The sequence below is a fragment of the Octopus sinensis genome, linkage group LG18 (assembly GCF_006345805.1).
Source record: "Octopus sinensis linkage group LG18, ASM634580v1, whole genome shotgun sequence".
Lineage (NCBI taxonomy): Eukaryota > Metazoa > Mollusca > Cephalopoda > Octopoda > Octopodidae > Octopus > Octopus sinensis.
In genome coordinates, this window is record NC_043014.1 from 13,024,303 (window position 1) to 13,085,250 (window position 60,948).

General features: G+C 39.8%; 2 protein-coding genes across 2 annotated transcripts in view; one reads left to right on the plus strand and one right to left on the minus strand.

Annotated features, from left to right (window-relative positions):
• LOC115221658 (early endosome antigen 1-like) overlaps positions 1-13,691 on the plus strand; it is a 36,329-nt gene extending 22,638 nt beyond the window's left edge. The window contains exons 11-13 of the mRNA XM_029791859.2: positions 5,144-5,351; positions 9,984-10,054; positions 13,175-13,691. Of these exons, the coding sequence (XP_029647719.2) occupies positions 5,144-5,351; positions 9,984-10,054; positions 13,175-13,245 (350 nt within the window). The 3' untranslated portion in view covers positions 13,246-13,691. The remainder of the gene's footprint in view (positions 1-5,143; positions 5,352-9,983; positions 10,055-13,174) is intronic.
• Positions 13,692-21,107: 7,416 nt separating this feature from the next.
• LOC118767032 (cell wall integrity and stress response component 1-like) lies at positions 21,108-54,854 on the minus strand. The gene is made up of 12 exons (XM_036510972.1): positions 54,789-54,854; positions 53,843-53,907; positions 53,517-53,549; positions 53,413-53,469; positions 48,235-48,319; positions 47,140-47,333; positions 45,170-45,260; positions 35,253-35,345; positions 31,475-31,656; positions 26,314-26,474; positions 23,566-23,879; positions 21,108-21,382 (listed from the first exon to the last, which is right to left on the minus strand). The coding sequence occupies exons 3-12, from the start codon at positions 53,535-53,537 to the stop codon at positions 21,108-21,110; spliced, it is 1,473 nt and encodes a 490-aa protein (XP_036366865.1). The 5' UTR covers positions 53,538-53,549; positions 53,843-53,907; positions 54,789-54,854.
• Between the last annotated feature and the right edge of the window lie 6,094 nt (positions 54,855-60,948).

Here is a 60,948-nt window from a genome sequence, read left to right on the forward strand (position 1 = left end):
CACTGGAATATGACGTCACTACAACAGTAAATGGTGGTTTATTCTCGGTCACAGGCAAGAATGAGTGCACGTGTATCTCTAGTGGGAACCTGGCAGCCGAATCCGCAGGACTGATTGCGATGCTTATTTGTTGCGAGTCAAAACGATTCGTTGGGGTGAGGTTCTCTGAGTGAAAGTCAAGACACGTCCGTCCGCTAGCGCCGCTTATGCCAGAAAGGAAGAAGGATTTAGCGGTCAGTGTTTTTTGGTTTCACTTCCTGCACATGCGCATGAGGGAAACTTCCGGTGGCCAACCGGAAGTAACCCAATTCTGTGCATGTGCGCTGAACCTTACACAGTAGTGTCACTACAAGTATAATACGTCTTGGACTTTTAGGAAAACATAAGAATCCTGGGGTTGATTTGTTTGACAAAAACCCTTCAATGACTGAAACAAGTGAAAAGATGCTGCATGGTAGGTAACAACACATCATCCTTAAATGCTGAGGATTTGTGATGACCAGGAAGAAATGAAACAAGCATGCTTTGCTGAATAAGTAATGATAACCTTATCATGCCATGTTATCGCAATAGCAGGAATAACTTTTTAAAATCTCCACAAGATTCCTGTTAACCCTTTCGCTACTGTATTTATTTTGAGATGCTCTGTTTTTATTTCAATTACTTTAAATACAACAAATGGAGAAGTTCTTAAGCAGATCAGGCCGAAAATATCGCTAGAAGCTAGGATCACCAAGCATAGATTGGCATCTTTCGGTCATATTATGAGGAGAAAATCCCTGGAGAAGGACATCATGCTCGGAATGGTAAGTGGCAGGAGAGGAAGAGGCCGACCAAGAACCCACTGGCTTGACACCATCAAGAGTGATACCGGAATGGACATAGCCAATCTGAAAGAAGCGGCCCAGGATAGAACTGACTGGAGGACACTGATCCAATGAGTAACCGAGAGTTGACTTCGACTGAGCGGATAGATAGATAGACAACAAAAAATTTGGTAAAATAATTTAGTCATCATTAAGCTAGTGTTAGGAACATAAATTGTGACTAAGGTTTGGCGGAAGATTTTAATTCAAAACTTATAAAAACAAAACATTTGTACTCAGAACCAGAGCCAGTTTCAGCCAGGTTGGGAACGAAAGTGTTAAAGCTGTAATGAACAACGCACATAGAAATAGAAGACAAAATACTAAAATTAGACAACTGATCATGTGGCAGCTTTGCAGTCAAATATGTTGTTTATGGTTCATTGTTAATGGTGTTCTCATAATTATTGTTTATTTTTGGTTTTAATTGAGGGGGAAAAATGATTTTGTGATGAAATTGAGCATGTGGTGAGTATAGCACTTTGTCTTGTAAACGTGGCAAGGCCGAGACTTTTTGCAGTTAAGGAAATTATTGATGATATTAGGATTGCTGGAAAATACAGTTGTTCTGTGGATGAAGAGTTTAACCTTACTCAGACAATGAAAGTGATTTGGACAATCAAACTGGCAAAAGTAATGAGGAAAGCAGTGATTCACATGAACAGATATGGTAGTTGAAAGATGGGCATATTATTGTTATTCTCCTGAATCTGTTATAAACGAATTCAGTGGTTGAGAGAAAGGCTTATTATTATTATTATTATTATTCTCCCAATTCTATTGTGATTCCGTCCATTAGTTTGCCTTGTATAAAAAGCACCATCCGATTGTGGATGTTGCCAGCCTCGTCTGGCCCCCGTGCCGGTGGCACGTAAAAAGCACCATCCGATCTTGGCCGTTTGCCAGCCTCGTCTGGCACCTGTGTCGGTGGCACATAAAAAGCACCCACTACACTCACGGAGTGGTTGGCATTAGGAAGGGCATCCAGCTGTAGAAGCACTTCCAGATCAGACTGGGCCTGGCGCAGCCTTCTGGCTTCCCAGATCTCCAGTTGAACCATCCAACCCATGCTAGCATGGAAAACAGACGTTAAACGATGATGATGATATGAAACTATTTATTTTCTTTTGCTCAGGAGTCCAGGTGGAGGGTAAAGTTAGACACAGGGGCCCCAAGTCTGAGAGAGTTAATGTGTATGAGCAATGGAATACTAATGAGTTGAGAGAAAACTGGTTATAGAACATGGCCGAGCTGAAGTTGTCTAATTAAAATTTAGACACCTCATGAAATAAATTTAGCCCTTTAGCATTTAAACTAGCCATGTCTGGTCTATATATTCTACTAATTTTTGTGTTCATTTGGCCAGATCCAGCTTCTTACACCTACCCTACAATGCAGTTCTCAAAAAAAACAATCATACCATTGAAATCCCAAAGCTGAGATAATAACATGATTAATTGAAAACAATTGAGTCAAGTACAACAACATCAAAAATCAATGGAAACTGCAGTTGTGATCCCTGTGCTGGTGGCACATAAAAAGCACCATCCGAATGTGGCCGATGCCAGCACCGCCTAGACTGGCTTCCGTGCCGGTGGCACATAAAAAGCACCATCCGAACGTGGCCGATGCCAGTGCCGCCTTGACAGGCTTCCGTGCCAGTGGCATGTAAAAAGCACCAATCTGATCGTGGCCGTTGCCAGACTCGTCTGGCACCTGTGTCAGTGGCACATAAAAAGCACCCACTACACTCATGGAGTGGTTGGCGTTAGGAAGGGCATCCAGCTGTAGAAACACTGCCAGATCAGACTGGGCCTGGTGCAGCCTTCTGGCTTCCCAGATCCCCGGTCGAACTGTCCAACCCATGCTAGCATGGAGAATGGACGTTAAACGATGATGATGATGATGATGAATGTGAATACATAAGCATTGCTTTTGGCAGATTAATCTGAATGCTAAAAGCTTAAAGTGTATTTCACAGCTTGCCTTTTGTTGACGAATGTCACATTTGAAACTATTTGTTGAGGCAAGTGTGACTTGGAGAAAATGACAGTGAAGACTTTTTTTTTTAAGATCCTGTTTAATCTATTTCTAAGAATAAATGCGTTTTTTTAAAGAAAAATCCCTTGTGATGTTTGTTTCATCAAGTCACACAGACAATCCCTTGTTAGAAAAAAATGTAGGAACCAGTGACTGACCTGTCAAGAACCTGTAACCAATGATGTTGTTCACAAAGTGCAATGTGCAACTATTAATTCACGTGTGTATGTGAGTATATATATGTGTGTGTGTGTGTGTGTGTGCAGAAGTGGCTGTGTGGTAAGTAGCTTGCTTACCAACCACATAGTTCTGGATTCAGTCCCACTGTGTGGCACCTTGGGCAAGTGTCTACTACTATAGTCTCAGGCCGACCAAAGCCTTGTGAGTGGATTTGGTAGGTGGAAACTGAAAGAAACCCATCGTATATATATGTGTGTGTGTGTGTATATATATATATATATGTGTGTGTGTGTGTGTGTTGTGTATCTGTGTTTGTCCCCCCCCAACATCGCTTGATAACTGATGCTGGTGTGTTTAGGTCCCCGTAACTTAGCGGTTCAGCAAAAGACACTGATAGAATAAGTACTAGGCTTGCAAAGAATTAGTCCTGGGGTTGATTTGATTCGACTAAAGGCGGTGCTCCAGCATGGCCACAGTCAAATGACTGAAACAAGTAAAAGAATTATACATATATATATATGTGTGTGTGTGTATGTATCTCTTATTATAAAAGGCAGATTTTATCTGCCTCCCTTTGTCAGTTATAGAAATCTACAATATAGGATTTCTTCAATTACAATTTACCTAGCATTTTTAAGAGTAGAATGCATCGGGTTTTGCCAGGTCCAGTTTTTAAAATTTAAACTCCAATTAAGCAAAATTTACAGAAAACTCACATTCTGGTGTGTATGTCAAATGCTTTTCTTAGTCTGGTTTACAGCACACGCAAACGCACAGTGTGCAACGAATAAAGTGAAACTAGATGTAATATTTGTTTCTGTCTATCACGCTGATAGATACATGAGTAAAATGTATGGCAAGCTAACAGATAAGAGTGAGTGAAAATGTTCTTGGAAGAGAGTAAATAGCGACAAAAGAGAGTAAATAGCAAGTGATTTGAGGAAGACTAAACTGAAAGTATGAAACAGTGTTTATGTATAAACAGACGACACTTATATAAACCCTTTCGTTACCAAACTGCCCGAATTTACCTATTCATATTTAAATGAGAATATCAGAGTAAATCTCTTTAGTACATTCGTGAAAACACGTATTATACTTCGTAAACACTTTAAATACAGTTTTGTACAAAAATCGAAGTGTAATTTTAATTCCGTGAATTATGGGAGATTTTTTTCTGAAATTTGTTCCTATTGTGTTTTCAAAATTTGTAATTCTGACAAAAAATGGATACGAATTTCATTATATCAAGCAGCGAGTCAGAATTCGAAGGATTTTCTACTGAAGACCTTCATAAATCTAACTCTATGACTGAAAAAAAAAAGCATCTTTATATAAGAGTGAAGTTGTGTGTCTGTCTCCTACGATTTAGATCCGTTACTACTCCCACATTTTGCGGTGCAGTTTAACCAAAAGCGGGTATCTTATAGTCGTGATTCATATCGAGCCCTTCTGGGTATTAGCGCGCGTCTACGATGTGTCTACGATTTAAAAAAAATTTACCATCATATTTTTCCATTTGAATGCATTTTTTCGCTTTTATATAAGGGAAGTAACTCTCTAAAAATATCTACGATGTGTCAACGATTTAAAAAAAAATTTACCTTAATTTTTTTTCAATTTTTAATGCATTTTTTGGCTATTTTTTGGCTATAACTCTCTAAAAATGCTTATATAGTTATTTCCCTTACAACCCGAGCAACGCCGGGCGATACTGCTAGTCACTTTATATTTTTAGTGGCTTTAGAGGTTTTTATGTTGCAAATTTATTGATAATGAAGTGGGCAATTGTACAGTTAGAGGGTCAATTTAAATTGTTGGTGATTTGATAACAAAATATGTGAAAGCTGTATTATTTTAAGGAAGTGAGATACAACAGGCTGGGGTTTGTGAATTATGAGACATGGGAGAGATGAAAGTGAATTTTTTCTCATTGTTTTTCCTCATTTCCACCTTGTTATCCCTCTTTTATTCTACGTTTCTTCCTGTTACTCTCTCCCACTTTCTGTATCATTCCATCCTCTCTAAACTTTTCTTTTTCTTTTTAATATTTACAGTAAGCATCAAAAGGGAAGTCCCTGCAAAACCATCCAGTCCACATAAATCGAATGTGATCCCATCACGTGGCGTTGTTGACCAGCTAGCTATTGTCACACTGGAGGCCGAAAAGGCAAAACTTCACCGCAAATTAGAGACTCTACAGCAGAAGCTTCTGAATTCATTGAAGAATAATGAAGACCTGAAGAAGGAATTATCAGTTCACAAGTAAGTCTATGCTCTGTCTTCACTTATATCAGCAGTTTTATTCTTTTCTTTTACTTGTTTCAGTCATTTGACTGCGGCCATGCTGGAGCACCGCCTTTAGTTGAGCAAATCGGCCCCGGGACTTATTCTTTGTAAGCCCAGTACTTATTCTATCGGTCTCTTTTGCCGAACCGCTAAGTGACGGGGACGTAAACACCCCAGCATCGGTTGTCAAGCAATGCTAGGGGGACAAACACATACACACACACACTTATATATATATACATATATACGACAGGCTTCTTTCAGTTTCCATCTACCAAATCCACTCACAAGGCATTGGTCGGCCCGGGGCTATAGCAGAAGACACTTGCCCAAGATGCCACGCAGTGGGACTGAACCCGGAACCATGTGGTTGGTTAGCAAGCTACTTACCACACAGCCACTCCTTTTTTTTACTTCTAACTCAATTTAGAGTAAAAAAAAATGTATTTTAGTACTTTTGCACATGAAGTTAAATGACGGTGTGGCTGTAAAGGTGTAGGCATGGCTGTGTGGTAAAAAGTTTGCTTCCCAACCACATGGTCCTGGGTTCAGTCCCACTGTGTAGCATCTTGGGTAAGTGTCTTTTGCTATGGCCCCAGGCGAAACCAAAGCCTTGTGAATGGATTTGGTAGATAGAAACAGAAAGAAGCCTGTCTTGTTGTCTGTTTGTCCTCCCCACCACCACTAAACACCCAGTGTTGGTTTGTTTACATCCCCATAAGCTAGCAGTTTGGCATAAGAGACTGATGGAATAAAGGTATCAGGTTTAAAAATACAAGTACTAGAGTTGATTCATTCGACTAAAAGTTCTTCAAGGCAGTGCCCCAGCATGGCCACAGTCCTATGAGTGAAACAAGTAAAAGATAAAAAAGGATGTATATATTCATCATTATTACCATCATCATCACCACCACCTTAATCATCATCATCATCATCATCATCATCGTTTAATGGAGAACGGACGTTAAACGATGATGATGATGATGATGATGATGATGATGATGATGATTAAGGTGGTGAGCTGGCAGAATCGTTAGTGTTGTATTTTGCCTGTCGCTACGTTCTGAGTTCAAATCCTGCAATGATGATGATGATGCATGTGTGCATGAAGACAAATATACATGAACAGCTACATGAAAAATTTTAGCGCAGGAGTGGCTGTGTGGTAAGTAGCTTGTTTACCAACCACATGGTTCCAGGTTCAGTCCCACTGCGTGGCACCTTGGGCAAGTGTCTTCTACTATAGCCCCGGGCCGACCAAAGCCTTGTGAGTGGATTTGGTAGACGGAAACTGAAAGAAACCCGTCGTATATATGTGTATATATAAATATATATGTGTGTGTTTGTGTGTCTGTGTTTGTTCACCTAGCATTGCTTGACAACCGATGCTGGTGTGTTTATATCACCGTTACTTAGCGGTTCGGCAACAGAGACCGATAGAATAAGTACAGGGCTTACAAAAGAATAAGTCCCGGGGTCGAGTTGCTCGATTAAAGGCGGTGCTCCAGCATGGCCGCAGTCAAATGACTGAAACAAGTAAAAGAGTAAAGAGTATGTCTAAGTCATTTCGTTTTACAAATAAACAGAACCATGTCCACAGAATTAGCATCCAGGCGACTACTGTTAATTCAGCTAGTAATAGCTCAAGAGATATGGCAATTTGCTGTACTTGACAAGCCACGTCAAGCTAAGTAAAATTGCTAAGTGAAAAAGTGATGACAAGTGACCGAGACCATGGTGATATGCTGTGCTTGAGAAGACGCATCAAGCCAAGTGAAACTGTGGTATTGGCCGTTGCTAGTGTCAGTCATGTAGGCATGGCTGTGTGGTAAAAAGTTTGCTTCCCAACCACCTGGTCCTGGGTTCAATCCCACTGTGTAGCATCTTGGGTAAGTGTCTTTTGCTATAGCCCCAGGCGAAACCAAAGCCTTGTGAATGGATTTGGTAGATAGAAACAGAAAGAAGCCGGTCTTGTTGTCTGTTTGTCCTCCTCACCACCACTCAACACCCAGTGTTGGTTTGTTTACATCCCCATAAGTAAACAACCATGTAATTGTAGTTGTGGCTTTTACCAATGTCATATGGCACCTATGCCAGTGGCATGTAAAAAGTACCCATGCAGGCTTGTCTTTTCAAGTCCATGTGCCACATAAAAAGCACCCATGTCACTGGCACATTAAAAGCACCCAGCACACTGTTAAGAGGTTGGCATTAGGAAGGGTACCCAGCCGCAGAAACCATGCCAGATCAGACAATTAGTGTCTGCATAGCTCCCAGTTGGCCAGCTTCATGTCAGACTGTCCAACCCATGCTGGATGTCATCACCATTTAATGTCCATCTTCCATGCTGACATGGGTTGGATTGTTTGACAGGAGTTGGAACTAGGCTTTACTGTCTGTTTCGGCTTGGTTTTTATGGCTGGATGCCCTTCCTATCTTCCAGAGTGGTCTGGGTGCCTTTTGCATGGCACCAGCACTGGCAAAGTCTGCTTTGGCATGGTTTTTACTACTGGATGCCCTTACAAATGCTAACCACTTTACAGCATGGACCGAATGCTTTTTATGTGACACCAGCACCAGTGGGGTCACCAAGTAATTTGCAAGACAAAAATCCTTTGAGAAAAGGTGATCATCTGTAAGGTGATGAGAGGTCAGAGTGCGAGAGAGAGACAGAAACAGCTGTCTTGCTGGAGAGGTGGTACATGGTTACCCTAGTCAGAGGGAGTGAAAGAAAGAGATAGAGGGATGTATATATATATATATATATATATATATATATATATATATATATATATATATGTATGTCATTATTCAGTTTTATTTCAAGTGTTCTTGCCATTAGAGAAAGAACCAGTTTGTAATCTAGATCCACGGCACCTTCTTTGGAATTTCAGCATCAACAACACAGTATGTTTTGTTAGTTTGTTTGTATGTATGGATGTGTGTATACATACAGATTTGTATGTTTTTTTTATGTATGTTTTATATCCTTGTATATTGGATATATAATATAATGGAGCAGGGGGAAAGAAAGTGTTTACATGATGCACTGCTATCACTATTACATGAGATTCAATGCTTTCAATCAGGGCTCACAGTAAACTGCTTACCAACCGAAACTGCCAATCACTCACAGTTCTTTGCTTTATAACAATGAGTCTGTCCACCTTTAGTCACTTTGTGAGGTGGTCCGAATCCTCCCACTACAGTGTTTCCTCATTGCATCTACTTGCATATCTAGACATGCTTATACATATACTTAGATGATAAACTGCTAGAACTTACCAGACATGACTTTTGACAGAGTAAGCCCTCTCTCCCTCTCGGAGAGGCACTGAGCACCTACACGCACACATACACACATGGCAGTAACTTCCACCTACCAAATTCAATCACAAAGCTTTGGTTGACTCGGGGCTATAGCAGAAGACACCTGCCCAAAGTGCCACGCAGTGGGACTGAACCTGAAACCATGTAGCTAGGGTTTGGGTTGTGAATACTAAAGGGTTAAGAAGCTCTCTTTGCAGCCATATGGTTTTGGGTTCAGTAAAAATAAAAGTAAAAAAATCCCTGACTGACAACTGGAAGGGGAAGCTGCCCTCTCAACCAATACACTACTGTGGGCGCTACTGGATGATGGACACTTGTGATGATATTATTCCATGCTTTCTGATCCCTAAGGACTTTTCCAGATTTTTACATTTCCAGTGATGGTTTGGATCTGTAGTCTTCAAATCAGCCTTCTCCTTTCTGGTTTTGAGAAGCCTTATTTCTCCAGACAGGTATTTAGGCAGTGTATTACATATCCCAGTGCTCCAATAATTACAGGTATAAACCTGAACCTGTCATTTAGATAAATTGCAGATTTCTCAAAAGTTCAACATAGGTATTTTCTTTTTCACTGATCTGTAGCTTTGTTAACATCCATTGGGTAGCTGATTTCCACAACTGTACACAGTTTCTCTTCTCTATCCTAAATCATTGTGGAGCCACATGGCCTAGTAGTTAGAGCAGCGGTCGAGGGATCGCGGGTTCGAATCTCAGACCGGGCGATGTGTGTATTTATGAGTGAAACACCTAAGCTCCACACGGCTCCGGCAGAAAGTAATGGCGAATTTCTGCTGACTCTTTGGCCACAACTTTCTCTCACTCTTTCCTCCTGCATCTTGCAGCCCACCTGCGACGGACCAGCCTCCCGTGCAGGTTGGGAACCTATATGCCAAGGAAACCGGGAAACCGGCCCTTATGAGCCAGGCATGGCTCGAGAAGGAACAAACATCCTAAATCATTATATCAAGTCTATTGTTTACATTTTATTGAGGTTTTCACTGGGACATTCCACCAGTACTCCTCTATATTATGAGTGGCTATGGTGTTTACCATTGTTATTTCTGTGTGTGTGTGTGTGTGTGTGTGTGTGTGTGTGTGTAGACACATACCAACCACTGATACCAATGCTTCTATATTTGTACTCACTCAAGTTGAAGAAATACACACGAATGCAAAGACATGCACAAGATATCTCACAATTCATGTTAACACAAAAATTGTAAAAGATGACTGACTGTTTTGCTAATTAATTAATAACTGTTATCTCTGCTGTTACAGAAATGTTGCCATCACAAAGAAGTTAGCTGTTGTAAATAAGTCGACTGGTACTGAAAGGTGTGAAGCAGCTGGTAAGTTTTTTAAATCTAAATAATAATAACGAGCACTCAGAGTGCGCAAACCTGTGCCGAGGCAACAACACCGTCCTCCCAACGTTTAGCCGGAGATGATTTTTAAAATGAGAATATCTGAACTCCACTGTTCTAACAAATGAGAATGCTAAAAATGAATCTGACTGCTCTCAAAAATTAAGTAAAAACACAGAAAATAATCCAGAGTCCTTGTCCAGTACTGGATTTATCCCAAAATCTAATCAGTTCATGCCAGTCACAAGGCCAAACATCTCTGAAAGTTTCATCCGAATCCATCAAGCAGTTCTTGAGATATCTTGTCCATGGACAAACAAGCAAAGAAACAAACATCACTGAAAACAATACCTCCGGTTCACTAAGGCAGAAATAACTATTTCAAATTTTTGCCACAAGGGCAGCTTGTGGGAGGTGGAGATCTGTCGATTACATCCCTTTCTACTATATGCACTAAGCCTGAAATTTTGGAGGAGATGGGCTAATCAATTACATTGACCCCAATGCCTGTGAAGGGTTGAAATGGCAAAGTTGACCTTGGTGGAGTTTGTATGTTCCGAATTCAAACTCAGCTGAGGTCAGCTTTGCCTTTTGTTGTCCTTGTGGAGTCGATAAAATAAGTGTCAGTTAAGTACTGGGGTTAATATAATCGATTACTCTACCCCCAAAATTTCAGGCCTTGTGCCTATATCAGAAAGAAATATTATTATTATTATTATTATTATTATTATTATTATTATTATTATTATTAGTAGTAGTAGTAGTAGTAGTAGTAGCAGTAGCAGCAGCAGCAGCAGCAGCAGTAATAGTAGTAAAAGTAGTAGTGTCCCCTTTTTTATCTCCTATAGTTCCTTCCCTTCCTGTACTGCACATTAGTCAGTCCTTGGACAATTCCAGTAGCATATCCATTTTTATTTACCAAAATAGTTTCTGACTTCTCTTGCTCAACTCTTCTCCATTACTCATGATGGGAGGAGTGTAAGTGGTCCTGCAGGAACCTTCTTACAGTACAGCATAGCCATTTCGGAAAAAGAGAGAGAAAGAGGAATGTGTTCTCCTGTACTCCACTGCTTCTTTATTTATCACTCCTGGTGATAACTTTGGCGAGATTTGATCCCAAGTCTGCAAAGAGCCTGAACAAATTCTACTTGACATTCTATCAAATGTCTCTGATGTCTCTGCTAATTTCCTTTTGTCTGTGGTGGTTTGGCACTCCATTGGTTATAATGAAGAGCGTTCTAGTTGGTCCTATCAACAGAACAGCCTGCTTGTGAAATAAACATGCAAGTGGCTGAGTACTCCACAGACATGAGTAATCTTAATGTAATTCTCAAAGAGACTGGCTTCCGTGCCGGTGGCACGTTAAAAGCACCAATCGATCGTGGCCGCTGCCAGACTCCCCTGGCATCTGTGCCGGTGGCACATAAAAAGCACCCACTACACTCACGGAGTGGTTGGCGTTAGGAAGGGCATCCAGCTGTAGAAACACTGCCAGATCAGACTGGAGCCTGGTGAAGCCTCCTGGCTTCCCAGACCCCGGACGAACCGTCCAACCCGTGCTAGCATGGAAAATGGATGTTAAACGATGATGATGATGATGATGATTCAGCGTGACATACCGAATGCAACAGGGCTGGCCCTTTGGATTACAAGTACAACAATAACTCGTTTTTACCGGTTGAGTGAACTGGAGCAACAAGAAATAAAGAGTCTTGCTCAAGGACTCAATGCATTGCCAGGAATCACACTCATGACCTGACAATCGTGAGGTGAATACCTTAGCCATTAAGCCACACATCTCCTTTGTTGTAGTAACCTACATAGAAGCTAACCATGAAAGCTAGAGAGCATGAAGGATTAAAACAGCAGTTTGTGCATTGTTAGTGACCACCGTATTATATCTGTAGCAGAGGCACTTGGGGCCTTCTATTGCTCACTCCACTGTAAGTGATCCCTAGCCTCTTCAAAGTCTCAAAAGTTCACCTCAGCTCTTATAATCAGATTTGGGCCCCCCATAAGCTTTAATGCTATAAGAACTAATTTTCCTGATTATTATTTCTTTATTGCCCACAGGGGGCTAAACATAGAGGGGACAAACAAGGACAGACAAGGGGATTAAGTCGATTATATCGACTCCAGTGCGTCACTGGTACTTATTTAATTGACCCCGAAAGGATGAAAGGCAAAGTCGACCTTGGCGGAATTTTGCCTTTCATCCTTTCGGGGTCGATTAAATAAGTACCAGTGACGCACTGGGGTCGATATAATCGACTTAATCCCCTTGTCTGTCCTTGTTTGTCCCTCTATGTTTAGCCCCCTGTGTGCAATAAAGAAAATAAATAATTTTCCTGATTATTCTGTGCCGGTGACACGTAAAAAGTACTAATCGATCGTGGCCGTTGTCAGCCTCCTGGCCCCTGTGCCGGTGGGTGGCACATAAAAAGCACCCACTACACTCACGGAGTAGTTGGCATTAGGAAGGGCATCCAGCTGTAGAAACACTGCCATGTCAGACTGGAGCTTGGTGCAGCCTCCTGGCTTCCCAGACCCCGGTTGAACCGTCCAACCCATGCTAGCATGGAAAACGGATGTTAAACAAAAATGATGGTGTTGATGATGATGAGGAGGAGGAGGATGCATTGCTGAACGTGAGATGCATCTAATAATCTAGTCACACCTGTATGAATATATTTCACCTGTAGTCCAGCGCATTTTCATTATAACCTTGATTTTGGTTTAGCATAAAATATCTGTAATTTTATATCGCATAACTCTTTAGCATTCAGATTACTCTGTCAAACATAATGTTTATTCATTGACATTGTTTTGAATTAATCATGCATTATCTAATCACTTAAAGATTTCACGATGTAATTGTTATTTTTAGAATGACATTGTTTGAATACACAACAAGCAGAATATAAAACAGGCCCCTTATGGCCAATCTAAATGCAAAATGTTAATATTATGTTGATGTTAGTCAACTCATGCCTTAATATTGTCATTTATGTTAAAATTAGGTCCTAATTAGTATATGAATGTTCTTGTATGGTTTGACGGTTTAGACTGAGAAAGATTAAAATGTGATTTAAATTTCCCTTTCAGAATCACCAGTGAACATAAAACCGCCTTTGACTCCATCTAGAAGTATGAAAGATGATTGTAAAAGCCAATAAAACCATTTTGGTCACCTGTAAGAAATTCATAAGATGGTGAGCTGGCAGCATTGGACAAAATGTGTTGTAACATTTCTCCCAGTTCATTACATTCTGATTTCAAATCCTGCCGAGGTCAGCTTTGCCTTTCCTCTCTTTGGACTAAATAAAGTAAAGGGGTTGATGTAACCAACTTCCCCTCAAAATTACGGGCCTCAAGACTTTTAACGGACTGCTGTTCCATCCGGTGGGTATACTAATTCAGCGGGTTTTTAGCCCACTAATTTAAGGTACTACTGGTGAACAGTGGTCCCGGTGCACGCACACGTGCAGTTGCGCATCCGCGCTAGCTAGTCATAAGGAGTTGATCCTATGACTTGCGCGTATGCAAATGGATAGATTCGCCCATGCGCGATTAAAACGCAAAGTGAATAATTTTTGTTAATAAATTATTTTTTACAAACAAAGGTTTTTTTTAAAAAAATGTATATAATTTTTTTACATAAATTAAATAATATTTTTAGAACAAAGTAAATAAAATGCATTAGGATGCATGCATGAAGCGCATGGTCAAATAATGGAGACGAAAACCATTCACACAGGTGGATGACAAAAAAAAAAAATAAAAAAGGAGAATGAGCTATTTAAAATACATTATTTTTTTTCCGATTTCTTCTTTTAAAGAAACTATCCGGCGAATAGTTTCCGACGTTGGGGTCACCACTTTAGCGGGTTTTTAGCCCACTAATTTAGATATAATGTCTGGTCATCCTTCAAATAGCTGTAGGAATTAATCCAGTGAAAAACAACAAGAATTTGTATGAGTTTTTGAGGCGTTCATGTACTTGGTATAATTATTCCAATCCGGGAGGAGAACCTTCGTACACAGCTTGTATATTTAACAGAACAGAATGAAGTTGAATAAGAAAAGATTTTCGTCTTGCCGCTTTCCATGACTGGTATAGTAAATTCCACTCAATTCAAATCGACACTGGGTAGTCCAGTAGCAGGGAGGGAGCCAATTCAGTTAGTAACAGGACGCTTGGTCAGCAAAAAAGAAGCCGTTTTTGGCTCTGCCTGTCTTTTTATCCCCTATCTCATGAGCGCCACCTCGTTGTTAATGATGTGACCTGGGGAGATAACTCCAGATGACCAACGTTCGGATATGGATTCAACTACAGTTGCCTACACTATGAACTTGGTCATTTGTACACCATAGAAACCAGGTAACTGGCCTTGTAAGGGAAACGAATTGCAAGGGAGAAACTATTACTTGTCAGTAATGCTATTTCAAACATAATTTCATTTTATTTTCTAATAAAATTATGAATAATTTTTTAATACATTTTCCACATGATATACTCTTGAGAGATTCAGATTCTGTTTGTGATCATACCTGTGCTTATGTGTGTGTAGGGTTTAGACGACCGCACGAGAGGAGTTGGCGATAAATGTCCCCTTTAGAACACCGCACGGTCGTTCCCTAGCATAATAAGAGATGCCATAATAAGAGATAATATAACATACGGTGCCAAAGGAGTAAAGGAAGGAGGACAACAAACCGTCAATGTGTACAGAGAGAGAGAGAGAGTGTGTGAGTGCATGCGACAAGTATTTGTGTCTGTGTGTTCGTGTGTGCGACAGAAGTCACAGACAAAAGGTGAATGCACATAAACAGAAATACAGAGCATAGGATAAGTCTCAGCATATTGAGTTAAGATAGAGTTAGTTTACCAGTTCACGAGGTACACAATAGTAAGAGTTCTATAACAAGATGGTAGCGGTTCACGTGTCAGAGCCGGTTACTACGCTTGTAGAGGTTGGGGCTATCATGCCGTGCCGAGTCTTGATATAGTAAGTTCTTTAGAGATACTGCAACTGTATTCTGTGGTGAAAGATTCACACTGACAGCGCGAGTTAAACTTGGTTGGTGTTGATGTGTACATGTTGTTGAAGTCGATGATGGTGGAGACGACATGAAGATGAAGTACGACGATGGTGATGACGGCGGCGGAGATTGAGAATGTCCTACATTGCGGGCATACATTAGCGTTGTAGTGGCTGAAGGTGGAGCATGGCTGGTCGTCTGTCGCTGGAGCTGGAACATGACTGAGTAGCTCTGTGGTCAGTGACTAGACCTTAAAAGGTCTAAAGCCGAAAGGATTTCTTTATTTTTCCTATAAAGGTTTACATAGAGGGGACAAACAAGGACAGACAAGGAACATATAAGAGTCAAATCCACCCATTACACAAATTAAAAATGGATGGGTTTATACAAGAGAACAAAATGATATGAAAACAAGTGATTAAATTAAATATACATGATGGGTATTACATTATTCTATCCGGGTTAGTAGACTAACCCGCCGGTTGGTTTCCTTTTAAGTGATTACTTTCCATTCTTGCACGTGAGCTGACCGTGCAAGCACAGCACCTTGCATATCAGCTTCCTTACAATTTCCATCTTTTACCGAATACTCTTTGTGGCAGGCTCCTCCTCTCCAGACAGATTTTGCTTGAAAGATGGGTGACGAAGTAATTCACCAGCCCATGTCCGGAGATGAATTGACCTGTCGTGATTCCTTCCGCTCGTGTCTTCCATACCACATCTTTCAGTATGGTTACTATGCAGAGAAAAGCTACCTTCTTTTCTTTGGTGAAAGAGGAAGGTGGTACAATCTTTATCATGGACTCGGACGAGAGCCGTACTCTTTCTGCATCTGATATCAGCTGTTCGGCAAAGGCCATCAACTCCCTCAACTCCTCACAGTGTATGAAGGCGTGCATAACCGTTTCACTGGCACGCCTGCAACTTGGACACATGGGAGAGGTTTCAATACCATGCCTTGACAACCTTTCTCGAACCGGTAAAGCCCATCAGTAGCACAGCCAGGTCAAAGATTTCTGGTAGTTATCCAGCAATCTCGACACAAAAGTCCTCCCGAACAGGCTGGCTAGCTGGCCCTTATCAAAGCCTAGAGTCTCACCCAGGTCGTCATCGGACTTAAGCTCTACCAATCCGCTGTGGTAACCCTGCTGTCAGCATTGCTCACTTGAGAGAAGAGGGAAAGTGCTTGTCTGCACTCCTCCCGTCATTCCCCCAACTTGGGTCTCCGCGGGATCCATGCACCTAAGTCCACAAGTGACTTTACCTTTGGGAATACCAGCTCGGCATGCGATGACCACACCTGCTCACCATCCAGGTGGCACCGGAGATGTCTCAGTCTCAGTGCGTACTTGCGCATCATTAGCCAGGGCATCCCCAGCCCACCCTTTAACGGTTTCTGGCAACAGATGGAGCGCCTCACAAGTGGAGTTCTACTTCCCCACAAAAAGTGGAAAAGGATCCTCTCCGACTTGGTCATCCACAAACCGGGGTAAGGCACGACAGTTAGGCGGTAGGTTATCACAGATGCCATGAACACCTGCGCAAACTCCGCCCTTACCAACAAGGATAACTTCCTCCCAGACCACTTCTGGGCTATGGATGTCACCTTGCTCGCCACCTCACTCCAGTTCCCTCCACCTGGAGGTCTGGTCCAAACCAGACCCTGAGCATTTTAACTGGGCCCTCCGTCCAGCGACCAACGACGCTGTTGGGAGGCATCGACTTGCCCAACCAGGTGCCGAGTTGCAAGCCAACTGATTTTTCCTGGTTAATTTTGGCTCCTGCCATCTCGTATCCTTTAATGGCGTCTTCTATACGAGGTAGCTGCCCTTCATCAGTTACAGTGATGGTGATGTCATCTGCATACGCCGACACATTCTTCTATAACTCAGATCACATGGGTCCACCCCAGTGTCCCTCAGCTTCCGCAGCAGTGGCTCAAGCGCCAATACGTACAGTAGCGGAGACAGGGGACAGCCCTGGTGAACCGAACACTTGATCGCGAAGGAGCTCGAGAAGAACCCATTCACCCGGACTACAGATTCGATATTGCCATATATGGCTTTAATCCAGCCTCGGAAGGTCGGGCCAAATCCGGCCGCCCGGAGGACCGCCGCCAGATATTCGTGGTCAACCCTATCGAACGCCTTAGACTGGTCCAAATTCACCAGTGCCCCACCGTTGCCATGCATTTTACCCACCCGCTCTATGGCGTAGCGAATGAGGTGAAGGTTGTCTTGTATCGTCCTTCCTGGGATGGCACATGTCTGTGCTTCTCCCACTAGGTCGCCCACAACAACCCTAACTCTCTTCGCAAGCACCTTGGCCAGAATCTTTAACTCTATGTTTAACAGAGTTATGGGCCTAAAATTATTGACGTTATCCCCCTTGCTCCTCTTGATCAGTGTCACCACTCCTCGGCTTACAGATTTGGGGATCCTCCCATTCTGCTGCCAATTCGTGTACAGACTGGCCAGTACGTTCTCGAACAAGTCTGGCATGCTACTATAAAATTCGTAAGGAAGACCATCCAGATCCAGCGACTTGTCCCCGTGGCACTTGGACAGTACCTCTCTGACCACCTTGGCTGTGATTGGTCCTTCGCAGTGCTCAGCATCACGGGCCGAAAGACGCGGGCCGCCAGCCAGAAAACGCTGTAAGGCATCTCCATGGTCCTCCTGAACAATGTGGCAAAGTGCTTGTGAAAGGCCTTGCATATCTCCTCTTGTCCTTGGATCTCCTGTTCGGACTCATCTGCCAAAGACCCAATCGTAGCATTGATGCCACATTGGGTTTCTTCTGAGTGAGCCCATCTGGCAACATTGATACCTTCACAGCCCATTGCACGTATCCTAGCCCGGACTCTGCATCCCTCGTGCTTGGCAACACTTGTGATACAGGACCCGATCTCAGTGCCTCTTCTAATGTCTTAACTAGATCCCTTTCTACTCTAGTCCGCTCGAGACTTAACTGCTTGCTAAATCTAATTGACTCAATCCGAAAGGCTCTTTTGAGGGCACTCCACCACCAGTTGTTAATCACCGCACCGGTTAGTGCCCTCTTAACTAATACCTTAATCTGGCTACGGTATGCTTCACAATCCAATAGTGTCTTGTTTAGCTTCTAATAGCCAGATCCCTATCTATGTACCTTATCTATATGCACCTCATGTCACTAATTTGTGATCCGTATAGGGTACATAGGTAAATTGTGGACAAGTAAAACTAGACTTATCTCTAATACTTACCACTATCCTGTCTATATAAGACCTGATCGATCCGTCATTTCTTGCCCAAATCCACATTGGAATGCTCGGATGATCATGTCTATATCGATCTGCCAGCCTGAATCGCTTCATCAGATTGATGAGGCATGAGTTACTCTTTCTATCTTTTGAGCCAATGCTATCCAAGCATGCATCCAGTATAGCGTTAAAGTCGCCTAACACAACTACTGTCCTTGATGTCACCAGAAAGTTCTCCAGGCGTTGAAAGAAGTCAACCTGTTTGCCTGCATTCCCAGGCGCGTAGATGCCAACCAACCCGAAAGCCTTACTACTGTACGTTAGATCCATAACGACCGACTCGCCTTCCGTGTCCACGAAGATTGTACATGTCTGCAGAGCCAGGCTTTTCCAGATCAAGACTGCCACCCTTCTACTCCCTCCCTCCCTCCTGGCTAGGAGAAATTATTTTCTTGTAGTCGTTCAGGAGGGTTGAGAAGGCCTGCAGCTTGCCCAACCTGGTCTCTGCAGCAACCATCACAACTATTCTGTGTGACCTGAGGTCATCGAGAAGGAAAGCCTGCTTCCTCTTCGAGCCCAGGCCACGAACATTCAAACATGTGATCCTTAACTTTTGTCTCTTTTTATAGTATTATTGAATGTGTAGGGGTGGTGAGGAATGAGGAGAAAGTGAGAGAGAGTGCATGTGTGTGTGTGTATACCACTGGTATAGCAAACCTCATACTTTTCGATGTCCCTGTAGTCCATTGTCGCAAATGTTTTGTACATTGTTTGCAGACACTATGTGGTGCTCCCCCAGTTTGATCCCAAAATATGCCATATACGCTCTTTCAACAAAATCAGTGATGTTTTCTTTTTTCAAATTTCAGGTAATGTGTATTCTCCACAAACAACAAAATACATTTGTAGAATTAACGCAACACCTTTCTCAAAAAGGATATCTTGCTCCTTTTCTACTGCTCAGTTCACCACATCTAAAAAGTATGTGTAGTGATGCTACTGTGTAGGGTTCGGCGCGCATGCGCAGAATGGGACTACTTCCGGGTGGCCACCGGAAGTCTTCCCCATGCGCATGTGCGGGAAAACATCTCTCGAGCCCGCGAACCTCAAATCTCTCTCTTCGGCTCAAGACAGCACTGCGATCGGTCACGGTTTTCCTGGCTCTGACAGCCACACACCAGCTTCAACCAACTTCAACCAACCTCAACGACCAACACCAGCAGTATCTCAGAGGCTGTCTATTCCCCCATCAGACAACGTACAACCATGAATCAATAAACCAAGTTGTCTGTTCACCTTTAACCTGAGTTTCGTCTGTTTGTTTTCTGCAAGAATTTTGTATGTGACTAGAAAGGATCTCGACACCCTACCAGTGCTTCGATGATAGATCCTTTCACGTTACATATGGAAGTTTTTTTAAAAATTAGAATTAGAACAAGGTAATGAACGTACACACATACATAGTGACTATAGTAGTGTTCAATAACTTAAAAACTAGACTTGATGTCACAAAGAAGGTTATATTTGGAATCAGGAGACCGATTTTGTACAGGAATTATGTCTATTTCCTAAACAACATATATATATATAATATGAATTGGAGATAAAACCACTATTATGCAACTCAAACAGTGATAGACATAAACCAATACATTGCATTTGTAACCAAAATAAGTTGAAATTTGTCGCCTATTGATATCAAACAATTTTGTATCACTTATTCACTCGTCAAGCAAATTATGATGATAATCTGTAGTGTAGAAGATAGTGCCCATCTTTTAGTGACTTCATGCATATTTTCATGCACAAAAATGGTTGTATTGTTGATTTGTTTCTTTTTTTTATCTATTTATGCGTTTTCAAAAAAAACTTTCAGGATGAATTTCAGTTTATAACATCAATGGAAAATAGGTCTCATACTACAAAATTCTGCGTTACGGCAAGATTTTCAAAAGTGCGGTATGCTGTAACACGGGGAATTTCTACATATGAGAAGTGATAAAAATAAGATGAAACGTCTGATACAATTGTAAAATTTTTTTATTCCACTTAACAGAAAAATACATTGAATATTTCAAAATTCAAAAAATCGAATTTTTATCCCATAAAAGTGTTTTCTACATTAATTTAGTGTCTGAAGTGAATCGGTATAATACCATATTGAGGGTATTCGGTGCAAATCAGTTAAGTGCCAAATAATGTATGCTTGAATTGACTCGCTAAGCTACAATACAGTGTATGTTTGGGAGGAATAGACAGGGTACCATAGAATGTGCTTTTGTGGGACAAATCGATAAAGCACCACCCAGTGCAAGCTTGGGGCAAATCAATTGAAACCTGTGCATAGAACCAGGAGACCGGCAATTATTGACACTGTTTTCCTTCCTTCCAACACATTCGACTTCGTAGTCTGAGTTGCTCACACAAGTGGCTAACAAAAGTAGCCATCGTCGCATTGAGAAAGTGTGAGCTGGTCTTTCAAATTGGCCTCGTTAAAAGAAAAATAATTTCCGTCAACAACAGCAGATGTAGCACAGCTGTACACCTGGAGCAGTTAGCATGTGACATTAATTTGCACATCTGTGAAAATTTGTGTACGAGGAGAAGCTTAAGCAACATAGCATTCTGTGATAAAATAGTGTGAAACAACCACCGTAAAATAATAACAAAAGAAAAGATCATTGAAATTATATTTTCAATGAAAATTTGAAGACAGAAAATAAAAAAATGAGTATTTTGTTAGGGTTTCTTTTATGAAATTAAATAACCATATGCCCATTTAAACAATGGGAATAGATCCATGAGAATGATCAAGCCAAAAGGAATGGTGATGATAAGCACTATGGCAGAGCCCATATAGAAAGAAGAAGCTCTTTTGTCTTCTATACTGACTTTTGAACGTATGTACTTGGATGTGATTTTACGTGGAATGGATAACTCTGAAGAGATTTGGCGTAACTTCATCCCTAGTTCCTCTTGGGTCAAATTCATCGATGTCTGTGAACAAGGACACCAGCATAAATTCGCTGGAACAGAAATATGAGAATTAGGCTAACTGTTGGAACATACCATTTACTACATAATAGTGATATTGGTAACATTGATAAAGATAATAGTGATATTGGTAACAGAAGATAATAGTGATATTGGTAACGAAAAGTTACCAATACAGTGATTGGTAGCTTTAACCCTCTAGTGTTTAAACCGGCCATATCAGGCCAAAATTGCCTTCCTGTTTTATTCTCAAACCAGCCAGCTCTGACCTCTCACACCTACCCTACAAAGTCATTCTAAAAATAAACAGGGACATCATCAATATCCCAGAGTTACAAGATGCTGTACAATTAATTTAAAATAATGTAATTAAACAGGCTTTACATTTGACAGATTAATCTGAATATTAAAGGGTTAAAGATAATAGTGATAATGGTAACAGAAAGTTATAAATCCATTAATCTGTAAGTACTGTATACACTTTTTCTGCTAATATCAAGTTCAAAATTAGCGGTGCGTATAATATATGGGTGAAAGGCGCATACTTAGTGGGTTAAGGGTGTTGCTCTCACGATTGCAAGATCGAGGTTTCAAATTCCTGGACCAGGTGATACGTTGTGTTCTTGAGTAAAACATGTCATTTCATGTTGCTTTTGTTCACTCAGCTTTAAATGAGTAACCCTGGGACGAACTGGCATCCCGTTCACAGGAATATGGTGACCTTGGTCACCTATACGCAATGGAAATCGGGTAACTGACCCTATGAATTTTTGAACTTGAGACAGTAATGTCCATGGATTGATGATAATAATACTTGATATTGGGGTGCAAAGTTTTATCCTACCTATTTTTATTTAGACAAAACATGAAATTTTATTCTTTTTGACTTATTTTGTCATCATATATCCATATACTCTTTACTCTTTTACTCTTTTACTTGTTTCAGCTATTTGACTGCGGCCATGCTGGTGCACCGCCTCTAGTCGAGCAAATCGACCCTGGGACTTATAATTTGTAAGCCCAGTACTTATTCTATCGGTCTCTTTTGCCGAACCGCTAAGTGATGGGGATGTAAACACACCAGCATCGGTTGTCAAGCAATGCTAGGGGGACAAACACAGACACACAAACACATATACACACATACATATATACGACAGGCTTCTTTCAGTTTCCGTCTACCAAATCCACTCACAAGGCATTGGTTGGCCCAGGGCTATAGCAGAAGACACTGGCCCAAGATGCCACGCAGTGGGACTGAACCCGGAACCATGTGGTTGTTTAGCAAGCTACTTACCACACTGGTTTAAAATTTTGGTACGAGGTCAGCAATTTTGGGTGCAAAGAGCTACTCGATTACATCGACCCCAGTGATCAACTGTTACTTATTTTATCGACTGCGAAAGACTGAAAGATGAAGTCAACCTCGGCGGAATTTGAAATCAGAACCTAAAGACAGACCAAATACCTATTTCTTTACTACCCACAAGGGGCTAAACACAAAGAGGACAAACAAGGACAGACAAATGGATTAAGTCGATTATATCGACCCCAGTACGTAACTGGTACTCATTTAATCGATCCCGAAAGGATGAAAGGCAAAGTTGACCTCGGCGGAATTTGAACTCAGAACATAACGACAGACGAAATACCACTAAGCATTTCACCCGGTGTGCTAACGATTCTGCCAGCTCGCCGCCTTTATATAAAATAAAATATTACAATAAGGGTTACAAATTTTGACACAAGGCCAGTAATCTCGGTGGAGAGGGTAAGTCGATTACATCGACCCCAGTATTGAACTGGTACTTATTTTATCGACCCAGAAAGGCTGAAAGATAAAGTCGACCCCGGCGGAATTTCAACACAGAGTCCATAAAATACCACTGTGGATCTTCAATTTATTATTTTGCTTGTTTGGACCCAAAAGAATTTCTATGGGTCCCAGCTGAGAATCACTGGTGTGGAAGTAAAACGGTACGCTAAGCGTAACTTAATGCGAATTTTGTCACGAAAATTTGATTTCAAGTTGGTAACAAGGTCTTTATAGTTTTCACTTTTGTGTTTCCCAAGGAAATTTTGCCCTACTTCTGCAAAGGCTAGCCAAGCTGATGCTTCATTTTCGCTCATTACTTTCCCGAAATTTGTTTCCTTCAAGAGCTTATGGACCCCAAAAAATTTTCGAAAGTGTGAAATCAAGACTGGAGAAACTCACGGGTTGTTGGGACTATGGTAACTGGATGGCCTTCAGCATTTGATGGTCCTCCTGCTTCTGTAACTGTCGAGGTAACGACTGGGTCAGCTTCTACTGAAGATGTTCCTTCTTGTGTAATTGCGTTGTGGTAAGACGATGACAGTGTCGACCACGATGACCATAATGATGAGGGATATGAGAAAGAGGAGGAGAATGAGTAGGAGGAAGTAGAGGATGGTACAGACAATGGAGAAGAGGTGGAGGTGGAGGAAGATAATGTAGACGGAGGTGATGAGGAGACGGAAGAAGAAGAGAAAGAAATGGAAAAGGAGGGGCTAGTGATGTTATTAGCGATGTTGAAGTTGAAGATTGTGTATTAGTCGACTGCATTATCGTTGATGTTGTTGTCGCTGTTGTTGATGCAACCGTTGGACGACTCTTCAGGGCTTCAGAGGAGGGAAAAACAAAACAAATTAAATAACTTTTAACAACATCATGTATTAACAGGTGAGCGTATGTGTATGTGGTAGCGTAAGCAAGTGCGTGTGAGTATGTGTGTGTGTGTGTGTGTGTGTGTGTTTGCGTGTAGAGCAGTGCTTTTCAACATTTTTGCTGGAGCGGAACCCCAGAGAAACATTCCACTGGCTGGAGGAACCCCTGTGCAATAATTTAATAGTCTTATGCACACATATCTGCACAGGAGAATTAAAAATTACTGCCGATTTTAGCAGTTTTGTAACTTCTTGCGGAACCCCTGGACTGTACTGGCGGAACCCTAAGGTTCCGCGGAACCCTGGTTGAAAACCACTGGTGTAGAGTATACGTGTATGCTTGAGTGTGAAAGCATGTCTTAGTGTGAGAAAGTGTTTGTGGGCATGTGTATTTTTTTTTTTGACCAAGTAGATTATTAAGGGTCAAGCAAAAGTGCGTGGAATAGTGGTTAGGATTTAAGCTTATGCTTGTAATGTAGTAGATCCGATTTCCGGACCGTACTGTACAACGAGTCCTTAGCCGTATCAACTCATTTATCAAACGCTTAGGATCTTTTCCTTTTGAAGGCCAGATTTCAACACAACGTACGGAAAGCGTGTGTAAAAAATTATAGAATTATTTTGATTGTTAATTGTTTAAATCACTTTCCATTGCTTTCGGTTTTTTTTACACACATAACAATTAAATCATTTTAACAATTAAGAAAAAAAAATTAGGGTTAGGGTTAGTTACAGGATGTTGTCTTAGTTTTAGACGCAGCAAATGTTGTTTACCTAAATGGAGGTAATCGATTGGCTAAAATTGCCAAAATGCTCAGATTTTCAGACGAAATATCTTACAACATATAGAATTTTCTCAATAAAGCCAAGAAAAAATAATGTGTTATAAACACATTCTGCCAGTATACGAAGTTTAAAAGTGTTTAGTTAACTAGAAATTGTGTTGAAATCTGGCCTTCAAAAGGAAAAGATCCAACGCTTATATAATCAAACACTTCTGATTCACATGTGTGAAGGTGCCTGGCCAAATGGTTACACTGTTAGACTCACAACCATAAGATCGTGGTTTCGATATTGGTATGGGTATCGTGTTGTGCTTGCTCTTCCGCAAATCACTTCATTTCACGCTACTTCAGTTCATTCAGCTAAAAATGAGGATCAGCAACAGCGTGAGGTTAACTCTGCAACAGATTCAGGTCCTGTTCAGAATGGTAGACGTACGTATTGTACTCTCAGTCACTTACACGCCCTGAGCATGTAGAATTGCTAAGGATAACCGTCCAACCCATGCTAGCATGGAGAACGGACGTTAAACGACGATGATGATGATGATGATAATGTTAATGAGCATGTAGAATTGCTAAGGATATAATGTTAATGAGCATGTAGAATTGCTAAGGATATAATGTTAATGAGCGTGTAGGATTGTTAAGGATATAATGTTAATGAGCATGTAGGATTGTTAAGGATATAATGTTAATGAGCACGTAGGATTGTTAAGGATATAATGTTAATGAGCACGTAGGGTTGCTAAGGATATAATGTTAATGAGCACGTAGGATTGCTAAGGATATAATGTTAATGAGCACGTAGGATTGCTAAGGATATAATGTTAATGAGCATGTAGGATTGCTAAGGATATAATGTAAATGAGCATGTAGGATTGCTAAGGATATGATGTTAATGAGCATGTAGGATTGCTAAGGATATAATGTTAATGAGCATGTAGGATTGCTAAGGATATGATGTTAATGAGCATGTGGGATTGCTAAGGATATAATGTAAATGAGCATGTAGGATTGTTAAGGATATGATGTTAATGAGCATGTAGGGTTGCTAAGGATATAATGTTAATGAGCATGTAGGATTGCTAAGGATATAATGTTAATGAGCATGTAGAATTGCTATGGTTTAAAACTATTTCGTAATTTCTTGTGTCTTTTCTGGTTCTGTGGAAGTGCAGTGTCTCACAATTACTGATGTGGTAAGTGCCCAAACGATCACAAGTACATGTGTGTGTGTGTGTGTATACACACACATAGACAGATGTATGCATACGTGTATATTTTACTTCATATCTTTTATCTTTACTTATTTTTTGTAATTGGACCGTGGCCATGCTGGGTCTCTACCTTGAATCGCTTTAGTCGAATGGACAGTCTAACTTAGCGCCATATGACTTAAAGTTTCGTGAACGAGTAGGACTCTTCCATCTTAGAAATATATGTAACTCCTACCAAATGTGCTAATTGCTACTACTTTCGTTTGTTTCACAAACTTAGTGTTTTTCAACATTCGGCGTCTTAAAGGGGTTTTTCCTTTTGACGCTATCTCGCAGCCAATGCACATCAGCACATTGTCTCCCCCTAGTCTGAGGTATTCAGTTTTTCTCAACACTCGGCTTTTAAAGGAATTTTTCCCTTTGACACTATCTCGCAACTAATGAGCGCATAAATAAATAAAAAACATACAGTAAGTCTGGCTCATCGATAATGTTTACATTATTAGGGCTACTAAGTTTGTGTGTGTGTGTGTGTGTGTGTGTGTGTGTATGTGTGTGTGTGTGAGAGAGAGAGAGAGTGGTTAAAACGTCTGCTAGACTGATGCTTTGAGATATTTATTCTGGCTCTCTACACTCAGAGTTCAAATTCTGTTGAGGACATTATCATTTGTCCATTCCAGATCGATGAATAAAGTACAAGTCAAGTACTGGGTTCGATTTTCTCTCTCTCTCTCTCTCTGTCTTTCTGTCTGTCTGTCTCTCTCACACGCACACACATATAAATATATATATGTGAGCGGGAGAGAGAGTGTGTGTTTGAAATTGGACCCAGTACTTGATTGGTACTTTATTCGTCGACCTTGAATGGATAACTGATAAACTAGTCCTCAATAGAATTTGAATGCAGAGAGCCGGAACAAATATTTCAAAGCACCAGTCTAGCCGACTCTCTTGTGACTCTGACACATTTAGAACTATACTTACGAACCATATCCGCAGAACAATAATAATAATTGCTTTTCACCAACTTCATTTTATAATTTTCAATCCAGTCCTTTGTGATACATGTGAAGTTAACCTAGAGGGAGACAGTAAAATTTAGAGACTATAAAAGTTTATTCACATTTACAGTAATTACTACAACTTTAAAATTTAACCTCATCATTAATATCAGTGAAAAAAAAAACAATAACTAAATCAGTAAAGACATGTCTACAAAAAGCAAAGGACAGACAAAGGGATTAAGTCGATTACATTGACCCCGGTGCGTAATTGGTACTTAATTTATCGACCCTGAAAGGATGAAAGGCAGAGTCAACCTCGGCGGAATTTGAACTCAGAACATAGCGGCAGACGGAATACCGCTAAACATTTCAAGCGTGCTATCGATTCTGCCAGCTCGTTGCCTTAAAGTAATAATAATAATAATAATAATAATAATAATTATAATAATAATAATAATAATAACAACAATGGCTTCAAATTTTGCCACAAGGGCAAATAATAATGATGAAGATGGTAACAATAATAGTCACTGATAAAAATATATCTGTAAAGGAATTTGACAAATTAAGTAAATATATGGACCTGAAAGTTGAAACACAAAAGATGTGGCATCTTAAAACGAGAACTGTTCCTGTAATTGTGAGTGCCCTAGGTATGATAAGAAAGGGATGTCAAAAACATCTAGATAGTATCCCAGGAGAACCATGTCTCAGAGAAATCCAAAAGATTGTGCTATCAAGTACTGTCCACATCCTTAGAAAAACTCTATTAATTTAAATGTCTTAATTTATGAACCCCGAAAGGATGAAAGGAAAAGTCGACCTTGGTGGAATTTGAACTCAGAACGTAGCGACGGGCAAAATAAGCTAAGCATTTCGTCTAGCAAGCTAACGAATGTGCCAGCTCGCCACCTTAAAATAATAATAACGATGATGATGATGATGATGATGATGACGATGACGATGACGATGATGATGATGATAAGGATAATAATAATAATAATAATAATAATGATGATGATAATGATGATAATAGTTTCTTTATTGCTGCTGCTGTGATGTTACTGTTGCTGTTGAGCGAATGGTCTTCATCCCAGAGCTCGCAAGATGGGAGAAGTCTGAAACGTGGTCCTTTGCTATTCGTAAGACCCGCAGAAGAGAAAGCAGGTCAACCCCCGACACCGAGAGCATCGACGGATGGATGAATGCGCATCCAGGCTCAGCGGTTACGTAGGAAGTCAGGGACAAGAAACAGGAAGAAAGAGCGAAAGAAAGTTGGAGCGAAAGAGTACAACAGGGGTCGCCACCACCCCCTGCCGGAGCCTCGTGGAGCTTTAGGTGTTTTCGCTCAATAAACACACACAACGCCCGGTCTGAGAATCGAAACCGCGATCCTCCTACCGCGAGTCCGCTGCCCTAACCATTGGGCCATTGCGCCTCCACTTGTTGTTGCTGCTGCTGCTGTTGTTGTTACTGTTGTTGTTGTAGTTGTTTTTGTTGTTATTGTGGTGGTGGTGGTGGTACGTGCAAAAGTGAGGGAGGACTCCCTTCTCTCTTTTGTTGTGAGCAAAAGGTATTTAGATGATTTGTGTCCCCACACAGGTTAATTTATGATGTCCGGAATCGTTTCTAAACTTATCCAGCTCTAAGCCTTGCCCCAGTCAGTTTTGTTTACGCAGTTTCCGTGCCTGTAGAATGTTTGTTCTGTCCTCTCTGTCCAGGAGGACAGCTGCTACCAACCAGCAGATGTCTGTTTCTGGTGGTACGTCTCGAATTTTTTACAACTCTACGACCCAGATATATGGATACCGGAAAAAAAGTTCTCATATTTAGGGTCAAAGTGGAGTGCTTCCTTGCTTCCTCCTCTGGTAAACCTCACCTCTACAGTGCCATATTTCTTCTCTCTTGCGACAGGTTTTAGTGTCCCTACACTGGACGTAGACATTTTTCGATTTGTTGTGTTGCTCGTTCTAATCTATGGCTTTTAACTCCTATTGTTTTATAAGGTATTGTTTCTCAGTAGTCCTGCACAATGGCTTCAGGTGTGCTAAGAGTTACCCTTCTTCCATTTCTATTTAACATGGATTTTGCATTTCTTAAATCAGCTGTCGACAGATTTATGTGTTCTTGTGTTTGCCAGACTGCAGATATGACGAACCCGTTAGGTCAAGATTTGTCATTTTTGTCAGTTTCCGCTACTGTGTTGGCATTAACGGCGGTAGTGGTGGCTGAATATGCACGTGCTATGTGTAAAAAAAAGTTCTTTTTTATGTATCCTGATTTTCCTGGTCATTGTTGTATTGGTTGACATTTGCGGCGGTGACGGTGACGGCGGTGACAGTGACGGCGGTGGCGGTGACGGTGACGGCAACGGTGGTGGCGGTGACAGTGACGGTGGTGGTGGTGAAGGTGACAGTGACGGTGACGGTGGTGACACTCAGTTTTACGATTTGGCAGATGTGCGGATGACTGGCCGTCCTTTTCAACGGGCGAACAATTCTTGTTTGCCATCTTCTTTTAAGCAAAAATTGAGGGGTGTATTAGCTTAAACAAACGCTTAGGGGCTGCAGATGGAGAAAAACTAACCACCTCTCTAAGGTCCTCGTTAGAGTATCTATGTAACGGTGATAAATCTACACTATATAACAATATTTAACAATATAAATAACAACAAAGTTATGAGAGTGATGTGCAATACATATCAAAAACGATCAAGAAGGAGTGGCTGTGTGGTAATTAGCTTGCTAACCAACCACATGGTTCCGGCTTCAGTCCCACTGCGTGGCATCTTGGGCAAGTGTCTTCTGCTATAGCCCCGGGCCGACCAATGCCTTGTGAGTGGATTTGGTAGACGGAAACTGAAAGAAGCCTGTCGTATATATATATATATATATATATATATATATATATGTATGTGTGTGTGTGTGTTTGTGTGTCTGTGTTTGTCCCCCTAGCATTGCTTGACAACCGATGCTGGTGTGTTTACGTCCCCGTAACTTAGCGGTTCGGCAAAAGACTGGTAGAATAAGTACTGGGCTTACAAAGAATAAGTCCCGGGGTCGATTTGCTCGACTAAAGGCGGTGCTCCAGCATGGCCGCAGTCAAATGACTGAAACAAGTAAAAGAGTAAAGAGTAAGAGTAAGAAGACAAAGAATTTTAAACAATACAAAGTCATTACCCTCATAGATGACACTTGGACGGGCAGTACTTTATCTGAAGGATGCACCAAAATGGAAAGCTACTGACAATTTCTGCCCTACTTCTTGCCTTCCTATTCTTTGCAAGTTATTCACAAGTATTTTATCAGAAAGCATGTGTTTCTTCTTGGAAAATGAAAACATACTTCCAGACGAACAAAAAGGTTGCAAACAAAGAAATGTAGGTACGAAGGATCAACTCTTGTTTGATAAAACCATTCCCAAAGATTGCAAAAGAAGACACAACAACCTTTCAATGGTATAATAATTGCATGGCGGTGAGCTGGCAGAAACGTTATCATGCCGGGCGAAATGCGTAGCCGTATTTCGTCTGCCGTTACGTTCTGAGTTCAAATTCCGCCAAGGTCGACTTTGCCTTTCATTCTTTCGGGGTCGATAAATTAAGTACCAGTTACAAACTGGGGTCGATGTAATCGACTTAACCAGTTTGACTGTCCTTGTTTGTCCCCTCTGAGTTTAGCCCCTTGTGGGTAGTAAAGAAATAGGTATAATAATCGCATGGGGTTAATTCAGAAAACATATTCGCATAGATCCCCGGCTTATCTGAGACATCAAAATACAAGTACCTTCAACTAGTTCTTACTGCAACCCCACAAGTGTGTAGGCCCATTTAACCACACCGATTTGGCCCCTCTCAGCAATCTTTCATAAATTAATGGATGGTGGCACTTTCGTTTTTTTCCTCACTTTCAGTTGTAACATGAAACAGTTGACGAGGGTTTGATCGAAGAGAAAAGTGTTTGTCTCAAGTTCTTTCAAACTTGTTTAATACATCCTCTTTCACCATAGTCTCCACACAACGTAAGACTACCCACTTTTTCTTGCCAAAGGGAAGTGGTGAGCGATGTACTCAATAGGCTCGGTTGTTAGCATGTGATAGCGACTGTCTGACATAAATCTCCAAATTCAGCACTGACATTGAACTAGTCCAGTTGCACATGACTCCAACATAGCCATGTTTGTAGAGTTTATTCTGAATAGACCAAAGCACCCCGTTCCACTGACAGGCCAAGTACTTTTGAAAATTGTCCATCATTCCTGAAATAATGATAATAATAATAATAGAGCCTAAATACTGCTGCTATTATACTGACCGTTCATCTTTGCTGGGTCGATACAAAGTACCAGTCAAGTACTGACCTTAGTGTCTAAAGCTCTGAAGTTATTTAAAGCATCTTAGCAGTTAATGATTATAATATAATGGAATAACTAACCTGTTTATCAGAACACCAAGTTTGGTTTATATAAAAATTCTTAAATTGTAAATTGTTGTCTCCATGATAGCAAAACATAATCGATTCCTGACTAAATGATGTAGATTTCCAGAACAGTATGTCTTCATCTGTTAATATATTTACTTTCCTAGGCCACGATGCAGGAAATTTCAGCAGGCACACTATAAGATCAATAACCAGAACATTCGTGTAATGAAAATATATTTTAAATAAAAGAACCTTAAAAGTATTTTTTTTAATAAAAGAGCTATTAAATATATTTTTTAAATAAAAGAGCCTTAAAAATATATTTCAAATAAAAGAGATTTAAATAAATTTTAAATGGCTAGAAGTATATTGAGTTCTTCATAACCAGCTGATCTAGCAAGCGGGGCCTCATATCAGTGAGGGGGGCCGGTGCGCATTGATGCCGTTGAGAGGTAGGCCCCGAAACGGCGCGCATTCTCTCCTGATGACCCCATACACTTGCTAGCTTCAGATATACAGAGCTTTTAACTGGTAGCACTTGCATGTGCAAGTTGTTTGCAAGACATATTTACATAAAAGAGCTTTTAAAGAGTAAAGGAATGCATGGGTAAGCTTCATGGATTCCTTAAGTTTAAACATTATTGCTTGCAATTGGTTACAATATCTGTCGGCTTGATGCAAATTTTTCAATTATACTTTCAAGGACTTTTTTTTTTCTGTATGTCATCAATTTAAGTGTTACTAAGTTAAAAATACATTGTTATTACTGCTGTTTAGGATCAGATCTGCTCTCATAGAACTTATACTAAATTAATTCCAGTTTACCATGCCTCAGTACACACCAGCAAATGCGTTGCTTGCTGTTTTCTGTATAGAGAGAAAAAATCCCGGCCTAGCTCAAGATAACCAATGAGATGCTTGCCACTGGAGAGACAAAATGATGTCGAAACACCGTATCTAATAGTCTGCTGAATTCATTTGTAGTGCAGTTCTGTTTGATGTATTTTTACACATAATATTTCTACAGGGTTTTTTTTTTCTCCGAATCAAAAACTTTCAGCATATGCCTTTCACGCTCTAATGAGCAGAAACTTGTTAAGAATAAATGCACACACCTTTATGTTAACCTTGCTGCTTTGAATGCTTGTACTAAATATTGTCAGACGTATATTTAAACGATTATACTCCAGTCAATCTACTTTCAGTAATATAGAAATGAGGAAAACAACAAAAATTCTGAGTCATCTTTGGAGCTGAAATAAATGTACTCCTGACTTCAGTATAATGTGCAACATCCTTGGAAGATGCAGGCCTTACAGAAATGGGGTCAAATTTATGGGTTATTCATAACTCAGAAGATTTTCTGGCCCTCAAAATTCTTAATAAATCAGCAAACTTTAAATTCCAGATCTGCGACTTCATTTAATGTCACCACTCTGACAAATACTTCCTGAAACACAGGAAGATACCACCACTTTGTATACAAAGTGTGTGTAACAAGAGCTGAGCATGAAACTAATTTACTATGTATTGTTACAAACACATTGCATCATTTTATATTTTATTCTTGTATTGAGTAATATAATTTTTTCGTGTAAATACCTATGGCTTAACTAATAAATACATACATACATACATACATACATACATACATACATACATACATACATACATACAGACAAACAGACTGATAAATAGATTTGCTAGACGGAAATTGAAAGAAGCCCGTCGTGTATGTGTGTGTGTGTGTGTGTGCCTCATTGTATCTGTATGTCTGCGTGTCTCCTTTACTACTGCTTGACAACCGGTTGGTGTGCCCCGTAACATAGCGGTTCGGCAAAGGAGACCGATATAATAATTACTAGGATTTAAAAAACAGTACTGGGGTAGATTTCTTCCACTGAAACCCATCAAGGCAGTGTCCCAGCATGGCTTCAGTCAAATGACTGAAACAAGATAAATGACAGATAGATAGATAGATAGAGAGAGAGAGATGAATGGATGGATGGATGGATGGATGCTGATATTCTACAAAGCTCGAGTGAGAACTACAGTTCAGTATTGCTCTCACTTCTTGGACAGTGCTGCAGCCATGCACACCGACATGCTAGAGAACAGCCAAAATAAAGGATCACTCGAATGATTGGCAGTCACTCACTGACAAACACTATTCTGTCTTTGACTCACAGGCGTGCTGTCTCCTCTCTGTCTCTGCCATTTCATCATCATCATCATCATTGTCCGCTTTCCATGCTAGCATGGGTTGGACTGTTCAACTGGGGTCTGGGAAGCCAGAAGGCTGCACCAGGCCCGGTCTGATCTGGCAGAGTTTCTACGGCTGGATGCTCTTCCTAACACCAACCACTCCGTGAGTGTAGTGGGTGCTTTTTACATGCCAGACGAGGCTGGCAAACGGCCACGATCAGATGGTGCTTTTTACGTGCCACTGGCACGGGGGCCAGGCGAGGCTGGCAACGGCTACGAACAGATGGTGCTTTTTACGAGCCACCGACACGAGGCCAGTCGGGGCGGCGCTGGCAACGGCCACGTTCAGATGGCTCTCTTACGTGCCACCGGCACTGGTATCACAGCTGCAATTTCCATTGATGTTGATCGATTTCGATTCTCACTTGCCTCAACAGGTCTTCACAAGTAGAGTTTTGTGTCCCAAGAAGGAAAGGTATGCATAAGTGGACTGGCTACATCCCATGTAGTAGCCACGGGTTATGGTCTCACTTGTCTCACTTGTCTATAATAGGTTCTTTTCTTCGGAGCTGACTAGTTTCATGGCTGTTACAAGTACGTTCCTTCCACCCACTCACCTCTCAACTTCTTGTCCTTCTTGCTGCGTTTAAGACCTTCAGCCCTGCACAAATCAGCTTCTGCATTCCAAGCTACACCGGTCTCATAGATCATGTTCCACACTCAGCAAGTAACGAGTGTGTGCATCAAAATTGCGAGGATGATCTGGTTCTTGACTGAAGATTAGGGGCTTCGAATGACCCGTCCGTGTTTTTTGTATCGTCTATTTGAATGTTTTGCGTTCTTGTGCCATTTTGTATATATATATAATATATATAAAGTTAATCCAAACAAGAAAACAAAAAAAACACAACAACGCAAGGACGTGGAACAAATATAGTGTTATTGGACGCTCAGGAAAGAAGGGAAGAAGGATGGTTTAACGTTTCGAGCGGAGCTCTTCGTCGGAAACATAGGAGAAGGAAAGATCCAGAGAAGGGAAGACAGAGGAAAAAAAAATCGCCAACGGTACACTGGTACACATGAGGTCACATTTTGAAAGACCGGAAGGAGAAATATATATATATATACATACATACACATAAATATATATACATATACATAAACATATGTATGCATAGATATTTTTTATATATTTTATGTACATGCGTGTGTGTGTGTGTGTGTGTGTGTGTATCCTCTCCATTCTCATTTAAGCTTTTCTTCTCTGAAAAGCTGAAAACAGAATCAAGATTAACGGCAGCAGCAACAGCTGCTCAAGAATTTGAACCTGGAGATTTCTATTTCCAGCGACTTCGAGGGCCACCTCCCAGTGGTGTTAGGCATCAACGAAGAGCCCTCGACTACAAGACGACCAAATTTTTTGGTTTTTCCAAGGTCTGGAGTCTCCCGCCCCTAAGCTCTAGACCATCACCTAATCACCCTTACCTGTCTTGTTGCATAACAACAAGCAGCAGCAACAACAAGATGACAACGATGACGACAACAACAACAACAACAACAACAGCATCAGAACTATATACCTTACCTGCATTCACATAGTTCAACCTAGAAAAGTTAAGACCTGGACAAGATTCTTTCATTTGGCATTCAGTTACGTTTGGCAGACTACCTTCCAAATCTGTTAATTATAACATATAAGCATATATACATAAATGTGTGTGTGTGTGCATATGTATGTATGTATGTATGTATATGTATATATGTGTGTGTGTGTGTGTATAGGGAGAATTCACGAAAAAAGCAAGAGGAAGACAAGTGATGAAGAAAATAAACAGATGTATTAGTATAACACTCGGGAATTGAAAGTCTTTAACGTTTCGAGCCTACGCTCTTCCACAGAAAGGAACACAAAGAAACAAGGAGAGAAAAAAAATGTGTGTAGTGGCGATATATACATACATACAAGGGTTGGACAAAATGATAGAAACCCCTAGCATCATAGCATCATAATTTTGAAATATCTGTAAAACTGTCAAAAGCCTGATATTTTAATGTTTTTTGATTTATTATTAGTGTTGCTTAATATGTTTTGCTAAAATTGCTGTTTCTTTTCAGATATCATTAGAAAAAGGTAATTAAAATTCATTAAAATTACAGATCTATTGGACTTTCAAAGAGGTCAAGTTCTTGGTGCTCGTAAGGCACTTTATATGAGTCCATACCTTGTAGAATTCAAGCTGTAATTACTGCCAAAGGCGGTTCTGCCCCATATTAAAATTAATTTGTTTGAAATTTTAAGGTGTTTCCATTATTTTGTCCAACCCCTGTATATATGTATATATATATATATATATATATATATATATATATATACAGAGAGAGCAAGAGAGAGAGAGAGAGAGAGATAGGTAGGTTGGTTGGTAGGTAGGTAGGTAGGTAGGTAGATAGATAGATAGATAGATAGATATACATGCGTATATCAGTTGAATAAAGTTAAAACATGGTCTAGTTTTTATGCTTTTTATTATGGTATTTTAACATTAAAAATATTTTGTAATGTTAATAAAGTTCAATTAGCGCTTTTATACGTTCATAGTAATCATCAGATTTCAAAATGTATTTAACTGACAGTCGAGTTCTTGACAATTGTAGTACCTCTTAGAATGCTCCAACAAGCTGAATTTTTGGAATACGGTTTTTAACCAATCAGCATGCAGCTTAAACATCACAGTATGCCGGTCATACTGATATTCTGTAATTTGTTTATATTCATATGTTAAAGACATTTTTTTAATTCACATCATTAACTGGTTATTATATATTTGTTATTTTCAATCAGAAGAGGTTTGAACATTTTTATGAAGCGTTTTTCTTTTATCTTTCTTCCAACCTCACTTGTGTCTTGTGGTTTGTGGCAAGTAAAGATTAGAAACATTCTCTGACCATAGGTTTCTATATGTTCACTCAGTGGAATTTCGTGAACATTAGTGTACTGGAACATGTTGTCTGTGAACTGTGAGCGTTCCGATAATGTATTCCCTGTCTCGCCAATGTATAGTTCCTCGCAATTAGAGCATTTAATGCAGAAGATCAAATTTCTGCTTTTGCAGTTCATATCTGCATTTGCAAAAATCTGTCCATTTTTTTTGTTCTATTGATCTACCGGTATGTTTCTATTGACACGTTGCACATCTGTTATTACACTTTGATACTGTAAATGTTTTATCCTGCTTTTTCATGTTGAATTTTACCTTTGTTAAAAGTTTCTTTAGGTTATGTGGTTGCCTTTTGCTTAAGATAAATTTTTTGATTAGTTATGATTTAAAAAAAAATTTTTCACTTTGTTTTATGATTGGCACATTTGTTTTGATGATGTTAAAAATCTTTTGGTGGTGCGGATTGTGTGTTACTAGAAATGGTATTTTGTTCCATTGATGGGTTAGTCTTTTTCTAAGTTCTATAGCTATCCCATTTGCTTGTTGTATGCTATCTTTATATATAAAACTGAAGTTGTGTGTGTGTCTGTCTACTCCGATTTAGATTCCTAACTACTTCCACATTTTGCGGTGCAGTTTAACCAAAAGCGGGTATCTTATAGTCATGATTCATATCGAGCCCTTCTGGGTATTAACGCGCATCTACGATGAGTCTACGATTTAAAAAAATTTACTATCATTTTCCGCATTTTTAATGCATTTTTTGCTTGGTTTATATAAGGGAAGTAACTCTCTAAAATGCTTAGCGGTTCGGCAAAAGAGACCGATAGAATAGTACTGGGCTTACAAAGAATAAGTCCCGGGGTCGATTTGCTCGACTAAAGGCGGTGCTCCAGCATGGCCGCAGTCAAATGACTGAAACAGTAAAAGATAAAAGAAAAGATAGATAGTTATTTCCCTTACAAACCTGAGCAACGCCGGGCAATACTGCTAGTTTTCTATAAGTAGGAGAGTATAATTTTGCTTGAGCAGAAATCTTTAATGTTCTACAAGTTCTGTATTTCTGGTATTTAGATCATCTACTATAGTACAAATTTTCTTGGCTAGACAGTACGGGATGTTGCGTTTCGTGTGTGTTGGGTGGCATGATTTGAAATATAGATACTTGCATGTATCTGTGCTTTTATAATAAGTATCACTTGTGATTGTGTTGTTTTTAATTACCATTAGAAATGGTAATTGTGTATTGCTCATTTCTCTTCTGAATTTTAGACTAGGATGTAGATTGTTGAGGAGGGTGCTGAATTCTTCCAGAGTTTCTATGGGTTTGGCCCAAATTAGGAAACAATCATCAAAGTATCTTTTCCATGTGTCCTCTTTTAAAGGTCATGCTGTAGTTCTCTTCAATTTTTTTATGTAGATTTTCTTCTAAGTATCCCAATACTGAGTTCGCGAAAACTGGAGCAAATCACGACCCCATAGCTGTGTCTTGAATATGGAGATAGGTTTTTTTCCATTGAAAAGGAATGTATTGTTTTCGAAGATGTAGCTGACCGCGTCTAGAATGAAGGTTACAGTAAATCTACTGAGGATTGCTTCTCTCGACCCAATATTTTATGGCAGTAATTCCCAGATCATGTGGAATATTCGTCTATAAGTTTGTAACATCAAAACTAACAATGAATTGGATTCTGTAATTTTGGGCACATGTGATAGGAAAACGATGTCATCCCGAATGAGACTGGGTATGTGACTGCATAATGGTTTTAGGATAATGTCAATGAGGTTTCTCAGACGATGTGTAGGACAGGCTGGACCTGCTATGAGGGGTCTTTTGGTTGTAGTAGTTTTATATATTCACTACCTTGTTCCTTTATGGCATTTTGAATTTCTTTTGACTTATGTATTTTAGGTAAGCCATAGAAGCTGCTGGATTTCGACTCAAAATTATCAATTAAATACATTTTGAAATTTGAAGATTACTACGAAAGTATGAAAGCTCTAATTCAACTTTATGAGCATTATAAATATTATGAACTTTATGAACATTGCAAAATATATATTTTTTTAATGGTAAAATACCATAATAAAAAACGTGAAAACCAGGCCATTCAACTGATATATTATTCTATACATATTCACAAAAATTCAGAAAAAACATGTATATATATATATACATATCATCATCATCATCATCATCATTTAACGTCCGCTTTCCATGCTAGCATGGGTTGGACGGTACAACTGGGGTCTGGGGAGCCCGAAAGCTGCACCAGTCCAGTCAGATCTGGCAGTGTTTCTACAGCTGGATGCCCTTCCTAACGCCAACCACTCCGAGAGTGTAGTGGGTGATTTTATGTGCCACCGACACAGGTGCCAGACGAGGCTGGCAGACGGCCACGCTCGGATGGTGTTTTTATGTGCCACCGACACAGGTGCCAGATGAGGCTGGCAAACGGCCACGATCGGATGGTGCTTGTTACGTGCCCACAGCACGGAGGCCAGTCGATGCGGTACTGGCTACGGCCACGTTCGGATGGTTTTCTTGTGTGCCACGTGCCACCGGCACTGGTACCACAAAGATACAAATTCCATTGATGTTCATCTATTTTGATTTGTTTTGATTTTCACTTGCCTCAACAGGTCTTCACAAGTGTCACAAGAAGGAAGGTATGCACAGGTGGACTGACTACGTCCCAGGTAGGCCTGACTAGTCTTGCCGGGTCTTCGGATGGTGTTTTTATGTGCCACCGACACAGGTGCTAGATGAGGCTGGCGAACAGCCACGATCGGATGGTGTTTGTCATGTGCCCACCGCACTGACTACAGCACTGATGGATTTCTTGTGTGCCACAGGCACTGGTACCACAAGATACAAATTCCATTGATGTTCATCTATTTTGTCTATTTTGATTTGATTTGATTTGATTTTCACTTGCCTCAACCGGTCTTCACAAGTGTCACAAGAAGAAAGGTATGCACAGGTGGACTGACTAGTCTTGCCGGGTCTTCGGAAGGTGTTTTTATGTGCCACCGACACAGGTGCCAGATGAGGCTGGCGAACGGCCATGATCGGATGGTGTTTGTTACGTGCCCACAGCACGGAGGCCGGTCGATGCGGAACTGGCTACGGCCACGTTCGGATGGTTCTCTTGTGTGCCACCGGCACTGGTACCACAAAGTGTGTGCCACCGGCACTGGTACCACAAAGATACAGATTCCATTGATGTTCATCTATTTTGATTTGTTTTGATTTTGATTTTCACTTGCCTCAACAGGTCTTCACAAGTGTCACAAGAAGGAAGGTATGCACAGGTGGACTGACTACGTCCCAGGTAGGGGCCATGGGTTATGGCCTGACTAGTCTTGCCGGGTCTTCGGATGGTGTTTTTATGTGCCACCGACACAGGTGCCAGATGAGGCTGGCGAACGGCCACGATCGGATGGTGTTTGTCATGTGCCCACAGCACGGAGGCCAGTCGATGCGGTACTGGCTACGGCCACTTTCGGATGGTTTTCTCTTGTGTGCCACCGGCACTGGTACCACAAAGATACAAATTCCATTGATGTTCATCTATTTTGATTTGTTTTGATTTGATTTTGATTTTGATTTTCACTTGCCTCAACAGGCCTTCACAAGTATCACAAGGAGGAAGGTATGCACAGGTGGACTGACTACGTCCCAGGTAGGGGCCATGGTTTATGGCCTGACTAGTCTTGCCGGGTCTTCGGATGGTGTTTTTATGTGCCACCGACACAGGTGCTAGATGAGGTTGGCGAACGGCCACGACCGGATGGTGTTTGTTATGTGCCCACAGCACGATGGCCAGTGATGCGGTACTGACTACGGCCATGTTCAGATGGATTCTTGTGTGCCACCGGCACTGGTACCACAAGCGGTACTGACTACTTTTTATGTGCCACCGACACAGGTGCTAGATGAGGCTGGCGAACGGCCACGACCGGATGGTGTTTGTTATGTGCCCACAGCACGATGGCCAGTGATGCGGTACTGACTACAGCCACGTTCGGATGGATTCTTGTGTGCCACCGGCACTGGTACCACAAGCGGTACTGACTACGGCCACGTTCGGATGGATTCTTGTGTCCCACCGGCACTGGTACCACAAAGATACAAATTCCATTGATGTTCATCTATTTTGATTTGTTTTGATTTTCACTTGCCTCAACAGGTCTTCACAAGTGTCGCAAGAAGGAAGGTATGTACAGGTGGACTGACTACGTCCCAGGTAGGGCCCACGGGTTATGACCTGACTAGTCTTGCCGGGTCTTCGGATGGTGTTTTTATGTGCCACCATGTTCCCATAGCACGGAGGCGAGTCGATGCAGTACTGGCTACGGCCACGTTCGGATGGTTTTCTTGTGTGCCACAGGCACTGGTACCACAAAGATACAAATTCCATTGATGTTCATCTATTTTGATTGATTTTCACTTGCCTCAGCAGGTCTTCACAAGTGTCACAAGAAGGAAGGTATGCACAGGTGGATCGACTACGTCCCAGGTAGGGGCCACGGGATATGGCCTGACTAGTCCTGCCGGGTCCTCTCATATATATATATATATATATATATATATATATATATATATATATATATATATATATATATATATATATATATATACACATACACAAATATCCTACACTGATGATGAGATATAAGTAAGTAAATATACTTTTTAACTCCTATTTCTAAATTAGGTATTTGGTGAAGCAATTAGCTGACCCCTAATTATAATTATGTTTATAATTATAGAATATTTGTGTAGTTTTACCTAAAAATGTTGTTTTAACGTACTTGGTAAAATTATTAATTAATTAATTTTATCCTTTTATTATTAATACATATATATATATATATATATATATATATATATATATATATATATATACACACATATATACATATATATATATATATATATATATACATATATATATATATATATATATAGATAGATAGATATACATATATATTTACATACTTATATACACATATATATGTATATATGTATGTGTGTGTGTATGTGTGTGTGTGTGTGAGTGTCCGTGTGTAAATGGGTGGGTATTATGCTTTAAGATCATTTTTCCAACGCAAATACGCACATTTTTCTTTCTCTAGTTTCAGCTCAGAGCTGCTGCCATGCATATCAATAACCTTCTCTTATTCCTGCTATGCTCCTGACCAGTTCCTCCTTTTTTAAGTTATCATGGTACTTTTGCATTCACCTTCCATGTTGATACTATATTCAACAGTTATTGGTACTTTTTTGAAAGGCTATGTCTTGCTTATCCTTGATCTCATGACTTTGTCACGATCAATTTTCACCTCCTTTAATTAGAATAGAACTTTTCAAACATTTGAGCGGCCAAAAGAAGGAGATTTTTCTGGACCAGACAACAATCTAGCAGAGATATTGAAGGAAGATAGTTATTTCTGCAAAAATGCACTTCGTTGCTATATCACAGAAAGTGGACATGAAGTTCAATAATTTCTCTGAGGTAGCGACAAAGTGTTAACACCTCAGTGCTAACACTATTATAATCCAGTTCTATATTTAAGAGATCAGAATTATGTACATTATTTACATTTGACAAATATTTGTCCTCATCTTGTTTGTTGTTAACACAACGTTTCGGCTGATATACTCTCCAGCATTCATCAGGTGTCTTGGGGAAATTTCGAACCTGGGTTCTCATTCCTAAGGTATTTTTCAATGTTCTTCTTCTTCTTCTTCTTCTTCTTCTTCTTCTTATTATTATTATTATTATTATTATTATTATTACTATTATTATCATCATTATTCAGGTCACTGCCTGGAATCGAACTCAGAATCTTGGGGTTAAGAGCGCGGCTATGTTAACCCCAGTTTCCGAGTTTGATTCCAGGCAGTGACCTGAATAATAATAATAATAATAATAATAATAATAATAACATCGAAAATACCTTAGCAATGAGAACCCAGGTTCGAAATTTCCCCAAGACACCTGATGGAGGCTGGAGGGTATATCAGCCGAAACGTTGTGTTAACAACAAATAAGATGAGGACAAATATCTGTCAAATGTAAATAATGTAAATAATGTACCGTTATCATCTACAAAAGAAGAGAGGCGAATCTGTTGCTTCTGTCCATTAGGTTGTCAAGGAAGTTCTTGTGGAATTTTAAATTTTGGTTTTAAATTATGTATTTTCAAATTAATTTTCGTTAAATTACTTTGACTTTATATTTCATTTTAAAGCCCATTTTTGCTCAATCTAGTTGTGTTACTCTTTTTTTTTCTTTCTTTTTTTGAATAAGTAGGCCATTTTTTCTGAAACGTTGAATACAACATGGACAAAAAGCAAATTCGCACAATTTTCTTATTCCAGTTCAAGCTAGGCCGAAAAGCTGCTGAAACAGCTCGCGATATCAACGATGCATTTGGCTCAAGAACCAGTAATGAATGTAGAGCACAATGGTGGCTCAAGAGATTTCGTAGCGGTGACGAAAGTCTTGAAGATGATAAGTGTAGTAATTGACCATCGGATGTTGACAATGATCAACTAAGAGCCTTAGTGGAAGCCAATCCATGCTCAACTGTTCGAGAGCTTGCTTCTGAATTAGACGTAATGTATACGACAATTTCCAACCACTTGAAAGAGATTGGAAAGACAAAAATACTTGAGAAATGAGTGCCACACGAATTGAACGACAACCGAAAAAAAAAAAACGCCGTTTTGAAGTGTCGTCTCACCTTCTTTTACTCAACAAGAATGACCTGTTTCTCGACCGGATTGGGACTTGTGATGAAGAGTGGATTTTTTACGACAGCTGGTGATGCTCAGCTCAGTGGTTGGACACTGACGAAGCTCCACGGCACTTCCCGAAGCCAAAGTTGCACCAAAAGGTCATGGTGACCGTTTGGTGGTCTGCAGCCAGTCTCATCCATCATAGCTTTTTGGATCCAGGCGAAACCATTATGGTGAATTACTGTCAGCAAATGCATGATATGCATAAGAAACTACACAACAACAGCCAGCATTGGTCAATAGAAAAGAACCAATTCTTCTCCACGACAACGCTAGGCCGCACATCGCACAACTGACCCTGCAGAAGTTGAACGAATTGGGCTACGAAACTGTCTTATCCGCCATACTCACCAGACCTCTCGCCTACCGACTACCACTTTTTCAAGCATCTCGACAACTTCCTGCGTGAGAAATGCTTTAAAAACCAAGACGATGCCAAACACGTCTTCAACGACTTCATCGCCACCAGAATGTAGAATTTTTACGCTACTGGCATAAATAAACTTTTTTTTGTGTTGGCAAAAGTGTATTGATTCTGATGGTGTTTATTTTGATTAACAAAGTTTTGTTTGAGCCGAGAAATGTGCATCTGAATTTAAAGGTTAAAAACCGCAAGAGCTAATACTTCTGATAATATTCTGGCTATGATCAAGCTCAAAACAACATCAGAAAACATCAGACAGTTACTGTAACTTTCACGGAAACTGTAGTACATTCGGCATGTATGTATGTATGCATGTATGTATGTATGTATGTATGTATGTATGTATGTATTCCAAACACACAGATCCTGAGGACAGCTGATATCTTGAGCATTGAGGCGATGGTGCACAAGCACCGGTTGCGTTGGACTGGACACCTTATTAGAATGGAGGATAGAAGGATTCCTAAGCAGATGCTCTATGGAGAACTTGTGAATGGAAGGAGACTCCGGCAGAAACCAAGGCTGCGATTTAAGGACTGTGTCAAGTCCTCATTAAAGGCCTGTGATATGCAGGACACTGACTGGGAGAACAATGCCTGTCATCGCCACAGACGGAGGAAGCAGGTTAAGGAGGGGATCGACACTTTTGAGAGAGCACGTATCCAGCATGAAGAACTTAAGCTTGGTCTGCAATGTTTGAAGTCGTGTATGCTTGTCAAGAGCAGGTCTCATTATCCACCAACGAAGCTGCAAATGCAAAATATAAGTTAGTCCTAGGACGCACAATGTTCCTGAAGGTCGGCAATGGTCTTCCTCGGTCACGAGTGGACGGCCATTATGTATGTATGTATGTATGTATGTATGTATGTATGTATGTATGTATGTATGTATGTATGTATGTATGTATGCTTGCTTGCTTTATCTATGGGTGTGTGTTTTTGGTTTGTTTATTTATCAGTGTTGGAGCAGCTTTATTCATTGATTTAACTTAGAGGGAGGGCAGTGCCTATGGCCTCCGCAGACTCACTAGGATTGGTGAGATCGATGTGGTTAATGCACCCCTTTCACAGTTACAAGTTGACGATTGCAGTAAAAGCATAGGCAAGAAACGAATTCCAGCAAGTGGGAGAGGCTCAAGGAAGAAAAAAACTGTTAGAAGTGGCAAGTGCAGTCGTCCTGACTGATGGCATTACATAAGTGACAATAAAGTGAGAGACAAGTGAGTTGGGAGTGCTCGAGTGTATGTTTTTTCTCAGTGTGTTTATGTGTATGAACACATGACTCGCTGTTAGCATGCAACAAAAACAATCTTGGCTGTCTTAACAACTTACCACAGTTGCTGATCATAAACCGGATAGATCGAGGCGTTATAGGAGCAAAAAATTCAAGTTCATAATCTCGTGTTTCACGGGTAACTGTCAGCTAAAAACATAGGCACAAAGGTGTATAATTTCATAAGAATTTGCGCAGCATTTGTGTATTTAACCAGTCAGATAGAAAAGATATAAATGGATAAAGTATGAGTGTATATAATGTATTTATGCTCATATATATATATATATATATATATAGCGATTCGGCATAAGAGACCGATAGAATAAGTACTAGGCTTACAAAGAATAAGTCCTGGGATCGATTTCCTCGACTAAAGGCGGTGCTCCAGCATGACCACAGTCAAATGACTGAAACAAGTAAATGAGTAAAAGAGTATCTAATTTATTTTGGGATTTCAATAAATTTCAATATCGTAATACCTTGAATTCCATTTTCTATCCAGAGGTGAATTTCGTGAATTTGGGTAGAATAGTTTGCCAGCATGTCTATAAGAGATTTTACCTCGAACGAAAACTATAACCACTCAAATTTCAACAGTGTATTCTCTTAATCTTTTACTCGTTTCAGCCATGTGGTTGTGGTCATGCTGGAGCAAGTGTGATACATAGGTGGATATGTGTATGTGTGTGCGTGTTTTGTGTGTGTGATTTGTGTGTGTGTGTACTTTTTTATCTTTTACTAGCAGTATCACCCGGCGTTGCTCGGGTTTGTTTCGACTCTTTAGAATTGGAATTTTTGAAAAGTAAAAATTTTGCATTATGTAGCTTGTTATTCTCTTTAAGTGTACATTATTCTGGTTGAAATACACCGAAAAATGGCGACACAGTAGTCAAAAAATCGTAAAAGATAGAGATTTTCATAGAAGGGAAATAACTATGTAATCATTTTTAGAGTTATTTCTCTTATATAAACCAAGCAAAAAAATGCATTAAAAAGGCGAAAAAATGATGGTAAATTTTTTTATCATCGTAGACTCATCGTAGACGCGTGCTAATACCCAGAAGGGCTCGATATGAATCACGACTATAAGATACCCGCTTTTGGTTAAACTGCAACGCAAAATGTGGGAGTAATTAGGAATCTAAATCGGAGGAGACTGACTCTCACACACACAACTTCAGTTTTATATATAAAGATATGTTTCAGTCATTAGACTGCGGCCATGCTGGGGCACCGCCTTGAAGAATTTAAAGTCAAATGAATCGACCCCAGGACTTATTGTTTTTTAAAAGCCAGGTACTTATTCTGATAGTCTCTTTTGCCGAACCAGCAAGTTACGGGAAGATAAACACACCAACACTAGTTGGCAAGCAGTGGTGGGGGATAAACACACACACACACACACACATACACACACACACACACAACGCATACACACACATACAGACACACACACGCACATACACACACTCATACGTGTATATAGGACGAGCTTCATTAGTCTCTGTTAGCCAAACCCACCCGTAAGGGTTTGGTTGGCCCCAGGCTATTGTAGAAAACACTTGCTCATGGAACCATGCAGTGGGATTGAACCCGGGACCATATGTTTAGGAAGCAAACAGACAGTCAGGCAATAAGACAGGTAGGTAGGTAAGTAGGTAGGTAAACAGTCAAACTGGCGGGGAAACAGACAGACGGAAAGGCAGGCAGACAGACAGACAAACAGACAGACAAACAGACAGACAGACAAACAGACAGACAGGTAGATAGATAGATAGATAGATAGATAGATAGATAGACAGATGGACAGACAATCAGATGGGCGGGTGGTCAGACAGACAAACAGACAGGTAGGCAGGCAGGCAGACAGGCAGGCAGGCAGACAGATAGATAGATAGATAGACAGACAGACAGATAGATAGATAGATAGAAAGATAGATAGATAGATAGATAGATAGATAGATAGATAGATAGATAGATAGATAGAAATAGATAGATAGATAGATAGATAGATAGGTAACTTTACTTTGATGTTATCAAGCTTGGTTTCGTTTGTCACAGTTAATGCAGTTAACTGTCCAATGTAAGATAAGTCGACATTCATTTTCGTGTTTCCTGATTGGAACAGGATGTTGGTGCTAGTTGCCTGCGTTCCCTCAAATTTTAGGAGAAGACTGCTATTCTTGTACACAGCTTCCCGATGAACTATCAAAGTATTGCCTATAAAGAAACTCAAATTAAATTATTCATAACCAAGACTAGAAATAAATGTTTATATATATATATAAGTAGTTGAATGAATTATCTTAATATACGTTTATATATTTGTTGTGCAAGATTTTTTATGCGAAGTTGTGTGTTGAAACAGATATTGTTATGTTTCGGAATGGTCATTTTGCCAGTTTAGCCAATAAAAACACACACACTATATATTTGGTGTTATTTTGCTTCAGTGTTATTTATTTTTTACATTAATCTTAATCTTATTTCGGCCAGAGTTCTTTCGTCACACTCCTGTGACCGCATCAGTGGTCCTTTGTTTTCTTCTTTCTTATTTGTGTCTCTCTTACTAACCGTCAGCCATTTTGTATTTCTATTGTATGTCTTCATTTGCGCATGCTTATATCTCTATGTGCGTCTATGTTTATTTAGTGTGTATATGTGGGGGGATGCCAGTAATATTTGTATCTTCTGTTTATATACGTTCATGTAATTTGTTGTTGTTGTTGTTTTTGCCACTTAGCCCACTGCTCCAGAGACAGACCAGCACATAAAATCAAGGAAAATTGCATATTTTTCGAAAAATGAAGGTCGTGTGTAGACAAAGATCCTAATGTGATTGGTGAAAACGAATGGCATATCTGGATTCAACACGAAAAAGTTCTTCAGAAACACTATTCAACAGAAATATTTCCATCCTCAAATTCTGTAGACCTGTCTAAACAATCCAACATTATATGCTAAAAGATATATTGTTAGAAAAGGATATTGTAAGAAAAGTGGAAGTGCTAATCTTGTCTCTAACTATAATAAAGAAAATGACCAAATCGTAAAGCATACAAAAACGCAAATCTTTACAAAGTGTAAAATAAAAAAACAAGAAAATTATATCTGAACGCACCCTTGCCTTGGTACCAAGTAATCAGTAGCATTACTATTATTTTCTTGAGGAGTCTCCGTTCTGATACCCTAGACATCTTTGTTACCTATAATATGAATAAAAGAATTATTTCGATTAGATCTGAAGTGCATTGTTCTAATTAATAGATGTCAAATCAGTAATTTTTTAAAGTGATATATACTTATAAGGTGGCGAGCTGAAAGAATCATTAGCATATCGGACAAAATGCTTAGTGGCATTTCTTCCGGCTTCTTTGCATTCTGAGTTCAAATCCTGCCGAGGTCAACTCTGCCTGTCATCCCTTCAAAAATCAATAAAATAAAGTACCGTCAAGTTCTAGAGTCGATTACATCGACTTGTCCTCTCGCCTTAAAATTGCTGGCCTTGCACTCTCCAACAGATCGGCGTTCCATCCAGGGAAAGTGTTGTGGTTTCGGTCACATATACGGTGTGAAACAGCCTTATGAGTCTCAGAGCCAAAGAAAAAATATATATATACGTGTTCTGATCAATAAGTATCCGGACTGTTGCCATAGTAACGAAGCTAAAACATGCAGATTGAAGCCGCTTCACATAGATTGACCTTCAACTCTACTGTGCATGCGCACTAAGTTTTAACGTTCTAATTCACTTCTGCTGTTTACAGCAGTGCTTGGAAGGAAGGTGTGTAGCGTGTGATCCTCACATTGACCATGACGGAGAAATTTAAGTAGAGAATCTGCATCAAATTTTGCCAAAAGCTTGGCGATACCTGTTCAGTGGCCTACGCAAAGTTTTCAAAAAGTTTTCATCGTTCTCGACACAATCAAGGAGATCTTGTGCAACTGAAACGCGAGTGTCCCTTTGGTCAGTTGAAAGCAGTTTTGGCACCAACTTCGCAGACACGAGTCTCATACCCAAGTCGTCAGTGATAATGGACTAAACTGAACCGTAAATAATCTGTACATACATACATACATACATTCATACATACATACATACATACATACATATATTGATATATTTCGGAATGGTCATTTTGCCAGTTTAGCCACACAACTTTACATAAAAAATCTTGCACAACAAATATACAAACGTATATATATATATATATATATATATATATATATATATATACATATAAACATGCGATATGTTTTCTTTTGAGGGCTTGAAATAAAGGTCCACAATAAGTGGGTTAACCCTATATAAACTCTAACCCACTCATTGTGGACCTTTATCTCAAGCCCTCTATAGAAAACAAACCGCATGTTTATATGTATATATATATGTGTGTGTGTGTGTCCGCGCACGCATGGGTGTGTCCGCGCGTGCATGGGTGTGTCCGCGCGCGCATGGGTGTGTCCGCGCGCGCATGGGTGTGTCCGCGTGCGCGTGGGTGTGTAGGGTTGTGTATAATTATTATAATTATATTAAAAGAAAAATACAAACTACTACAGTAGTAATCCCTTCTCAACACATGAAATATGTATGTACCTATGGATATGTTTGTACGTAAATGGTGCTCCAGCATAAAGGTGGTGCTCCAGCATGGCCACAGTCAAATGACTGAAACAAATAAGAGTAAAAGAGTATATATATGTGTGTGTGTGTGGGGTATATATATATATATATATATATATATATATATATATATATATATATGTATATATATATATATGTATGTATGTATGAATGTATGTATCTATGTATTCCTCATTTATGTACCTTTTCATTCCTACATAACTACAATAATCTTAAGATAGATTGATTCCACTATTATTTCTCTTTTGATAATTTTCTCTTTCCTCTGTTTATACTTTATCTAATCAGAATAATATAATACACCTAATAATAATAATAACTGATTCCTTTGTATGCATACACACACACACACACACACACATATATATCGGTGCAGGGTCTCAAGTTCATCGCAGTGGGGTTTCATTAAGGTCTTTCAAAATGTGACCGAGTGTGTACCGTTGGCGATTGTTTTCCCTCTGACTTCCCTTCTCTGGAGCTCTGCTCAAAACGTTAAACCCTCCTTCTTTCCTGAGCATCCAATAATACTATATTTGTTCCACGTCCTCGCGTTGTTGTGTTTTTTTGTGCTTTCTTGTTTGGATTAACTTTAGATATATATATATATATATATATATGTATATAAATATATATATATATGTATGTATATATATATATATATATATATATATACTAGCAGTATCGCCCGGCATTGCTCGGGTTTGTAAGGGAAATAACTATATAAGCATTTTTAGAGAGTTACTTCCCTTATAGATGCCAATTCGGGCTTTCTTAGCCATTTCTGTTTTGGTGTCTTCAAGCCATGAAGTCATTGTTCTAAAAGAACGCTGGTCTCCTTGTCAACGCTTTACGACATTGATTTCCTTACACTCACTTCCCCACAGCTTCACGAGGGAGGGGAGAAGCAACACAGGTGCAGCTGTGACCATGGACGCCAACTCCGCCGCTATCGACACACGAAAAAATATGCATTAAAATGGAATAAAAAATGATGTTAAATTATTTTTAAAATCGTAGACTCATCGTCGACGTGCGCTAATAGCAAGACGGGCTTGATATGAATCACGACTATAAGATACCCGAATTTGGTTAAACTGCACCGCAAAATGTGGGAGTAGTTAGGAATCTAAATCGAAGGGGACAGACACTCACACAACTACAGTTTTATATATATAAATGTATAGATATGTATTTATGTATATGTATGTATATGTAAAAGTGTGTATATATGTATGTATATATATTTATAACTTAACCTTATGGACTTTAATCTTATTTTCCAAATACTTCAGTTCACTGAAAGGATGGAAGTAACGAGGGGTACTATGACCCCTTGGTTGAAACAGCTGTAAGAAACTATCTTTCTAGGTTCTACGTTATATATTTTATATATTCTTTCTGTTCTATGTTATATATATTATACAGTCTTTCTATGTTCTACGTTATGCATTTTAATAATTACTGATATTTTTATATTTTATATATTATATATGCAAAGCATAATGTTATACATGTATGTATATTGTTATAATTGTCTTTTTTTAATAAATAAATAGACATGATATGATGAATACCACCTCTTGATCCCCTCCATTTTCTTATTACCGAATAAATTAAGGGCAAAACAACTTTTTACCCTCACCCATTTATTACATTCAGTAGTGTAATTGCCATGCAATAAAAAACACCTGTGTATTAATAATTGGGTATTCTACCAGCAGTATATTGGATTGATATTATCCCTTAGTTGGCTGGATTCGCAACCTCTAACTCTCTTGGAATTATATATATATATATATATATTAGAAGAAATGAGGTAATCAGAAGATCGGATGGTTTATATTTACAGATATTTATTTATATATTACATTTTTTACATATATATCATATCACTTAGATCATTAGCGCTTTCTCCCATTCTAGTGGGGTTTTCAAATCAAAAAAAAAAAAAAATATATATATATATATATATATATATATATATATATATATATATATCTAATGTAGGATAAAATTTTTTCGAAAAAATTTTTTATCAATGGTCAGCATATTAAAAAATACCTTTAAAGGTTAAATTTATAAACAATTCATAAATAAGGGCAAACGAAAAAATTTCTAATGCCAAATATGCCGAAAAATTGGACATAATTTTTTCCACAATACGCACGTTCATCCATCCGTCCGTCCGTCCGCCCGCCTGCCCGCCCGTCCGTCCATCCATCCATTATCACCGACTGTGAGAGAATCTCTTCTAAATATTATCTTCAAGGCGGCGAGCTGGCAGAACCGTTAGCACGCCGGGCGAAATGTGTAGCCGTATTTCGTCTGCCGTTACGTTCTGAGTTCAAATTCCGCCGAGGTCGACTTTGCCTTTCATCCTTTCGAGGTCGATAAATTAAGTACCAATTACCTACTGGGGTCGATATAATCGACTTAATCCGTTTGTCTGTCCTTGTTTGTCCCCTCTATGTTTAGCCCCTTGTGGCTAATAGAGAAACAAATATTATCTTCCCATGAGGTGCAATGCGCTGGCCAGAACGGTGTGAAACAGGATTACAAAATAGGGAATACCTACCAACGAAGCTGACCATATTGAGACTGATGAGTCAAAAGAATACTGGTGGAACTTAAAAATTAAAACAACCACCAAGTCAAAACACAACCGGTCAGGTATCGCCGTGTGGGACTACGAAAAAAGATATGTTCTGTTGTGAAAATAAAATGAGCTGCCCTCTGAAAACGAGTGTGGTTAGAAAAATACAAAAGAAAGAGGACATCTATGGACCATTTATAAGAAGCTTGCAAATCCAGTACCCAAGGTACGCTTTCAGCTCCATACACATTACTATTGAAGCAACAGGATACATGCCAACTCGTCTAGAGCAAAGTACGACTGAACTCGGGGTCTTGGAGAGAGAAAGAAAATCCTTAATTCATAAACAAGGACTTATCACGATATCTGAGACTATAAAAATCTGCAAAATCTTAGGATTTAAAGGATGATGGTTAAACAACATACTTTCCTTCATAACCTTGCCACCAACTAGGTGGCCAGTTAAAATTTACTTATGAATTAAAAAGAGAAAGAGGACGTGGCTGTGTGGTAAGTAGCTTGATAACCAACCACATGGTTGCAGGTTCAGTCCCACTGCGTGGCATCTTGGGCAAGTGTCTTCTGCTATAGCCCTGGGCCGACCAATGCCTTGTGAGTAGATTTGGTAGACGGAAACTGAAAGAAGCCTGCCGTATATATGTATATATATATATATATATATATATATATATATATATATATATATATATATATATATGTATGTGGTGTGTGTGTGTTTTGTTCCCCTAGCATTGCTTGACAACCGATGCTGGTGTGTTTACGTCCCCGTCACTTAGCGGTTCGGCAAAAGGAGACCGATAGAATAAGTACTGGGCTTACAAAGAATAAGTCCCGAGGTCGATTTGCTCGACTAAAGGCGGTGCTCCAGCATGGCCGCAGTCAAATGACTGAAACAAGTAAAAGAGTAAAAGAGAGTATACGTACATACATAAATACACATGCGCACATACATGCATACATACATATATATTTGCAAATCCAGTGCCCAAGTTACATTTTCATTTTTATACCTATTATTATTTGAGTAAGAGGATGCGTACCAATCCACGTAGAGCAGAGTATGGTTGAACTTTGGCTGTTGGAGAGAGAAAGCAACTCCTTAATTCACACGCTACGAATGATCACGCTATCTGGTATAATAAAATCTGTATGATCTTCTTAACATTTAAAGGATGGGAACAAATCTACGGAGATGTACTTGCATAGCAAGTGATTTGATCTGAGATCGTGTGCTGAAACGAAAACAATTGCAGCGTGGAAGGTGTTTATAAGCCATTTAAGAAACACACAAAAGCCGTTCGATTCACTTCAACATTTAAGTTTAATTTGTCAAAATATTTTCGTCGCTATAAGACCGCGACCTGTTCACTGACAAAAATCCGTGATCCGTGCTGCATCGCAGTGAACAGATCGCGGTCTTATAGCGACGAAAATATTTTGACAAATTAAACTTAAATGTTGAAGTGAATCGAACAAATTTAATATGCGTTCTTTCTTAACCTTCCTATCAGTTAGATGACTGGTCTCAATTAACTCCAAATTAAAAAGAGAGAAAGAAAACATACAGGCATGCATAAATACACACATACATAGTTCAAAAATACCCAGTTGATGTTGAAGTTTTAGTGAAGGAGCCTTGGATCTAGGTTAGAAGCCGATTTTTTTTTTCTCTCTTGATAGGAAACCTTGAAATAAAACTAAATAATGTTTTCTACTCTAGGCCCAAGGCCCGAAATTTTGTGGGGCGGGGTTCCAGTCGATCAGCTCGACCCCAGCAGACAACTGGCACTTAATTTATCGACCCCCGAAAGGATCAAAGGCAAAGTTGACCTCAATGGAATTTGAACTCAGACGGAATACCTATTTCTTTACTACCCACAAGGGGCTAAACACAGAAGGGACAAACAAGGACAGACAAACGGATTAAGTCGATTATATCGACCCCAGTGCGTAACTGGTATTTAATTTATCGACCCTGAAAGGATGAAAGACAAAGTCGACCTCGACGGAATTTGAACTCAGAACGAAATACCGATAAGTATTTCGCCCGGCGTGATAACGTTTCTGCAAACTCGCCTTATAATAAAATTAAATAATTATTTCTTATCTAGGCACAAGGCCCAGAAAATTTGGAGGAAGGGGCCTAGTCGATTTCATCGACCCTAGTGTTTCACTGGTACTTAATTTATCGATCCGGAAAGGATGAAAGGCAAAGTCGACCTCGGCAGAATTAGAACTCAGAACGTAAAGGCGGACAAAATACTGCTAAGCATTTCACCCAGCATGCTAACGATTCTGCCAACTTGCCGCCTTATAATAAAATTAAATAATGGACATAATGCATATTAATGCGCTCACAAATAATTACCATAAACATTTTTCACTAAGTTATGTTTATCCATACAAAACAACTTACCTCAATATCTGACAGGTGGATTGCGATTAGCTTCTACAGACTGTGATCGAGACTTAATCACACTTCAAAACCACTGAATAAGGCTCCTGTATATAATGTAAAAATTATTCTACTTATCACTACCTCTATTAGCAGTTATAATATGAATAGGCAGATGCACACCTATATACATGTATAACTACACATGTGCATATGGATAAACATATATTAATTCACACGTATACATTGATATATTCGTAGAATTGTTAATACATACACTACTTATTCTATATTGACACATATACACATGTCAATGCAGGCACTCATTTACATACACTTACAATTAAACAAAGAACGACCAAAATATAATAACTTATTTCGAACAATACATATATAATTGATATTATTGATTCTCCTATTTAAAATCCATATTCTAAAAAGTCCAGACAAGTATATAACACCTACATATACACATATACGCATATATACATGTACATATATACATAATTTGGTTCACTTGCACATTTTTATATATGAAAATGAAAAAGGCTAACTACCCTCTCCTTTATAATCCTTTATACACCGTTGCATTATCATCAATAGCCTCAACACAATGTGATGAACCATGAGGTACTTAGCGTGATGAAAGCCCAGGCGAATGACGGTAATTTCGTGTAAGAGGAGTAATTAGAGAGAAATGATGCAAAGAAGAATTGATCTTGTGTATCAGATCTCGATTACTTGCAGCTTTTCACTACAGAACGTCCTCACTCACACGTTCATACTTCTCATACACACACGCACACACACTGAACTTTTGTAATTACTTTTTATTCAGTTTCGGCGAGATAAAATCTTTTGGAAGTTCTTTTTTTATGAATCAATCTGAGGAGCAAGTGAAGCATTTATGCCCCTTAGCACCACCTGAACCATTTCAGAGTCTCTGATACGGGTAGAAGAAAGAAAAAATCCGAGCCCAAATACTGGCAATATTGTAAACTTCTCTAAGAGTATCCTAGGTTGAGATAGTGGTGTCAGACTAGGTTACGTTTACCATTGGTGTTATCGGACATAAGATCAGTGGTGGACATATGACATAATAGACACTGTAGACATAGGAGACACAGTACTAATAGTAGACATTTACAAAAGGGCTGTAGAAATAGCATCCTGCAACATAAGAACTTTCCCCAGTATTATAATACAAGGTAAATTTATGACAAACTACCTTTCGATCGTTTTTCGTGGTGAGTTCTTGATAATGAAAAAAGCCTCTTGTGATCACTTATAGGAAATTTACATTATTTTGATATCTATTCCAGACAGTTCTTAACCTGTGTCCATATGACCCTTAGCGGTCCATATAAAATGTTGTCATTAAAATTTGAGAACAATAAATTGGTTATACTTCTTCAATAGATAAAATATTCTAACATATTTTTATACAATTCCTGATAATATTTAATTTCAAAAATATAACAGGATTTTTTTAAACATTGAATGTTTATAGGGATCCACACGAGTAAAGCCGGAATGAAAGGGATCCACGCGAAAAATATCGTTAGGAACCACTGGTCTAAGAGAAGTGACAAGGTCGTTAATATGTTGTATTGGCTGTTGTTTCAATAAATATTGTCTTATACGTCAACTGATTATAATTTTTTCTGCTAATATATTTAGATTCAAAGCCTTTTGCTCTAAAAGAGTATGTAATGCTTGCTTCAGTCAACGCTTTTGTGATATCGAACCACTGAATATCGTTGTGACTGGCTGTGTATGACTCAAACTTAATAGAAACAAATCCATTTTACCATTGCTTATAGTTGGTGGATGGAAGCACTCCGTCGGTTACGACGACGAGGGTTCCGGTTGATCCGATCAACGGAACAGCCTGCTCGTGAAATTAACGTGTAAGTGGCTGAGCACTCCACAGACACGTGTACCCTTAACGTAGTTCTCGGGGATATTCAGCGTGACACAGAGAGTGACAAGGCCGGCCCTTTGAAATACAGGTACAACAGAAACAGTGAGAGAAAGAGTGAGAGAAAGTTGTGGTGAAAGAGTACAGCAGGGATCACCACCATCCCCTGCCGGAGCCTCGTGGAGCTTTAGGTGTTTTCGCTCAATAAAACTCACAACGCCCGGTCTGGGAATCGAAACCGCGATCCCACGACCGCGAGTCCGCTGCCCTAACCACTGGGCCATTGCGCCTCCACGCTTATAGTTGGTACCATTGTGGTCACATGGTCGAAGTTTGAGCTTGATCACGCCATTTTTTTTCTGCCTTAACAGTCTAAGCAAGGCCGCTCCACTAACAATGTGCACCAAAGAAGAACAAAGAGCAGTGATACGATTTCTCTGGTCGGAAGATGTATCAGGTGCTGAAATTCATCGGAGGCTTTAGCACCATAAGAGGACAGTATGCACAACCGCGTAAAAATGTGCATGAGTGGATCGAGAAGTTTAAAAGTGGCCGGACAAGCGTGACGCACAAAGAGGGAGCAAGACGCCAGTCAATTTCCGCCATTGACAAGAAGATTCAGCAAGCTCGAGAGATGGTAATGGTGAACCGGCGAGTTATCATCGATGGGGTAGCCTGTTCTCTGCAGATTAGTCATGGTTCTGCCTATCAAATCATCCATGATGAGCTCGGCTTCCATAAAGTCTGTGCAAGATGGGTTTTAAGAGAGCTTACTGCAAAGCACAAGCACAAACGTCTTGAGGTCTGCCAACGTTTACTCGATCTCTACAACAATGAGGGCGCGGAATTTTTAAGCAGAATAGTCGTAGGAGATGAAACGGGAGTCTATTATTATGAGGTAGAATTCAAAGTGGAGGCGCAATGGCCCAGTGGTTAGGGCAGCGGACACGCGGTCGTAGGATCGCGGTTTCGATTCCCAGACCGGGCGTTGTGAGTGTTTATTGAGCGAAAACACCTAAAGCTCCACGAGGCTCCGGCAGGGATGGTGGTGATCCCTGCTGTACTCTTTCACCACAACTTTCTCTCACTCTTACTTCCTGTTTCTGTTGTACCTGTGTTTCAAAGGGCCGGCCTTGTCACTCTCTGTGTCACGCTGAATATCCCCGAGAACTACGTTAAGGGTACACGTGTCTGTGGAGTGCTCAGCCACTTACACGTTAATTTCACGAGCAGGCTGTTCCGTTGATTCGGATCAACCGGAACCCTCGTCGTCGTAACCGACGGAGTGAAAAAGAAGAAGGTAGAATTCAAAAGGCAGAGTATGGAGTGGAAACATCCTGGCTCGACGGCGACGAAGAAATTCAAGACTCAGTCTTCTGCGGGAAAGGTAATGCTAACCCTCTTTTGGGACTCAAAGGGGCCTATACTGGAAGACTATCTGGAAAAGAGGTGTACCATCAGCAGTGCAAGATACAGTGCTTTGCTGGCCAACAAACTGAAGCCAACAATTCGCACCAAACGCCGAAGCCCCAGAATCTTGCCCGTTAAAAGGGTCCTGTTTGAAAAAGAAACCTAGTTTACATGTATGAAGTAAGTACCTCAAAAGAACCCAAGAAAATCTACATAGGAAGCACAATAGACCTTAAAACTAGATATGAGGGAGGGGGCATAAAAATTCATTTACAAACTCGAGCACGAAAAATTTGACAGCACTAGCCAGACACATAATTTAAAAGCGCAAAATAAACAATTTAAACTAGATTGGTCAATAATTACTCAAACTATTCTATATAAGACACACACTAGAATGTGTAGATTATGTACAAAGAATTCATTAGTATACTTCGTATGAGTAGAAAAATATCTATATATATAAAAGTGAAGTTGTGTGAGTGTCTGTCTCCTACGATTTAGATTCCTAACTACTCCCACATTTTGCGGTGCAGTTTAACCAAAAGCGGGTATCTTATAGTCGTGATTCATATCGAGCCCTTCTGGGTATTAGCGCGCGTCTACGATGAGTCTACGATTTTAAAAATAATTTACCATAATTTTTATCCATTTTAAAGCATATTTTTAAATAAAGGGAAGTAACTCTCTAAAAATGTCTACGATGAGTCAACGATTTAAAAAAAAATTTACCATAATTTTTTTCCATTTTTAATGCGTTTTTTGCTGTTTTTTTTGGCTATAACTCTCTAAAAATGCTTTATAGTTATTTCCCTTACAAACCCGAGCAACGCCGGACGATACTGCTAGTTATTAAATAAGATAAACAGGTATTTTTCAACTTTAAAATTTTTTTCTCTAAAGTATAATTGAAACCTAAAATTCCGACCTTTCATCCCCAATATGTTTTAGGATAGCCGTAAATGCATTATTTTTCTGCAAGATTTGTAGTACATTTAACCATCATTTTAGAATTTATTTTAGTTATCTGAGCAAATTTTTATCACAACATAGGATACCTGGTCCAAGTATGAAGTCTTTTAAAATCTCTTAAATAATTTTTAAACTTTTCAAATAATCCCTGATGAAGGAAATGTCTATATTCGAGATGGGTATAAATAGTTCAAGCATTCTGAAATACCTTTCCAGAAACGGCCGTAGGATATGTATGAATCTGATCTCTAGACTTAAATATTCGCTTTTTTGGGCTACCCATACATCTTTTTAATATTTTTGATTTTGCTATGCATTGACCGTGTACATTTAACCTTCAACCTTTTTTTATGTTTTAGATCAGATTTACAATTTTAGGCCATCTCATACGGATGTATATCTTATATTTATATATCTTATAGATATTTTTTGTATTTATATATTATATATTTTATATGATGAATTGTGTCTTTCGAAAAATATATTGAGAAAAATAATCTGTTTTTGGTTGTCAGTATCGCGAAAGTTGTCTTTTCATTGGAACCTACATTACTCTGTGTGTGTGTGTGTGTGTGTGTGTGTGTGTGTGTGTGTGTATTTCAAATTTACAGAAAACAAGAGACGAAGACAGGCGAGGAAACAACATGCATGTGTATTAATTTGACGCTCGGGAAGAATGGAAAGGTCTTTGATGTTTCGAGCCTACGCTCTTCGACGGAAAGAGTTGAATGGAAACACGTGGATAGAACGAAAAAGAACAAACAGACAGAAAAATGTGTAGGGATTAACGGTTCAACATGATTAAATGACTGGAAGAAAGAAGCTGTATAAAAGTAAGATGATAACAGTGACCCGGCTGAAATAGGGTGCGCAAGTGTGTGTATTATGTAAGAATGATGTGTGTGAGTGTGTATGTGTGAATGGGGGCGAGCGCGTGTGAATGTATGTGTCGATGAGGTGTGTGTGTATGGACGTGTGTATATGTGTGTGAGGCTGTGTATAGTCCGTGTGTGATGCTATCGTATGCGAGTATGTGTATGTGTGTGCGGGCGTGCGTGAGTGCAAAACGCTTGTGCGTAGGATTTAATGTGTGCTTGATGGAGTGGTATGCACGTGTATGTGTATGTGCGTTAGTGCATAGTGTGTGTGGGTGACTCTACAGTGTGAGTGTGTATTGTGTATGTTTATGCGAAAGTTGTGTGAGTTTATGCTTGCTGTGTGCGTGTGTATATTGTCTGTGTTCAGGCGTGTTCGGTGCATGTTTACTGTGTGTGTATTTTAGGAGTGAATGCTGTGTGTTGTGGAGGAATGCATGGAGGTGCGAGGTGGGATAGGGTGACAGAAGTTAGTGGTTGGGAGATGTTGGGTGCTAGTGTGTGTATGTGTGTGGAGTGGTAAGGTGTGTGTGAACGCTTGTATACGTGAGTGTGTGGGGGAATGTGCATCATGGTGTGTTGTGTGGCTACTAAGTTGAATAGTGGGCAGAGGTGTTCGTATAAAGGTGTGTGTAGTAAGGGTACTGGTAAGTGTGTGTGGATGTGTGTATAATGATATGTGGTGTGGGTACTATGAAGTGCTGGATGCTAGTGAGTGTGGAGTGGGAAGGTATATGTGAATGTATGTTTGTGTGAGAGTGGGTGCGTGCGTAATGGTGTGTGGTGTGAGTACTGAGTTGAATAGTGTGTATGGCTGGATGTTTATATAATGGTGTGTGTGGTGAGGATACTGAGTTCGACGGTGTACAAGTGCTGGGGAGGGGACAGTTAAAGGTGGAAAGTTGTGGGAATATGCGTGGAGTTGATTTTAGGTGAAGGGAGATGGCGAATTAAGGCACTACGGCGCAAAGGAATGAAGTGAGAAGATCAATTTCAGTTCACG

Coding starts and splice junctions, on each gene's coding strand:
- LOC118767032 (XM_036510972.1), bottom strand. CDS start 53,537: ATGTTAAGAAGATCATACAGA. Junction 31,657..35,252: donor GTTGAACTATGTGAATGCAG/GTAAGGTATATA, acceptor TTGATCTTATAG/TGTGCCTGCTGAAATTTCCT. Junction 23,880..26,313: donor CGAATGTTGAAAAACACTAA/GTTTGTGAAACA, acceptor TAACATCACTAG/CCCCTCCTTTTCCATTTCTT.